At 43.0% G+C, this 69,998-nt stretch overlaps 5 protein-coding genes across 7 annotated transcripts; 3 read left to right on the plus strand and 2 right to left on the minus strand.

Annotated features, from left to right (window-relative positions):
* Positions 1-6,933: 6,933 nt before the first annotated feature.
* Positions 6,934-9,958, plus strand: LOC133896107 (uncharacterized). Its single transcript, XM_062336622.1, has 9 exons — positions 6,934-7,220; positions 7,691-7,894; positions 7,982-8,084; positions 8,175-8,254; positions 8,330-8,407; positions 8,775-8,866; positions 9,046-9,157; positions 9,298-9,423; positions 9,539-9,958. The coding sequence occupies exons 1-9, from the start codon at positions 7,023-7,025 to the stop codon at positions 9,638-9,640; spliced, it is 1,095 nt and encodes a 364-aa protein (XP_062192606.1). The 5' UTR covers positions 6,934-7,022; the 3' UTR covers positions 9,641-9,958.
* Positions 9,959-11,091: 1,133 nt separating this feature from the next.
* LOC133894881 (serrate RNA effector molecule-like) lies at positions 11,092-16,920 on the plus strand. Its single transcript, XM_062335065.1, has 12 exons — positions 11,092-11,444; positions 12,155-12,222; positions 12,619-12,673; positions 13,646-13,720; positions 13,900-13,974; positions 14,071-14,118; positions 14,250-14,318; positions 14,442-15,233; positions 15,319-15,367; positions 15,449-15,666; positions 15,734-15,931; positions 16,632-16,920. The coding sequence occupies exons 1-12, from the start codon at positions 11,221-11,223 to the stop codon at positions 16,690-16,692; spliced, it is 1,932 nt and encodes a 643-aa protein (XP_062191049.1). The 5' UTR covers positions 11,092-11,220; the 3' UTR covers positions 16,693-16,920.
* Positions 16,921-18,798: 1,878 nt separating this feature from the next.
* LOC133894880 (calcium-transporting ATPase 5, plasma membrane-type-like) lies at positions 18,799-32,371 on the plus strand. Of its 2 annotated transcripts, XM_062335063.1 has the most exons (35): positions 18,799-18,951; positions 19,046-19,266; positions 20,125-20,241; positions 20,325-20,367; positions 20,984-21,099; positions 21,192-21,323; positions 21,656-21,745; positions 21,834-21,903; positions 22,011-22,081; positions 22,190-22,273; positions 22,351-22,428; positions 22,507-22,578; positions 22,755-22,838; positions 22,921-23,003; positions 23,071-23,179; positions 23,268-23,323; positions 23,423-23,465; positions 23,543-23,626; positions 23,809-23,946; positions 25,846-25,911; positions 25,986-26,081; positions 26,693-26,803; positions 26,872-27,036; positions 27,400-27,459; positions 28,319-28,483; positions 28,773-28,889; positions 28,990-29,088; positions 29,402-29,539; positions 29,807-29,907; positions 30,022-30,067; positions 30,163-30,297; positions 31,033-31,140; positions 31,226-31,317; positions 31,604-31,701; positions 31,784-32,371. In XM_062335063.1, the coding sequence occupies exons 2-35, from the start codon at positions 19,111-19,113 to the stop codon at positions 31,804-31,806; spliced, it is 3,246 nt and encodes a 1,081-aa protein (XP_062191047.1). In that variant the 5' UTR covers positions 18,799-18,951; positions 19,046-19,110; the 3' UTR covers positions 31,807-32,371. The 2 variants fall into 2 exon arrangements, with proteins under 2 accessions (XP_062191047.1, XP_062191048.1); XM_062335064.1 differs by lacking the exon at positions 18,799-18,951 and having other exon boundaries at positions 19,124-19,266; positions 20,329-20,367; positions 21,024-21,099.
* Positions 32,372-40,820: 8,449 nt separating this feature from the next.
* LOC133894911 (LOB domain-containing protein 24-like) lies at positions 40,821-41,536 on the minus strand. The gene is made up of 2 exons (XM_062335108.1): positions 41,332-41,536; positions 40,821-41,201 (listed from the first exon to the last, which is right to left on the minus strand). Exons 1-2 carry the CDS (start codon positions 41,509-41,511, stop codon positions 40,845-40,847), a joined length of 537 nt encoding a protein of 178 aa, XP_062191092.1. The 5' UTR covers positions 41,512-41,536; the 3' UTR covers positions 40,821-40,844.
* A 6,989-nt stretch (positions 41,537-48,525) lies between these two features.
* On the minus strand, positions 48,526-50,121 carry LOC133896083 (protein OXIDATIVE STRESS 3 LIKE 4-like). 2 transcript variants are annotated; one of them, XM_062336596.1, is made up of 2 exons: positions 49,543-50,121; positions 48,526-49,075 (listed from the first exon to the last, which is right to left on the minus strand). In XM_062336596.1, the coding sequence occupies exons 1-2, from the start codon at positions 49,920-49,922 to the stop codon at positions 48,640-48,642; spliced, it is 816 nt and encodes a 271-aa protein (XP_062192580.1). In that variant the 5' UTR covers positions 49,923-50,121; the 3' UTR covers positions 48,526-48,639. The 2 variants fall into 2 exon arrangements, with proteins under 2 accessions (XP_062192580.1, XP_062192579.1); XM_062336595.1 differs by having other exon boundaries at positions 48,526-49,078; positions 49,543-50,119.
* Positions 50,122-69,998: the final 19,877 nt, after the last annotated feature.

The raw sequence follows: 69,998 nt of genomic DNA on the forward strand, positions 1-69,998 counted from the left end.
TGGAGCGCTCCCCGCCCGAGTTTGATCCCTGGGATCGGACTCGGGTGTCTCACCAGGATTTATCCTAAAAATAAATTTGCAGATATCCTTAGACGTCTATGGATCACAAGGGGAGGCGACGTGTTCGTCGCTAGCGGAGCTGGAATCTTCGTGAATCTCTGGTAGACGTGTGTTGGTATAGGTTCTAGTTCTAGTGTGCGCTCTAGGGGTGTGTTGGTGTGTGTAGTGTGCGTTGTGTTTGGACGTTCGTTCAGATACTACAACTTGTCCCTCAGATCTGAGGAATAAAAAAAAAGTTTAGGATCGTACCCGTTTAGCCTGTTTATTTTGAAAATATAGACGTTTTATTTTTTACCATTTGAGCTATAAAAAATAAAAAAAAAACATCAAACTTCGCCTATAAAATAGGTAAGAAGAAAATAGCGTGAGAAAAATATAGGGTGCAAGTGCAAGTGCAAGTGATTCTTCGTTAAGGAGTTCAGACTTTCTATCACGATCGTCTTCAACTTCGGGCATTGCAGCGCCAGGTGGGGAACTAGCATCCTTCTGTCAACAACGATATTGTCGGCTACAAAGAAGATGACTTCAACATATTGAGAAGGTGGCATGAGCACAAGTTAATATATCTGGTGCTTTCCCTGTTTGCATGAGATGCTAATGGTTCCCATACCGATAGTTTCTTCATAATCTACCTTCAGTCTCATTCAAATGATAACTGATGATAGAAGAACAAATCTGGCAAGTCAAATAGTGGAAATACTCACCATTGTCAAATGCTGAAACCAAGCTGAAGTGAGACTGCAACACGCTGTATAGAATAAAGAGCTTCGGGCATCATTCCAATTTTTTAATCTAGGTGTCGATAAAAATGTGTAATTTTTGAAGCTAGGCTATACTTTTTTTACTTTATAGGTTTTTTCCATATTGAGTTTTTACTTAGAGAGGTTTTTAATGAGGCTGCCAAAACACCAGTAAAGCTCAATATTTAATTTTAATTATGTGTCCATGATGTTATCTATTTTCCATGATTTTTTATTCTTAATTTTGAAGCTACGATGCAATTTTCTTATTTTTCTAATTTTTTTATCTAGAATACACGTAGAGAGATCTATAAATCCGCTTTAGTTCAACTTACATTATATATATATATATATATATATATAGACACACACACCCATCCCTATTTTCATCTTTTCATCGAACCAGCTATGTTTGACGAACCATTTTCGTGACCATTCAGGCGCACAGTAGGCCGACCACGCACGATATTAAGGCTGGTGGGCCGTGCCATGGACCACCACTTAGGCATGTGAGCTGACACGACACGACCCATCGATAAGATCATGTCGGTGGGCCATGTTTGATAGGCATGACTATTTTTGTACCCGTGCTGGCCACTATCACCAACCTTGAGAAAATGGAGATGTGAGAGTCCTTAGATCTTTATCTGTACTACTTAAAAAGAACATAGTGCCTTTTTCGTTTCACATTTCGCCTCTGTCAGTAATGCCTCTGCTCACCCCTCACCCTCGTGACTTAGAACACTGTCATCCCCCCCCCCTAAAAAAAAAACCAGACACCACCCCCTTCCCTTCGCCACCAGTCGGCCCTATTCCCCCCTCAATCGACACAACGACACCGCCTGTGCCCCCTGCCCCTCCCTCCACCGCTAGGCAGCTGCGCCCGCCCCCGCTCTCCAATGGAGTCCGCAAGCCCTGTCTCTATATCTTGTCATATCTAGCTCACCGGAAACCGCCACCGCCACCTGCGTCCTCAGCTCAGCCCCGTCCGCCCATGTACACCGAGCGCCACTGTTCGACTCGTGCCTTTCGCGCCATGGCGGTCACACTCTCCCACGCCATGGCTGCCACCATAGTCATGGCGGTGACTGGCCGTGCGCCTCTGTCCGACCCGCACCGCCATCGGACCTGTGGCGAGAAGCAGCAGACCTACGCAGGATGGCGATGATGCCACCGTCCGACCCTTGGAGTGGGACGTCAGGCTCTCCCCCGTTCTGCTCCTTCTCGGCGTCCCCGATGGGGAGTGACATGTTGACGAGCCCCCCGCCATCGGGGAGCCAGATGCAGTTGAAGTGTATGCTCTGTAGGTACTTCACCTCCCTCGTGAACTCGTGGAGTGGGCTTGACCTTCCCTCATGGCTGTTATGTTGCTCCTCCCATGCCATAGCCGCCGCCACAGCCATGGCGGGGGTGGGTCGTTGACGATAGTGGCTCACCTCGGCAAGCAAAGATGGTGACCTAGCAGCATGACTAGGGTGAGTGATGGCCAGACTTCGGTCAACAACTGTCGTGGAACGGCACACGTCCTGCTCCAACAACAACGGACACGTCCTGTGACAACTGCCGAACATGGATGACTTCGGCCTGGTACTCTCCAGTGTAGTACATAAAGGAAGAACCTCTTATTCCATTCTCTGCTACTGTCTTCTCTTACGCTTGATTCATTTGTGCTACTGACCGTAAGGGAGGTAGCCGAAGAGTAGGACAAGGAGGAAAGGTCGCCGAGGAGGAGAGAAGTGTCGCCAGTGAAGGAAGGTAACCCCATAACACTACAAAAAAGTATCGAAATTACATTCCATTCTCTGCTACCAACCTTCCTCTTGTGTCTGCTTCCATTCTCTGCTACTGACCGATGAAGGGAGGTTACCTAGGAGGAGGAGAGGGTTCATAGCTACTGACCGATGCGGTGGCTTTAGTGAAACCTGTGAATTCATACTGTTGTCGCCTTCTTGTTTTCTTGGTCTGCAACTTGTGATGCTATTCCTCGATGGTTCTGGTGAAATAATACAATTTCTGATGTTGTTTCTCACAAGATCGCAAAGGTTTCTTCGTAACTCGATTAGTCTCACTCAAGAGAACTCATCTACACACTAGAAATTTGACAATATGAAAGTTGACTGAAGATAGCTAATGTAAGTTTCATTGCTTGCATGCTGCAATCATGCAGGATTGCAGGAAGCATATTATGTACTTTTGTTTGTCTAGCCAATCCAAAATTTTCGAGGATTACTTTGCTAGGGTACGCAACTAGGCCGCATTTGTACTCTGCTACTATATAATGTATGAAAGTAACAGTATCTCATGGCTTACTAGATTTGCTCCTGTATCTTTTTTGAGAATGACTATACTACGACCTAAAGCATCTAAAACTGTATCTCCTCATATGAATATCTAATGTTTTGAAGCTCTGAGCTTTGCTAGCGTCAAATGTTGAGGCGTATAATGTTTTGTCTTGGTCTAATAGTATCCCTATAAGATCATCTTCAACAGTTATCTTAAATTTTCATCTTTAAAAATACTATTACAGTATCTCCTATCACTATTACAATATCCCTTATTTTTTTATCTCCAACAGTTACCCTATTTCTTACCTTTTATTACTCTTTTCCTCCTTCCGGACCCACTGTTAGCCTCTGTCTATAATATTGCTACAGTACCGCTACAATGCTTTCCTCCATTCGGAAACAGTACTACTTACATCACTGCTACAGTATTACGGATGCTACATTACCCCTTGACAAATTTACGACACCATACTCTCTCCGCAACACTGTAGCGCACTGTAGCACTGAATAGGGGATCTGTTGGAGATGAATTTTCAGTGCTACAGTAGACCGCAAAGTACTATAGCACTGGAATTTGCAGATTTGAAGATTCCGTTGAAGTTGGCCTAAGTGTAGATGTATAAGCTTTGCTAGTATCAATTGCATGTTGAGGTGTGGCTTATAATGTCTTGGCCTATGTTAGTGTATATAATAGGGGTCTTCTATTCTATGGGTTCATATTGGTCAATACCATCTGGTAGAAGATTATTTTTCGTTCCAGAGTCTCACTACACGATCAATCTGTATTTTTGTAACCAGGATCCTTACCACATAAAGGATTCCCGTGACTAGCCTTCGTTGGCCGCAGGACAGGTACACATCTAACTAGTCTATTCTCATTAAATATATTCCACTCAAGTATTTTTCTTCCCTAAGCACTCCTCTCCAGCGGGCAGGTCGTGGCTGACACAGTGGTGCCATGCCCTGTCCCGTAGCATTAAACGTTACGAGACGGGCTCGTAGATGTGTCAGACTGCTTTACAGGCACGCGTACAAGACCGGTGAATGTACGTGATGTCGACTAGAGGGGGGGGGGGGGTGAATATGCGTTTCCTGAAAATTAAAACTTCATAGTGGATTAACAGAATCTGGACACTCTAGTTGAATCTGGAGACTCCAGGGCCAGAGACTACGAGCTAACCCGGATAGTCTAGCCTGTACAGAAAATTAAAAATTGAGCAAACCTAAACAAGTCTAGTTGGATATAAATGTTACCGCATGTTCTAATTGATGTAAGAGCTTCTTTTAACCAACCACTTGAAATTACAAACTCACAAATAAGTAGATCGAGGGAAACACCCCCAAAAAACAACTAGAACAAGGAAAATATGCAAGAATGTAAAGGAGACAAGAATTTATTTCTCGAAGTTCGGATCAAATGACTCTACGTCTCCGTTAAGATGCTCACAAGGAGTCAGATCTCTTTCAACCCTTGCCCTCACCAAGCGATCACGAAGATCGAGCTTAGGCTTACTCAAGAGTTTCTCTTCCCTTACGGAGGCAAGAAGAACCTTCACAAATTTTTTGAGGCACTACACAAGCTTAGATGCTCTCTGGGCGATACCTAACCATCTAGGAGCTCCAAACTCCAAGAGAAAAGAACACGAATCAACAACTTGACGATGAACTCAAGTGTTCAATAAATGGATTTAAACTCACTAGCACTCAATCTTACTCTTCAAGCTCAACTCTCAAAATCTAGCAAGATTTAAAACACTAAAGGAGTTGGAGAGGCTATCGAATAACTATGAATGAGTTTGTCTCGAGTTAGTTCAGCAGCAAATGAAGGAAGGGGTGAGAGGGGTATTTAAACCTAGCACTCTAAACTAATCGTTACAGTACTTTTTGTATTGACCCAGAGTATCTGGGTTCACCTGGAGACTCCCAGTTGGGCAAAGCCTAAACCGAGAGGCTGGCTCAGAGTCTATCTCGGAGACTCCAGGCTACTATCCAGAATCCGAAGTATCCGGGCTATTGTCCAGAATCCGAAGTATCCAGGCTAACTCAGAGACTCCGGGTTTAGATAACTTTTGCAACTATCCCGGTACTCGTGGGTGACTGTGTCTCTTAACTTTTAGGTCTAAAAGGGTACTTCGAGCATTGAGACACCTTGAAGACTATCAACACATATCCCTCTTGATAGTACGTCATTCCTAAACTCAATTTAAAAAATAAAATAAATTTAAACCTATGAGTAAACTACATACCGCTTCTCTTTTCTTTTTGAGGGATGCTAATACCTTTTAACTTTATCGATGGGACTAAACCTTATTCATAACCTCAATAAACTCATTAGTCCTTTAATCATTTGTCATCAATTATTCAAAACTCACATAAAGGATCTAGATGCACTTTCAACCGGTGATGGGATGGGGTGCATCGGCCGACTAGGGTGACGTAGGCATGGAAGTGTCCAATAGATGGGATGAGCTCAGCTGCTTTATTAGAACAAAAAGGAGTACATGTGTTGTTCCTTCATTTTAAATAGCCTAGGGGTGAGAGATTTAGCTAAGATATAAGTCAGCAGAAAAGGGTCCACTTATAAGATCTCTTTCTCTCTTGTTTATAAAGAGAGGAGGACCCAATTTGTAAAAGGACAGAGAAGTAAGATCAAGAAAATTCATTTATAACCAGTTCACAAACACTGATAACAAAATACATAAAACGTAGGGTTGATATCCTTTAGAGAGACCCGAATCTAGATAATCTCTGTGTTCTTAAATTCATTACGAATATACACATCCATCGATCGGTACACCTCAGAATCATTATCGGGAATTAATCATCAACAACCTAATAGTACCCCTCTTGTAAGTGTAGATGTATGTGCAAATACATGTCGATAAGTAGTATGATCTTAACCTTGATATGAATTTTTAGTTCAATGCCTTCCCTTGGCTTGATAGAAATGTTCAGAGTTAAAATTAGTTGGTGCATAGTCTTGATATGAGTATTAAAAAAAGCTATCCTTTGTTAAGTCTGCAGATTGCTAAATAGCTTTGAGTCTTGTTCAGTTTTATACCTTCAGTTTGATCATATCCGTGAGTTGTGTGAAATGATCCTTTACATACCTTCAGTTCTTTTTTCGCTCATGCTTTTCTGCGCTGAAGCTATCTTGTAACAATTTCTTTTGCCATTTTAACTGTTTTTTGAGTTGGTGAAAACATTAGTGCCTGAGTGCTTATCCGTGGTCATTTATTTTATTTATTCTCCAATCTGAAGCACTAACTGAGTGCTTAGAAAGTTCAGGTAAGCTGTTCGGCTAAAACCCTCTTTCCGGTGAAATTATTAGCGCAATTATTTTTGTGGTGAAATCAGTGGTTAAATGTTTGTTAGATTGATTCTTAGCTTCTTCAGATTTTGCTCATTGATACCCAAAACATTATCGATTTACTTGCCAAATATTTTCGCATAATGTTTATGCATCATTGAATTCTCACTTTATATTGCACGCTGCACAAAAAGATGAAAAGAGGAAAGTTGAAAGGCAACTGGACTTTCTGCTCTTATTCCATTGTTCTATATTTTAATTTAATCACGATTCTGACCTTCTATTATGCATATTTACAGCAGAGTCTTAGTATTTTTTCTTTCTTTTGCTTTTAAGGAATAGTCACATTAAAGAAAATATCAATATTAGAATAGAATTAGACATGTAGCAACGTACTAGCACCGTACCAGTCAAAGTAGAAAGAAAGAAGGGTCCTCGTCCAATCCAACGTTTCCAGATTAGCCACGTCACCCTCTTCTCCTCCTCCACCTACCCTCCAAAAATCCCAAAGCCGAAAGAAGGGGGTTCCCTTTCTCCGTTCTTTAGCCGCCTCGCCCAACTCCCTCTCTCCTCCGTCCTTTGCGCTCTCTCTCTCTCTCTCTCTCTCTCCGACTCTCCCCCGTCCCAATGGAGGCTCTCGCGGGCACCGCCTCCTCCTCCCTCCTCCCAGCCCAACACCGGTCTTACCGCCTGGCCCCGAAGTCTCTCGCGCTCCGCCCCCGCCCCAGCCCCTGCGGGCCCATCCGCGCGGCCGCTGCCGGTGGTGGCGGCGGCAAGGACGACGCCCAGGCCGGCGCCACCTCCAATGGGTCTCCCATACTCAAGGTAACAGTTGCTGCGACGATATTCTCCCCTGGCACGAGGCTGTGGTTTTGTCGGGGTGTGATGGGTCGATGTGGGCCTGCGAGTAGATGGGGATGGCTGCCTGGGTGGGATGAATCTGGAAGGAATTGGCTTGTGTTAAGGGAGCTCTATTAGTTGCTGGATTGGATGCGTGGTATGGGGCATGTCTGGATAGCTTGGTGTGATTGGAACTGGCTCGGGGGGTTTATGAGATGCCCCAAAAGAAGTTTTCTTTTCTGTGCCGGGCATTTGAAGAGTACCCATACATGAGTTATCTGTTGTTGTAACATATTCAATTATAGATTAAGAGTCGTGTCTCTGGGTTTATGTTTACAAGAAATTACTTATCTTCCTGCTGCTAAAAGAACAGTATGTGCGACAGTTTATTTGCAGTTCGATTTTACCTTTTGGTCTTCCATGCATGGTTGATTATACTACATGCTACTGAACAGCTGAAGAGCGATTCAAATCAAAATGGAGTTCTGCCGATCGTGGCTGACAAGTCACAGAAGGCTTCATCAACAAATACTAGTACCGACTCAAGTGGATCCAGAGCTGGCCTATTTAGAACACCTATATCTGGTGGTGTGCAGAGTGCAACTTTTGCCCATGGTTTACCTCCGCCGGCTTTGGCTGTTCGCAATCTGATGGAGCAGGTAGATTCAGCTAGTTGACCTCTTGACCTTTCTGGTCTGCGGGACGAAGTCTCATATTTCTCTTATCTACTTGACTGTGTGTACCAGGCGCGGTTTGCTCACCTCTGCACTGTCATGTCTGGCATGCATCACCGGCGTACTGGATATCCATTTGGTTCACTTGTCGACTTTGCTAATGATTCAATGGGCCGTGAGTTAGCTACTTGGTTAACTTTTGGATAATAATGTACACTCTGTGAGATCCCCATAGCTAATTGCTTGGTGTTGATGTATTGTGCAGACCCAATATTCTCGTTGTCACCCTTAGCAATCCATACAAGGAACTTGCTCGCTGACCCAAGATGCACGCTTGTTGTCCAAGTATGAAGTTTCTCCGTGTGTTGTATTGGAGCATAAGCTTTGTTCGCTATAATACCTTCTGTGTCCTTTTCACAGGTACCTGGATGGAGTGGATTGTCGAATGCACGAGTCACAATATTTGGTGATGTCTACCCTTTGCCAACTGAACAACAGGTTTCTATTTAGCTGACTTTGTTGTTTGATATTGTAATCAGTTAGGTATTTACCTTTTCTGTTGATTGCTGGCATGCTAATCATTAGGTAGTAGGCTCTAAGTCCTATTGTGCAGCAACTGTTGTTTGGAAGTCTTTTCTGCATTGCGATATTTTTCAACATCAAATGCTCCAAATTGGTAACTCCTGTTGAGTTCTCATGGACGTAAATATAGTTGCTTTCTCATGGCTCTTACCGACATGATTTGAATTTGGAATGTATGATATATCTTCAAAACATTGAATGAGAAAATGTTGGGTCATAGTTTGTTCTTCTGCTTTTTGATTTTAGAACTTTCATAAACTAACTGATTACTCGCATTCGTCAGGAATGGGCCCATAAGCAATATGTAGCAAAACATCAGCAGTGGGCATCACAACAGTGGGGAAATTTTTACTATTACAGGATGCACAACATAAGGTCTGTGACTTAAAATCTGATGGGTTATTATCTTATATCATTTCGTGTTTGCTGATCCGTTTATCATTTAAATTCAGCACTGTAGTTTCTAAAGCACATATTTCATCAGAAAGCATTTTTTTGCTTATCGTGCCTTGTGTAAATTAAGAGTTGTGACAAACTATATTAACTAATTACAGTGACATATACTTTATCGGAGGCTTTGGAACTGTTGCATGGGTAGACGTGAAGGAGTATGAAACTATTCAACCTGACAAGATAGCAGTTGATGGTGGCGAACAAAGTTTAAAGGTAACCATATCTGATCACTGATACCTAGTTTATGGTATAACGACTGCAGCAGATTAGCTGGGTCATTTTGGTAGGTATGTGCCACTCATAGGTTAGTACAGTAAAATCTCAACTACTTCTGATGAATGCCCTTCATGTAGGAGTTGAATGCGATTTTCTCTAAACCACTTCGAGAGTTCTTGTCATCAGAAGGGGAGGTTGATGATGCTGCTCTTATATCAGTTGACAGCAAAGGGATAGATATACGGGTTCGCCAGGGTGCACAGGTTAAATATATGCATAATTTCTTATTAGCAGCTTCTTACTATTGACGGCGAGGCTATTTTTTCTCAAGGAAGATTTTTTTTCCACATTCTTCTATTTATATTTTCTTCTGTGCAGTTCAACATTCAGAGGCTAGCATTTGATGTCCCTCACAAGGTTGAGACCCTAGAGGAAGCCAAGAGAGCACTCCACAAGATAATCAAGACAAGCAGCAAATAGAGTGAAGGTTGCAGAAAGCTGGCTTTAGTCAGTTTTGCTAATGGTGCAAGGGTTTTATTGCAATCCCATATCGAGAACTGACGATCATGTAATGTAGCAAGTAGCATGCATAAGCACAAAATATGATGGCTATCTTTTCAATAATGAGAATCTATCCCCAATGTGGTGACGATTGTATATATGCTCTTGTTACTAGATCAATAATGATTCTTATGCTGAGGCTGCTTAAGGAAATCGGATATCTGGCATTGTTGAGGAAGTACCAGGCTATCAGCATGCAATTTTGAGCATGCGTTAATACAGCTAGAAGTTTGATTATATCATTTATGTGACAACAATAATGGTGTTTGATGAGGTTGGCGCTAATTTTCATTATCTAGCGTATTAAAAAATGTTGGTCAGTTTGCAATATTGCTGCATTTGCATTTGAAATGCACTGCAACTTTGAGCAGGAGCACCATGTGCATTATTGGTGCTGCTTTGTCGACCCCTTACATGTAAACTGTATGCAGCAAAATGGTTCCTCTGCGGTTGCGGTAAATTCTCCATGAGAATGTTGCTTGGTTGGGGTGTGTGTCCCACCTGCGATTGCGCATGAACCTGCTCCTGAAACTTGCCTTGTGCTACCAACCTGCCGTACTGCATGTGAAACATGTGCACTGCCTTTTGTTTTTCTTGAGATTGAATATGCTTGGCTGCTTGCTAATGCCACATGGCTCACGGGCTACACAACAGACTGCTAACGTTGTGTATTTTTAGAACATATGTACAACTCATAGATGTATATACACACACTCACTTATATAAAGTATACTAGAGATGCGTGTGTTTCTAAGATTCAAAGCCGTAGTTAAAAAATATGAAGTTGGAGGCAAGAAAGAAAGTTTTCTACGATTAATATGAAATTCAAGAAATTCAAATGTTCCAAATGGAGCTTCGCTAGAAATCGAACCACTTTTTTTGTTACAAATTTCTTTTTTTAGATAAATATATAAGTTTTGGATGAATATCTAACTTTTACTTTCCATCCCATGAAAGAATCATGCACTGCGACTCCTTACATGCTTCGTCTGAAAAGATATTACAACACTTCAAACCCATTTGATATAAAGAAATTAGATCTTCAAACTTTAAGCGAAAGATCTCCGTGCAGTCATGCTTCTTTCAACCAAAACCAAGCGGGGCCCAGCGCAGTACAGCGTGAGTAAACAGCATCCCTATGCCAGGCGGGCCCAAAGAAAGTGTCCCCACACACCAGCCTCCCTGGAGCGAGTCAACGCCGGCCCCGCATGGAAACGTCACAAAAATTTCGCTGCGCGTCCCCACAAGGCCACATCCCCGCTCAGTCCGCGAGGAGATCATCTGGCGTACGGACCGTGACATGTGGGCCAACTCTAAATGGGCCCCACGTGTCAGAGATGACGTCACGGGCCACTCACCCCTCGCTTCTCTCCTCGCACCCCTCTCGTCTCCTCGCTCTCCGATTGATTTCCTTCCCCATCCCGACCCGGCCAGAGAGATCCGCCAGATCGAGACAGGCGAGTCCGCGAGGGCGCCCTAGCTTGGATCTCGCGCCGTCCATGGCCGAGGTCGCCGACGCGTCCCCTCCCCCTCCCCCTCCCCCCACCGGCGGCGGCGACAGGAAGCGCGGCCGCTCCTCGCCCGTGCTCCCTTCGCCGCCCCCCGGGCCCCCGCCGCCGGGGCCGCACAGCAAGAGGTACCGGAGGGACGAGGGCAGCGGAGGGTTCGACCGGCGCCGGCTCGGGCCAGGTGGAGGCGGAGGGTACGAGCAGGACGACCGGAGGTGAGTAGGCGGGATGGGGAGTTCAGCTTGGTAGTTGAAACGAGCAGATCAGAGCTTGCTAGGTGCTTTGCTTGTTACTGTCAGTCGAGGCCGGTTGGTGCTAACTGGAAATCGCGGCCTTAGTTTGGCTTAGCTATGTCGATTAGAGGTTGCGGTTTGCAGCGTGCGTTACGAGGTGTCATTGCATGCCATTTGTGGTAGCTGTGGTTTTAGAATTGGAGCGAAGTGAGAGAGGAGGCTTGTTATTGTTTTATGATTTCTAGGCTACTTGGCTAAAAGAACATTGATTCATCACATTGTGCGAGTGTTCTGTGGTTCCTTTGCTGAATCCCAACAACAACATAAATGACCCAGCCTTCCTGCAATAACCGTGTTTTTGTTCATCTGAATGTGCTATTAATAGTTTGTATATTCGAAGGCTCATGATGTCCCTTTTTTCATGTGAAGCAAGCATATTTGTTGATCCTTTGAAACTGTTGTAGATGTTTGGTAGTTTTTCACAATTATGCCCGCATGGGTTTGTTGTTTTGATATGGGAACCCAGCACAGCGCTATAGCGTGTGCAGAAAGGAAAGAAACCATGTGATGGTTTTGGTGTCTGCTGGTTTCTTGATTGGTTTTGGTGTCTGCTGGTCTCTTGATTTTTTTCCCATTTACATTGCTTTGAGTGTTTGCTGCAGTTTTTGAAGCTGTTGATGTTTCTCTCCCAGGTATGGAAATGACCATGGTGGCACAGGAGGAAGAGGTGGTGATGGCCGATACATGAATCGTGCACCAGGTATGAATTAGTGGATGAGGGGTTGTCCATTGTCCACTAGTTGCCATTTTGGTACGGATACTAGTAGTTTTAAGTCCGAAGTCCCCACAGGAGATCTAGAAAGTAGTCTCAATCTAGTTCATTTGCCCTATAACTGGTCTGATATTATTGTCTTGATATTAGTTGAATCTCTCAAGCGTGTGAGTATGTGACACATAATATCCTCATTTAATTGTATCCTAAATCATATCAAATGTTTCTTTTTTAAGAAAAAAAAAATGTAATGTACTAGAAAAAAAGTTGCCATTGATTATAACGTGTGGGGTATGAAGTATTTGTTGCGGTTCAAGCTACCTGCGGATGGAATCTCTTGGTAATGATATCCCTTTAATTGTTACCTTTCCGTATGTTGCATAGATTGGCCAGATTCTGGACGCGGTGGATGGAATGAAGCCCCTGGTAACACTCGTAGGTACGTATACAAATCTGGATGGGTTTCATGTGCTTGTATGATTTCCTTTCTTATTTATTCGGTGAAAAAATATACTTTCTGAGGAGCAACTCTTGTCAGGCTTGTACATGGTTTGCATTTTGTTAATACAAATTTCACTATTTCAGAACTTATATGATTGGTCCATCACTGAAGTGATGAGTTGCTGAGCATGTAGTAGCTTTCAAGTGGCAATTTTGGCTATTAAGACATGTGCATGGAAGAATGCTGCTATGCATACGACGAAATCATCCGACTGTGCTACTACCACAGGCAGAGCAAGGCTCTGGTCCCACCAGTGCAGTGCACACGCACACTAGGGTTGTACAGGAGTCGGACAAATCAGTTGGATGTGAAGCATCACATGGAGTTGTCTTGTGCATTCAGTGTAATGTGAAAGAAAAACTATACCTAGGAGGAACTAGTTGATTTCATATTAAGAAGAAAAACCTAATTTGAGCTGAAGAGGACTTGAACTTGGGTGGTAGGGGTGTACACCCACACCTCACACTCGTCGTAATGTGAAAGACTAATGAACTCTACAGACTAAACTCTATGCGATCTGTACTAAATACTTGAAGAAAAAGATAACATTCTGTCCTCATTGCAATATACTGAGTAAATCAAAGATGCAATGATCATTGCAAAACATCTCATGGGAACACATAAAATCATTTTTTAACAACTATATGAATTAAACGATAAGAAAAGAGATGATCATCACAGCACCTTTTGAATGAACCATATAGAATTCACATATTATGCAGCGGGATCAGGTTCGAAAGCATACTACCAAATTGGATAATTTTAAAGTTGAGGGACCACATTAACCTATCGGTAAAACAGAGGGACCTAAATGACATTTTACCTAAGTTTTGTTAGCTATTACTTGTGTTTCCGTTTCCTTGCACAATGTGAAAAACAACCAGAGTGATCAACACTGCTGCTCTACAGGGAAGGCCTGATGTCGTACAAGCAGTTCATTCAGGAACTTGAAGATGATATTTCACCAGTTGAAGCTCAAAGCAGGTATGCTATGCTGGAGCTCGTTTTTATTGCTGTGTAAATTTCTGGCAGGCATATATTTCAACTATAGCTAGAGTCTCTCCCTTTTCATCAAAAGAATCATTTCTGCCGTGTGCAGTATGCTTTCTGTATGGTTGATTTGAAATCAATTTGGCATTTCCATTAATCTTGCTTATCTTTAGATATGAGGAGTACAAGTCAGAGTACGTTACAACTCAGAAGAAAGCATACTTTGACCTCCATAAGGATGAGGATTGGTAATACTTCTTTGGATCATGACTTTGTGATATATTATCTAACATCTTATTCTCTTCAATAACTTCTTAATTTTGCATCTCTTGCTTATTTTGTAGGTTGAGAAATAAGTACCATCCTACAAACCTTGAATCTGTCATAGAAAGGTTTGCTATTTTCTTAGTCTAATTTTGCCATCTTCTAGTCTCACTTGTGCTGATATTCTGGCATTTTTACAATATCCTTTTCTTTAACATTCCTGCCCATCTAAGTTGTAATTATCTTTGTTTTCATGTAGAAGGAATGAACTGTCAAGAGCTACTGCAAATGAATTTTTCCTAGATTTGCAGAGTGGAAGTCTGGACACGTGAGATGCTCTCTCTCTCTCTCTCTCTCTCTCTCTCTCTCTCTCTCTCTCTCTCTCTACACACACACACGTGCACACAGAGCAAGAGTATGGGTTTTACTTATTTTTGTTTGTACTGTGCAGTGGCCCAGGGTTAACGGGTTTGGCAACGAGCAAATCGGGAAATAATAGTGGTAAAAATGTAGAAGATGTGGACACAGATGGTAAAAAAGGCAAACTTGGAAAGGGCCCTGATGATTTATATTATGCTGCTCCCAAGGCTCACCCAGTTAGTTCCGAAGCTCGGCGGATTCAAATTGACATTGAGCAAGCTCAAGCTCTCATTTGTAAACTTGATTCTGAGAAGGGTATTGAGAACAATGTTCTCTCGGCTAGTGACCATGACAAGTCAGGCAGGGATAACTCACATGGTTCAATGGGGCCAATTGTTATAATACGGGGATCATCTACTGTGAAGGGTCTTGAGGGTGCTGAGTTGTTGGACACTCTTGTTACCTATTTATGGCGCATCCATGGTGTGGATTATTATGGTATGTCCGAGACAAATGAACCCAAAGGCCTAAGGCATGTGAAAGCTGATGCAAGGACATATAATGGGGCTAGCTCAAATGCAACTGAATGGGAGAATAAACTTGATTCATTCTGGCAAGACAGGATTCAAGGTCAGGATCCTTTAGAATTATTGAAAGCAAAGGAGAAGATTGATGCAGCCGCCACTGAAGTCTTGGATCCATATGTGAGGAAAATAAGGGATGAGAAGTATGGGTGGAAGTATGGTTGTGGAGCCAAGGGTTGCACTAAACTTTTCCATGCTCCTGAGTTTGTCCAGAAGCATATTAAACTCAAGCATGCAGATGTGGTGGTTGAGCTAACTTCAAAAGTGAGAGAAGATGTTTACTTTGAGAACTATATGAAGTATGTTTCTGCACTGTCATCTTTTTGAGCAAGCTAATTTATTTAAATTGCATGATGATTATTGGGCATTTTATCTTGAATGCAGTGATCCAAAGGCGCCTGGTGGAACACCTATCATGCAGCAACATGCTCCAGTAAGCCTCATCATTAACTTTATACTCACTTGTTTAATGGGTGACTTTCTTGTATAATTGTTTGTATTGATCACTGTTCAGAGGGGAAAAGGCAGACACCGGCCTCCAATAGAGAGTCGGCTGAGAGATGAACGTGGAAATCGTAGGTTTGACAGGAATGTTGATTCACCGCCACATGATGGGTCTAGTGAAAACCCTGATGATCTTGTTTATGATTCGTTTGGTGATCCAATTATGCATGGTGCCTTTCCTCCAGATATTCCTGCTCCTCCAGTGCTGATGCCTGTGCCTGGTGCTGGGTAAGTCTGCAACTTCTGCTTGCTTGTAGTGAACGATGTACTCATGACCGGTTCATCTCCATTGCAGTCCTCTAGGACCGTTTATTCCTGCACCACCGGAAGTTGCCATGCGGATGATGAGGGATCAGGGTGGGCCACCTCCTTTTGAGCCACCTGCGGGTCCACATCCTAGGAGAGCAGGGAGGGGTGGTGGTGCCCCAATGGGTGGTCCATCCCCAATCTTCAATGCTCCTCCTCTTCTGCATGATCCTCGTAGAATACGGAGGCTAGTACTTATGTCTCAATCTCTTTGCATTTTGCACATATGTTCCCAGAAAGTCCACACAATCAGTGTAAACAATTCGTTTTGAACATTCTGGGATGTGGTCGCCAGCAACAAAGATCCTGAAAATAGTAGAGAAAAGACATTGATTATCTGTCACCGACTAATCTTTGACATCATTTTTTTTTTCATTATCATGATTTGCACATTGGGGCATCTTTCTCCTCAAGCTCGGTAACAAATTTTAGACACTTCACTATAAAATTTAAGCTGATCAACAAATTGAAACTCCTTTTGTTACTATATGACTATTCGTAATTTGTGAACCGTGGAAAATATGTTCTAGCTCATGAATGGTTAGATTACATAACTGCATCTGCAGTCTGTGGAGCATGACTATTTTAGAGTGTATGCCTTTTTAAGATATTGTTCCTAGTACTTCCACGTCCAGATTATGATCATGTGGAGCATGACTATCTTAGAGTGTATGCTTGACCAGGATATGTTTGTTTTAAGATATTGTCGTTCTCTTCTGCATGCTAGGGATGCAAATTTTGTATTTATGAATAAGCAGTCTTATGTATGATTATTTGAATATTTGTTGATGTGAAGTATCGATAGATATTTCAGACATGTTTTTTCTATGCATTATCTATTTGTTCTTTTGGGTACACCTTTTCACCAGTTTTCACCTTCCTTGCAGCTATCAAGACCTTGATGCTCCTGAAGATGAAGTGACTGTTATGGACTACCGAAGCTTGTAGACGTGTGCTTCATGTGCCTCTGGATAACTGTAGGTAATACTACCCTGCAAAAATACCTTGCTCTCTCTAGAGTTACTATTGAGGAACCTGTATAATCCCATTTATCACAGAAACGAGGAGGGTTTCCTGTAATTTTGTACAACATGATTTTTTTTGCACTTCTGGTCTTATTTTCTTTTCCTTTGAACAATCTCTTAGGTTTGAGTATGTTCTACCTTACTTCCCTGACGTACCTAGTCCAGATATGATCCGTTCTCCACTGCGTATGAACTACTTAATACTGACTGCACATGCAAATGGCTATTGGCTTGGAATCTGATGTCATTGGCGTGTGCTTACAGTTTACTAGTGCTTGAATTTGGCCTGAGAATTCTTCTGTGATTAGTCGGAGCTGGGCAGCTGGCAAGCATGTGTTGGTCTAGCTAGCGGATGGAAACTGTTTGGAAAATCTGGTCCCTGGACCCCGATCCATTCCAGTCTGTCTGTACCTGCCTGATCTGGAAGCCATGTGCTACTGCGCTGCTGAGTGTGATTGCATGACCTGAGGATCGGTGGCGATCCCGCGGCATCTCAATTCCAGTGACCTACTGTGCTGCTGAGTGTGCTCGGGTGGACGAACGGCGAGACGCACGGGGTGAGCCACGCTTTCCTGCCCGCGGAACCTGCTCGGAGTGGACGAAGGCGGGCAGGAACCCGCACGGCCTCGCCGCCGGCGGTCGCTGTCGGCCACCTGCCACCGAGCCTGGTTTGTTAACTACACACTCTCGCGGTCTCTGCTTGACGTGCAAGCGAACGGTGAGGTCGACCAGTCCGAAAGGGAGGTGAGAGAGCACTAGAAGAGCGTGTGTGAGCCCGGGTTTGCGGCAAAGTGAGAAGCACGCAATGTGGACTTGGGGGTGAGACCGAACGCATCGAATCGGATCGGAATAATACGCCTTATGTGCGGGCCAATAATACTAACTTGTCAGCATTCCTTCTGTCGCCTGGCCAATCATAGATGTAGTTTTTTTCCGTTTGATGGTCGTAGTTGTTGCCGAAGGAAGCGTTTTCCAGCGCATGGTGATAGAGAATCCATTACTTTGTCTGAGTTTCGCAAAGAGATAACGAAATTTCATCATGTGGATTCACACTCTCACACGGGAGCTGTCTGGAACCGGAAGATTGGAGGAATCCAAATCCCGGCGATTTAGTTCAACGTAAAAGTTCCTAGAACAATCCCTCTCTTTCAAGCCGCCAAAGTAATAAACACCGGTGTTCAAGTAGCTTGTTAGATTCACATCGAGCTAATTGATCCCACCGGGGTGCATATTTGGTGCAAATGGCCAAATTATTGGAAACGGTGAAAATTCTTCAAAAAACTCCACGATCAGATTCAATCGCTTTTGTGAGATATAGAAAAGACAAATTTCAGATGTAACAGTGTAAACAGTGAATTTTCGTCCCTTTTGTACATTTGCACTCAAAATTTGTCTTTTTTGTTTCTCACAAACCGGAATGGATCCAATCATGAATTTTTGTGTGGACGCGGAACATAACTCACGTGCAGCTGAGTTTTTTTTAAACCTCCACATATGTTTTGTGAAAAATTTGCACCATATTCAACAATTTGGCCATTTGCACCAGACACGCACCTGTCATCATCGATCCGATAAGAAATAAATTATATACAACGGTGTTGTAGATGTATCCTCTTATAACACCGTTTGGATGACCACCACTTGTATTCAATGTGGATGTCAAAGCAGTGATGAGATTCACTCAATGATAATTATATATAAGTAATAAACCTGCAAGATAATTTTTTATTTACATGAAATCCACATTAAGAATAAATAGCAGCCATTCAAATGTTGGTGCGAGGAGGAGGCGCGTGTAGCACCGCCGAGCCTTTCCATTTCCATTTCAAACCTGCCAGCCAAAACCCGCCTTGCCCGATCGCTGCCTCCCGCCCAGTACGACCCAGTGACGGGTGGGCCCCCCGCACGTTCCCGTCCACCAATACGTGGACGCGATTCCCCACCCCCTCGCGAGCTGGCGGGTCCACCCGGCGCTGGCCCACGTGGCAGCGTGACGCGCCGCAAGAAGCTTCCACGAAGCTTCATGATCCTCCTCAAGCCCCCCCGTTCGCGACCGGAAAAGCGGGCCGAGGAAGAAGAGGACAAAGCGAAACGCGGAGCTTGGGAGAGAGGCGAGGCAGCTGCGCGAGGGGAGCCACGCGAGCCGGCCCGTCGAACCTTCTGGAAGCCTCGCGGCACCGAGGTGAGGCGATCGATCTCGACTGCCTTTCCACGGCGTTTGCGGGATGTTGGCGATGTCGTGATGTCATGGGTGCTCTCGTGTGTGTGCTGCGCAGGGGTGCGGGCGCTCGTCGGTGTCGTCTCTCCTGCGAAGGTGGCCGCTGCGGTGGTTTGATTGGGCATGGCGCTGGGGAGGTCGCCGCCGCCGGAGATCCGCTCGCCGGACGAGAGGGGCGGGGCGGAGGACGATGCCGAGGCCGAGGAGGAGGAGGTGTTCGACGACGCGTTCGACATACCCCATAAGAACGCGCCTCACGACCGGTTGCGGCGGTGGAGGGTACGTGATCCCCTCGACCTCGCCTCTCTCCTGTGATGATGTTCCGTTCGAATTTGAAGCGTCGGTTAGGTTGGGGATCCGACTTGTGTTGCCTAATGGCGCGTTGTTTGTGGGATTTGGGATTGGTCAGTGTATACCCGAACTCTGATGGTTTGCAAATGATCGTGACTGGAGCCTGGAGGCGTCATTTTGACATTTAGACTGTGGGCATTTGAGACGAATCTCTGTTCCGCATGGAGAAAAGGGGAATTGAGAATATGTAACGAACAAATTTTCCATTGGAGAATTGTGTCCTTCAAGCGTTTCATTGAGGAATTAAACTTCAGTGAAATGTTTCAATGCATTGCTGATTCTGACTGGGTTCGTTCAGCTGTCTCTTCTAATGGCCTGCATATTATATGTTTTCTTTCTACATTCCCAGTTTCCTACTAAGGCATTGTGGTCTGTTCAATGACAAACGCATTTACCTGATCCCCGCTATTGGTGTGCATATTCGTGCAGGCAGAAGTCCTCTTAAATCAGTGACCAAAAGTAGAACACTGAATTACTGATATTAGAGGCCTGCTATGCATCTATTCAAACATTGATGCAATTATAGAAACAACGGTAATTCTTGTAGTTTGACAGGTTCACCCTGTTCATACACTGGTGAAATTACGAAAAGAAGCAAACATCAATTTTACTACAGCAAGATGCCAGCTTTACTTAATAGTTGTAAGTTGGGTCTGGGAGAACTTGTCATGGTAAAGGTGAAGGGGCCTTTGGGATAGATGAAATTTTCGGTGGACATTGAATGAACACAAGCTCCTATTTTTTAGCATTGAATTCTGACAAATATGGTTATTCTCTTCGTTTCAGCAAGCTGCTCTTGTGCTCAATGCTTCACGTCGCTTTAGATATACTCTAGACCTTAAAAAGGAGGAAGAGAAAGAGATTATAAGAAGGAAGATCCGGTCCCATGCACAAGTTATACGGGTACTGTGTCATTTGCCTGCTAAGATATCCTATTTTCTCTTTTGGCTGTTCCATTGTTTTGATTCTAAATTTGTATTCTCCAGGCAGCATTTCTTTTCAAAGAAGCTGGGCAAAAGGACATCAGAGGTTTGGCTGCTTCATATTTTAACCTCTGTTTTAATGCTCATTTTTACCTAAACTAATGATTATGTGAGTCTATGCTCGAGTAGTTTTTCTTCTTCAATATGTTGGGCTTTGTCAGTGAAATTTGTGATGGATGTTTTGCATTAAATGTCATCAGTTATCATTTCATCCTTATGTATAAGGTAGTAAAATATGATGATGCAAGTACCATAGCAGTTATCAGAGGTTTGGAATGCTGGTGATAAAAAAGGGAGAGCAACTTAAGTTTTCGTAGTTCTTTCGCAATTACCATAGCTCTAATTTTACTTTTTTTTTATACCAATTTTCCATCTTCATATCATTTTATACTTCAACTTGTGCATTATTACAGTACAATTCATCTTATTTGTGCATAAAATTCAATCTCTCACTTTGATTGTATATCAGCTCATCTCTTTATCTCTCTATCTAGCTGTACAGTATTTTCTTCATGATATATCTGCTTGGACTATCTGAAGTTTATCACTGCTATGCCAGTTTATACTCGTGCTTAATAATTCAGATATGTTCCTTTATGCTTATTTTTCATACATTATGATTTATATTCTCGTTTTATTTTTAATGTCCTTGCTCTAAGCAGAAGCTTATACTGGTATAAATCTTGCAACGGCCTCTCGCAGTTTTCCAATTGAACTGGAAAAGCTTACAACATTAAATAGGGAACATGATGGTGTTCTTCTCCAAGAAGTTGGAGGAGTAAGTTAATACTGAGCTAGATTTACATTTTTTTTTGTTCACCTCTTGTCACGCTCAACTTCATTTGTCACTAATGATACGCTTCTGTTCAGGTTCGGGGACTGTCAGATTTATTGAAGAGTAATTTAGACAGGGGAATTAGTCCGAATGAGGATGAATTGTTACAAAGGAGGAATGCTTACGGAGCAAATACATATCCACGCAAGAAAAGGAAAAACATACTGGTATTTTTTAAATAAATCACACAAGATTCATGTATTATTTTCATGTATTGCCAATAATCACTTCTAGCTATAACTTTCTACTGTTTACACATGTGGTTGCAATTTCCTGCTGTTACACGTGTTGCTTTGTCCTTTCCTTTCCTTTTTTTTCTTTATTTTTTTGTCTGACTAAATTTGTTACAGTTTTGCGTCTCAAAATTTGATCTATTTTTAACATTTAAATCATAGTTACATTGATCCTATGAAAATTTGATTATTTTATAACTTCACATCAATCTTGTTGCTTCAATGATTTCAGTTCAAAATTTAACCCTACCATGTTTGATTCACAGCGTTTTTTATTTGAAGCATGCCAAGATTTAACTCTTGTCATTCTAATGGTGGCTGCTGCCATATCACTGACGTTGGGTATGACCACAGAGGTATTATGTTACATCGTCTAAAAAAACTGTTGTGCTTTATTATATACGTCACCATATTTTTGCTTTTCTTTAACATCCTTTTCTTTAGGGCGTTGATGAAGGATGGTATGATGGCGGAAGCATTTTCTTAGCAGTTCTCCTCGTAATACTTGTTACTGGTAATGGATTTGGATTTACAAGTTATCTGTCTTTTTAGCTCTTTTTTTTTTTCCGGTAGCAGTGTGTTATTTTCTACTAGTAATGTGTATTGTTGTGATCTCTCCAGCAATCAGTGATTATAGACAATCTCTCCAGTTTCGACATCTGAATGAAGAGAAACAGAACATACAAGTGGAGGTGAGTGTGGCCACGTCACGAATGACCATTTTCGTGTGTAGTTCTAGGCTTGAAGTATTAACTGGCATTCATTGGCTGTATTTCTGATTTGCTTTCCTTTTTGGTTAGGTTGTTAGAGGTGGTAAAAGATTTGGAGCTTCAATATTTGACCTTGTTGTTGGTGACGTAGTTCCTCTCAAAATTGGTGACCAAGTAAGATGGTATATCATTTTCGACTATTATATTTTTTTATGTAGAATAATCTGCTTATAATTTTTTTTCGCATCCAGGTTCCTGCTGATGGTATCCTGATATCTGGCCATTCTCTTGCTATAGATGAATCAAGTATGACTGGGGAATCAAAAATTGTGAGTCTATGGGAAAAGAGCCAGTTGCTTTTGTCAAAGCTGTCTTTATCAGATTTTCATGATGCGGTATTATTTTAGGTTCACAAGGATCAAAAGGCACCATTCTTGATGTCTGGTTGCAAGGTTGCAGATGGCTACGGTTCTATGTTGGTGAGTCCCATGATCTCAAGAATTTCGACAAATATCTGTTGTTGAGCACACCTGTTTTCTATGTTACTGCACTGAAATTTTTTCTTACTAGGCTTTGTTGTTGTTGTTTTCTTGTCTTTTTCATGGGCCGAACTGACTATAACTGATCTTATACATTTTGCCTTTCAAATAAAAAGGTAACAGGTGTGGGTACCAATACTGAATGGGGTCAGTTGATGGCTAACCTTTCAGAAGATAATGGTGAAGAAACACCGTTACAGGTTATTCTCTGTTCATGATAGTGCATATTCTTGAATGGACGAATATTAACGTCTTTCTTTGATTTTATGGCTTTGGTTTTAGGTTCGCTTGAATGGTGTTGCAACTTTTATTGGTTTGGTGGGTTTGTCGGTAGCTGGTGCAGTACTTGTTGTGCTTTGGATAAGGTATTTTACCCGATATTGCAACTATCTCAAATGTACTCTCTCTGACTGACTTTAAACTGAACTACAGATATTTTACTGGACATACTGAGAATCCTGATGGGACTACTCAATTTGTTGCCGGAAGTACCGGTGTGAAACAAGGATTTATGGGGGCAATTAGAATTTTGACGATTGCTGTATGTAATTTTAATCCAATTAGTGCAAAACTAATACCATGAACAGTTTATAAGTGTCCACTGATTTCTTTCTGTTGTTTATTCATAGGTGACCATCGTAGTCGTTGCTGTGCCCGAGGGACTCCCATTGGCAGTAACGCTGACGTCTGAATCTCCTTCTTACTATGCAAATTCCATCCATTTTCTTGGTTAAAAAATCCATTGATTTTCAGTGACTTGACTATCTGCTTCTTTTTTTCTCAGGCTTGCCTATTCAATGAAAAAGATGATGCGAGACAAAGCTCTGGTAAAAAAACTTCCTTATAAATATGTATAAAAACTTTGACAGGAGGAAGGGTATTATTTTATTTATTGTCTACATAGGTGAGGCGTCTTTCATCATGTGAAACAATGGGATCAGCAACTACAATATGCAGCGATAAGACAGGAACTCTTACCTTGAATAAGGTTTGTGAAGTCAATAACTGGTCCATTTGCCATTTAAAGTTCTGTCATGACATATTCCCATGATGCTGCACTGACATGATGCTAGTTCAGGACTTTCCATTGAAATCCTATATGTGCCGTGACATTTCATAATTGCTGGCATCATAATTTGTTTGGTAACTCTTATGAAATTGATCTTGTAGATGACAATTGTGGAAGCATATTTTGGTGGAACAAAATTGGATCCGTGTTGCAATATTAGCAAAATGTCAGACAATGCCACGTCACTTATTATTGAAGGAATTGCACAGAACACAACAGGAACTGTATTTTTGCCAGAGGTATACCCTCCTCCCCTCTTGTTAGGATAAACACCGCCGAGAGGATAGTTGGCGGTGTCGGTTGCTAGGGGAGATGAGAGAGATAGTTGGAGCAGGAGGAAGAGAGGAATAACATAGAGGAAGAGGGCTGCTGTGAGGGAGAGATAGAGAGGAAGGAGTAACTTGGTAATTCTCTGATTGATTGATCTGATTACATGACCTCTATAAATAGGACTCTCAATGAGGTCATGGAAAGTCCATGACCGAATCTAACTCTATCTCCTAGCTGATTCTATCTCTAAACCGAATTATCTCTTACCCAATTTATCTAAACTGAATTATTTCTTACCAAACTTATCTAAACTAAATTATTGCCTACCAAACTTATCTAAACTGAATCTAAATAGATCTCTCCAAACCGACCATAACCTCCCTCCCTCCCTCCCTTGGCAAATAGCTTGTTCTTGAGCTGTGGTGACGACCATGGTGGTAGCCGTTGGTAGCCTCATGTTGCTGCAACCTTTGCACTTGCCAGAACCGGGTGGGGTGCTACTGCAGCCACATTGGGCATCGCCATGGCACCCAACGTGTAGGCCTTAATGGATGTTACCACTCGGTGCGACACCACAGTCGTCACAAGTAGAGCGTACGCCAGCACGAACACTGTCTCCTGATGCGCCCACGAAGGTGACGACTGCTGTCCGAACACCACTTTCTGCTTCTGCGGCAGTGGCGGCGACTGCTGCGCGGGTGACATCTCTTTCTTCGCTTGCGGAACAGTGTTGAGAGCCTCGACAAACCCATGGTGCTTCTGCTTGGGCTCGAGAAAGCCACCAGGCGGCGGTGATTGGACGACCTTCTCCACCGTCGAGAGGCGAGGACCATCTGTTGCTGTTGGGTTGCCGGCTTGCCGCCGGTGAAGGGATTGTTGTGGAGGGCGCACCGCTTAGCAGCGTGGCCAACTAACTTGCAGTGTCTAGCGAACGCTTGTCAATGGTAGCAGCCTACTGGGCCAACTTGCCGAACTGTTACTTCATGTTCCTTTGCAGATCGGCCACCAGCTTGGCCAAGGCCTCCACGGCTTGGGAGCTAGCGCCCTCCCCCACTTCGGAACCTGGCATCTCTGATACCAGATGTTAAGATAAACATCGCCGAGAGGATAGCCAGACAGTGTCGGCTGCTAGATGAGGGATTGGAGTATTGGGAAGAAATAGATTAATTTTTCTTTTGCCTGATTACAATGATGTGTGGCTATCCCTTTATATAGACTAGGAAATTACAATCATAAATCAATTCCAACTCCTAACTTATCTTCTACCAAACTTATCTCTAAGCAATCCTAATTCAATCCGACTCCAAACTTATCTCTAAACAAATCAACTCGAATCCTAACATACCAAACTTATCTCCTAATTAAAAGGTATGATTTATCTCTTGCTGCTGTCGTGGTGATCCTTGGGCCCACATGAGAGGTCGGCTGGCCGCCATGACCCCCCCCCCCCCCCAACACAAAAAAAACAGAAAAAGAAAAAAAAAACCCCACTCTTTTCACTTACAGACCATTCACGGAGACTCACTGTTAAATTCTGTATCTCACCGACAATCAGCTGTTAAAAATTTGTCGATGAGACCAAACCCATGAAGGTCGTATGATTTTCAGACAAAGGTTTTTAACAATGTGAAACTGGGAGGCATCAAGCTCATCACCAGTTTTAATACCTTCTAAGTTTAAGATCTGAATAATCAGGTTACCCACTTTTACTGGTTCCTGCCCAAAACAAGCTAGAAACTGAACTAGGCTACCTCATGGTCGTGGAGGCAGTCTTGGGAGACTGTAAGAATCATCTGTAGCACTCACCTATATCAATTGTCAATTTGCAATGTTTGACACAGTTACATCCATGCATTTTCTTTGTACAGGATGGGGGAGCTGCAGAACTTACAGCTTCACCAACTGAAAAGGCCATTCTTTCTTGGGGCCTTCAGGTATTACTAATATTTGCTTCATTCTTCAGTATTTCTTGAAGATTATTTTTGACTTGAACTTCCACCTTGCACAGCTAGGGATGGATTTCCATGATGTGAGGTCAAAATCTTCTGTTCTTCATGTTTTTCCATTTAACTCGGAGAAGAAACGCGGCGCTGTTGCAGTACAGGTAATAAGCACAGCTATGTATGTGAAACCTTAATGTGATGAATGTATGTTCATGAATAGTTTTATTAAATTCTTTTGACTCCTTTTCTACACTAGTGCTTTATTTTAGTAACCCCTCGTAGTAGATTTAGTTAATGATTAATATCAGTGCTGTTGAGAGTTGATGTCATCAAGTTTTAACAGTTCTAGATAACATGCCACATCTGCCAGTGGGCTGATGTTATTTTCCATTTGGATAGCTGTGGAACTAGCAAAACGGTCAATTGATTACTACTTATCACCTGGTTACAAGTTGTAATCACCCTCTGGACGTTTAAATCGGTTTTAATTTGCTTTCTGATATACTTTTAATTTGCTTTCTGATATACTCATTATGGTGACTGCTTACCAGTCAATTGCCTCCAGGATTTTTAGCGTTCGATGTCATCGGCCATTTTTTCTCATCCTTTTATCTGGAGAGTTTTTCATTACTTTGTCTTTTGATGTGCAAAGATCTATAACAAGATTTCTTTATTGAGTTCCTTGTGTGGATGAAAACTTCTGTTCTGTATTGTTTCTTATCCTTGATTTGGTTTGTGTTATCTCGGGGCTGTCTGATTGCTGGAATTGCAGTCAGATGATGGTGTTCACATCCACTGGAAAGGTGCAGCTGAGATAGTGGTATCATCCTGCAAAAGCTGGCTTTCTGCCGATGGTTCAGTTCAGCCAATGAGTGCTGAGAAGGTAATACACCACACCTAACTTGTTTATCGGTTATTCTGAGACTCACTTAATTTTCTAAACATTTGCAGCATGATGAATACAAGAAATCAATTGAAGACATGGCAGCGAGTTCATTACGTTGTGTTGCTTTTGCATATTGTCCTTGTGAGATTGAAATGATCCCGATGGAAGACATTGCTAACTGGAAGTTGCCTGAGGATGACCTGACTCTTCTTGGTGTCGTAGGAATAAAGGTTGGTTATTGTTATTTGGCTGACTCATTTTAAGATCAACTGTTCCTGTGTGTTTGGCAGAAACAAGGGAATAAAATCTGTCTGTTCAAATACTTGACCTGAACCTTTGGTTTTCTACTTGTCATGAACGTGGTTTAGTCTTATTCTGATGAAAACAACATCAAGGCACAACTTGGCTTAGTCCCAAAACTTCCATCTGATACATACTACTATTCACCATTTCATTCTCCAAATGATTTATCTCCCATATATGAGCTGGCATAATAATAAATCTTGTTCAGTCACCCCATGCAACTGTTATAAGCATAATTGATGGTAGTGTTCAGCAATAACTTGTGCCATAAAGAGTTTCTTCTCCTGCAGGACCCTTGTCGCCCAGGAGTGAGGGATGCTGTACGACTATGCACCTCTGCTGGTGTTAAGGTTTGTCTTATGTTGTTTTCATTATTTCTTTCTACGTGGCAAATCTTTTTAATTTAAAAGATCATCAGTATTATGTCATTGGCGTAAATATTTTATGGTACTTCAGCTTCATTTTCTTAAGCACATGTCTAGTCTGTTAATTGTCTTATTATTGGGTCATCATGTCCATAGCTGGGCAAGGTTTCAAGCAACATGTGTTTTCATTTTTTTTAACCTTTTATACAATAATGTGATCCTAGTAGTTTTTGTGGCTCGGTGCTTTCTTTGCATGAGTGAGATGCTGGTATGTTCCTATTGATACTTATTGTGGAACATCTGGTTGCTTTCATTAGTTAGATTCATTAAGATTTTTCCCCATCTGCAAACCTAATAGATATAAATCACAAGCTGAACATAACTCTTCTGTTCATATCGAATCATGACCTTTTTTTAATAGGCCTAGCCATAGAATAGTGGCACTTTCTTATTCAGTGCTGTATCACCCGATCATTCTTTTTGTAAGGATCATCTAGGCTCTGTGTTTGATTTTTTTTAATATTCAGGGAACAAATAAAGTGGCAGATGGTAGAGACTTGAGGACTAATATTTGTGAGATCCAATTCTTTAAACTTCCAATGGATAATAGGTAAAAACAGCAAAAACAAAGGGCTTTTTCAAAGAGCCGTGCGGTTAAGGACCCCACAGCTTCCATCTAAAGCCACCACTCAACAAATATCCCTGCATCTGTACGCTAGGCACTGTTCATCTTCCATCCATCTTTTGCATTTTATTCTATTACTAGGTGGATATTCTTTTCATTTCTTCTTAAGAAATGATACTGTTCTTATGTTCTTCATAACTGCTGTGTTTGCAATTTTAGGTGCGCATGGTTACAGGAGATAATATTGAAACAGCTAAAGCCATAGCTTTGGAGTGTGGAATACTAGATGCAAATGGTGTTATTTCAGAGCCAGTTGTAATAGAGGGAAAAGTGTTCCGTGAGATGTCTGAAAGTGCAAGAGGAGAGAATGCCGATAAGATCATTGTAACTCTCTCTCTCTCTCTCTCTCTCTCTCTCTCTCTCTCTCTCTCTCATGTATGTATGCACGGTGCTGAGCAGTAGCAAAACTACTTATTAAATTTCTTGCAAGTTGTCTGGTCTTCTCCTTCACTTTGCAATTAATGTGATGTCTTGCAAGTTGTCTGGTCTTCTCTTTCACTTTGCCTATACCTTGTACATGCTGAGGATTGAGCCTAACCTTTGTCCTCAAGAGCATTTCTTTCTTGAAGTTCTTATATTTTTTAGGGTTCTAGAGCTAATGAACTTATTTCAGGTGATGGGAAGATCATCTCCAAATGACAAACTTTTGCTTGTCCAAGCTTTGAAAAGAAAGGGCCATGTTGTAGCTGTTACTGGTGATGGCACAAATGACGCCCCTGCATTGCACGAGGTGCCATGTTTAGCTCATGATATTGATGAGCCATTACATATTGTCATTCCTCTTGATATTGAGTAGCTTTTTGTTCCAAATTGTTTGATTTGTTGTCTAGGCCGATATAGGTCTTTCAATGGGCATTTCTGGGACAGAAGTTGCTAAAGAAAGCTCTGACATTATAATCTTGGATGATGACTTCACGTCAGTTGTAAAGGTTGGTTTAGTAGACATAATTTTAGAAGAGAACTTTCCAATGAAGGATAGCTGCACTCAACATGGATTTTCTTCTCTTGTAATAAATTATTCCACTTGCACTTGGCTTGCTGTCTTGATAAATGTACCTTGTGAGGCTATGATATTGTGCTTCTTACTAATTTATGGGAGTTGACACAATTAAGGCTTGAACATAACGCACATGCAAAAATCTTTGGTCAACTGTTTTTTAGGCAGAGTGGTCACAGAAGCCTTGTTTTTCTAAGTGAGATTTAGGGTATGGATCTGTGGATTAACCTCTTCTTCTCTTTCAGGTTGTTCGTTGGGGACGATCAGTGTATGCGAATATTCAGAAATTCATCCAGTTTCAGCTTACTGTTAATGTTGCTGCACTTGTGATTAATGTGGTTGCTGCTGTGTCCTCTGGTGACGTGCCCCTAAATGCTGTTGAGGTTGGGACAATTTTCCTTGTTTTGTGCAACTATTTGCTTGACTGCAACCATTGTCTCATTGAAACATTTAGTTGTCATGTTGCATGAAAGATGTGTTCAAAATCTTAATTTAAAGTCCGAATAGCTATAGAACTATGAAGTTTTCTGGTAAACAATTTGTATACAGCTCAAGCCATCTAGTTTGACAATAATGCAACATTTCCCCCCCCCAAGAATACTTGTATATCCAGGCTGCACTCATGTACGCTGTTCTTTTTCACTTTACAGCTTCTCTGGGTGAACCTTATCATGGACACACTGGGAGCTCTTGCATTAGCAACTGAACCACCAACAGACAACCTTATGAAGAGAAACCCTGTTGGTCGAAGGCATGTAAATTTTTCCTAATTAATTGTTGACAACATTGTATTTCATATGTTCTATGTGTGTGTCACCATGCTTTCTACAAACTGAAAATATTTGCTAATTTTTTTCAACTTCAGGGAACCTCTTGTTACAAATATTATGTGGAGAAACTTGTTTGTTCAGGTTATAATTTCCCTTACTTACCTGTATTCCATCATATACAGGTTGATTCGGTTTATTCTTCTTTCTTGTTCTTATATGTTTGGATTTCTGTGCAGGCCCTCTACCAAGTAGTAGTTCTTCTTATCTTTGATTTTGCTGGAATAAGGATTCTGCAGCTCCAGAATGAAAGTCGATACAACGCTGAGAAGATAAAGAACACATTTATCTTTAATACCTTTGTCTTTTGCCAGGTGGGCTAGGTCATTGTTCAAGAATCATAACAGAACATTACTGAATAATTTCGCTCTTTAGACAAATGAATACTAACACTGGCTTGTTTTCAAAAGAAAAACAATCGATGTTGAGTTGACTTAATTTATTGGTGGTAGTTTTCCACAAAAAAGAACCAGTGTATGTGCTAGCCTTGATATTTCCATGGATGATGTACTGGTTAGGGCTTGTTATGGGCTATTTATGCTGACCATAGTCAAGTTTCGTATTTTCTGGAAACTAGTTAGGAGGCATGGCATAAGGAAAATAAAGATTGCTTAGCTATGGATTTTGACATGATGCTAGGCAAAACTGGAACATTAGTTGGTCTAAGATAAAGGTTGGAATGTTTTTGATCAGTTCTCAACGAGTTGCTAGCTTTCTTTGCATCTCTGTGTTGTTCTAGCATTTTAATCTTTTTCAAAAGGATTATTTTAATCTTTTACTATAGTTAACCCAGAACCGTTTTCAACCACCTGGATTTTAGGTCCTTGACTGGCCATGTTTTTGCCTGTATAGTCTCACTTGTATGAAGTCAGACTGTCGTGAGTAAACTTACCACGGATATCTTTGCATTTTTTTGAGAATTTACTTACTATGTTCACTCTACGTGTCTATATCAACTTCCTTGGGACACAAAGGCTTTGCTGTTGTTGTTCACTCTATGTACATTTGAAGCAAAGGTTTTTGTTAACTTGGATATGCTTTGATGCCAGGTCTTCAATGAGTTCAATGCGCGCAAGCCCGAGGAGAGGAATGTCTTCAAAGGAGTTACAAAGAATCACTTATTCATGGGAATAATTGGTATAACTACAGTATTTCAGGTAACAGACAATATAGAGATTCTTTTTCATTTTCCTAACAAGCTTGTCCATGAGGTGCTTATAAAGTTGCTCTCCTCTTTGGCAGATACTGATAATTGAGTTCCTGGGGAAGTTCTTCAAAACTGTGAGACTTAATTGGAGATTATGGTTGGTTTCAGTTGCCATTGGCCTCATAAGGTCTGCACTTCAAAATTTATGCACCTCTTATGACTCTTTGCAACAAGTAATTTATTGATCCTTTAAATGTGTTATATGCTTAGTGCATTGCACAGTAGGTTGAACCTATGCTCCTGGTATGCATTTATAGACTGACAAGTATGATGTCATTCGCTTTGCCATATCACCTATTGCTTTGTTGTGAAATCAAATGTGAAGTCCTGTTTTAATGTTTTGTTGTATGCTAATGCTGCGATGAATTATTTACGTGTGAATTCTGACCTTTATCCTTACGTGATGTTTCCAGTTGGCCTCTGGCGTATCTTGGGAAATTCATTCCTGTTCCCGTAAGGCCTCTCCAGGACTATTTCAAGCCTTATTCTTGTTGGAAAACATCGTGCCGAGGTGAGTCTTCCATGATCCAGCTACGGATCTTTTCCTGTGTTTATTTTGATCAAACGAGCTTAGGAATCAATTGGTAATGCAGACGAGGAAGGTGGGCAGACCTAAGGTGCAACGAGTATGCACTGTAAATAGCCATGTGATAAGAAAAGAAGTCAAGTCGCCAATGGGGACCGAAGCTGCCAGCTAAGCCGGCCTCGTTTCTTCTATAGGAGATGCAGTGGAAAACTGTACAGAAGCCAACTCCTGTACTTGGTGCTATGCAGCAGCGAAAGGGCAAGTGCAAACCCATGCTACTGGTTATGTGCTTCACTTGATGGACGTCAGTATAATTTTATAGCTCTATCTTGCGATCTAACCTGGCAATCTGACTGTAAATCTGTAAACGGTTGTTAACAACAACCGTGTTCGCATTTTTTATTGCAAATATTTTTTATGCAATTAGGACTATGTTGTGGTCTTTTAGTCATCTATGCCTCGGGGTGTTCCTTCTTTATTTTTCTTTTTTGGATTAATAAACGGATCAAGCAACAATGATTCGAGGGTGCAGTTGAAACTTGTAGCAACAAACCTTTGTAGTTTCCTTGTAGCAGTGCTATGCAGAGTAGCACTAATTTCTTAGGTTTTTGTTAAGCAACACTTTTTGTTCGCAAGAAATTTTACACCTTATCAACCTATTATTCGTGCTTAAATCTGTACCCGGCAGGTCACCGAGTACATCAGTATCAAGGTATCTATGCATTGGTAACAATTAGATTTTGCTATGTGATTATCTAAATGGCTCCCGGGCGACTAATCTAATGCCATATCGGACCTCCAGCCCCACGCCGTCGTCTACCCTAGGCCCGGCGGCCACCCTCACGGCCGCGGCTCCTACTAGCCCGGTCTCACTCCCCTCCCTGGCGCCGGGAGTACCCCTCTCCCCACCTCCTCGCACCCCTTCTGTCCCTGCTACCGCGGGACGCTCCAAGGCCCAAAGATGGAGTGACGACTCTCCGTCCCCCAGCGTCTCCAGTGGCGGTGCATCTCTGTCGTTCAAGGACGCCCTCCTTGCAGGGACGACCTCGGCTGCAGCATCGCAGGCCTCTGGTGTAGCTGCACACCGGGTGGCCGCGGCTGTGGCCTCGCAGGTTGTTCCGCGGGAGGCTCCTCGTATCGTCCTACGTACCGAAGGGCGAGGGGCTCGGATGGTGGCGGTGCGCTGCCCTGACGCCGACGGCTGGGAGAAGGTGGATCTTCGCCGTGCTCGTAAGGAACGCCGACGTCAAGAGGCTCGTCCCCGCAGGCCGGTTCCGGCGGACCTCAGGGGTCGCTGTTTCAACTGTTTCTCTCCAAGTCACCGTGCGGCGCATTGCCGGTCCAGGCCGCGTTGCTTCCATTGTCAGGCCTCAGGACACCGCTCCTACGTTTGTCCTCGTCGGCGTCCTGCCTCATGTCCGGCTCCTAGGCAGCTGCTCGTCTGGCGCCCGAAGTCCTCGGCGATGGCTGCTACCTTGGCCCCCCAGGACAACACGACGGCTCATCCTGCAGCTACTGGCGATAACAGGCGGAAGAGGCGGCGCCGGGCACGCAGGCGGCAGGGAAGCGGTGCGGGCGCTAATCAGGCGCCGGCCCCCGGTCCCGGCGACAACTCCGGTGAGGGGTCGGATAATCCCTCTCCCTTGGCCTCGAGTGACGACGGCAACCCGGCCGACGTCGAAGATCGCCTGCGGAAGCCCCGGCGAATCCTGGATCGCTCGGCTACTATCTCTCTACGTGAGGACGATCTTGGTCGTGCCCTGGTCGTCTCCGTGCTCGACGGCTCGTCTGATTCCATCCTAACCACTGTCGCTCATCGGTTCGAGATCGAGGAATCCTCGCTGGTCCTACGTCGTTATGGACAGGCTAGTTTCCTCTTGACCTTGCCGAGCGTCGACTTGATGGAGCGGGTGTACAACGATGGCCGGCCGATCATCACGGCCTGTCTTCGGCTCCACGTTATGCGGTGGACACGCTTCCTCCACTCCAACGCGGCGTCACTACCTTTCGCCGTCGAGATCGAATTGAAGGGCATCCCAGCTCACGCTTGGGAACTGGCAACGGCGGAACTACTCCTCAGCGACTTCTGTTGGATCAGCGGCCTCCATCCGGACACTGCCGATCGGCGCGATGCCTTCCGGGTGGCGGCTTGGTGTTCCGATCCTGTTTAGATTCCACCAGTGATGGAGCTCGAGATCGTCGAGCCGGCGGTGGCAGGCGAGAGCTCTCACCCGGTGGTGCCTACGCTGACTTATCCCGTCACGATCTCTGTTGGGCCAATCAATCAGCTGGCGAGGCCTGATGATCCTCCCTCCCCGCCTCCGTCCGATGAGAATCAACGCCGCCGCAAGCGGCGGCGGCGGCGGCACAGCTCTCCGGCGCCTTCATCGGCGCAGGCGGGGCCAAGCGGTTCTACGTCGGCGACCCAGCCCCCTCGTGCTTCGGTGCATGCACGGTTAGGGCCACACTCTGCTGCGTCCAACCACGCGGCGCTTGGGGCGGAGGCCATCTCGCGCGACAATAATGGCCCGGCAGCTACTACGACTCCCGAAGAGACCTCTCCATCCGTTTCTCCGCGGGCGGCGCTGGTGCGTGGCACCGATATGGCGCCTAGGGCCAGCGTGCCCTCGGTCACCTCGCAGCGTGCGGGCGCGGTTAATGCGTGCTCGCAGGCCCAGGCGCCCAGCGCATGCGCGGTGGCTTTGGAAGCAGCGGTGGCAGCGGCAACTACTGGACCAACATCCCCGCTGCCCTCTTCAAACGACGACTCGGCCTCGGGCCCCACTGTAACGGGCGAGGCGCAATTTATTCCGGTGGACAGTGGCGGCTCTGCAAAGCATGAGGAAGTCACCATTGTTCAGCACAGGGAGGGGGAAGGTTCTAAGTCTGTTGGGCCAGCACCAGGGCCTCAACCTTCCGAGCCGGTTACACAAAACGGCCCTTTTTCCCAGCCCATGGTGACTAATATGGTAGAGGCCAGCACATGGTCTCCCATGCTTGAAGCGATGTGGTCATCTGAGGATAACTTGAAAACTCCATCAGGGTGTAGTATCAAGGAACGGCACCTGCCCATCGACGTCCAGCCTGGAGCACGGCAATGCTCTTCCCCAATAGAGCCAAGAACAGCCAACGACACACAACACTCTCTGAAGGTCTACTCGCGGCGGCAACAACGAGCTCAAGCTACTGATGCTGCTCCGGATGTAGGCAGCAACGCTGCTGCTACTTTAGTAACACTGTACAGCACCAACTCCCCTTCAAGACACACTTCCCCCTCCTCCAGGAAACGCTCAAGTTTCATGGCGAAACTATCGAAAAAGACGGCCAGAATACTTCCTACTCCAGGTGTTAAAAGGACAAGTACTCGGGTCCGCACTCCAGCAGCCCCTCCGCGTCGCAGTCGCCGTATTGCTGGAGTTGGGCCTGAGTCACCTAGTGGGATGGCATCAACAAGAACTAAGAAGAAGGTGATGAGGGCCTTGGATATCATTGGAGAAAATGAAGGCATTGACCAGCGCACCCTGGCAGAATACAGCAAGCTGTTCACACAACCGTCCTCACTGTCAGTTTCTCATATTCAGGCCCTAGCAGCACTCTTTGGATGGCCAACACCCGAAGAGGATGAAGTGGAGGAGTTGGTGAGAGCTTGATCTGCTTCATCACCCTCATGTTCCTTAGTCGTGGTTCCTTTTTCTTTTATCATGAATCCATCAAAAATTTTATGTTGGAATGTTCGTGGCCTCAATTCTAGGACGCGTCAAGATGCAGTTCATACTCTTGTTTGTTCTTCTCGGGTCGATGTGGTATGTATCCAAGAGACAAAAATGTCTGAAATCTCACGAAGAACTATCCTATCCACGCTCGGTTCTGATTTTGCACACTTTGTGGAGTTGCCATCGGCCGGAGCTAGTGGAGGTATTCTAGTAGCTTGGCGTTCAGGTCTCGGTGCTGCTGTTACTACCAGGGTGGACAATTACTGTCTCTCTGTGAAATTCTGCCCAGGCAATGGACAACCATGGTGGCTCACGTGTGTATATGGGCCTCAAGGGGATGACAATAAGGTTCTGTTCCTGCAGGAACTAAGGGATGTGAGAGCTGCTTGTCAAGGACCATGGATAGTGCTTGGAGACTACAATCTCATTTATAAGGATGAGGATAAAAACAATGGGAATTTGAACCGAGCACTGATGGGCCGATTCCGTCGATTCATCAACGACTTGGGGCTGAAGGAGTTACCTCTTCATGGTCGGAAATTTACTTGGTCGAATCAGCAAGACTCACCGACATTGGTCAGGTTGGATAGGGTCTTCTGCTCAGTGGATTGGGAGCATCTGTTCCCAAACAGCCTGCTGCAAAGCACTGCTACGGATGGATCTGATCACTGCCCACTTCTTCTTGGTTTACATGACAACAAACCTGGAAAAGCCAGATTCCATTTTGAATCTTTTTGGACTAAGCTGGAGGGGTTCCAGGAAGCAGTTGAGGATGCTTGGTCTTCTGTACCAGTATCTTCCTGCCCTTTTGACACCTTATCAAAGAAACTCAAAGCCACTGTTAAAGGACTTCAGAGCTGGAGCCACAAAAGAATTGGACACGTCAACTCTCAGTTGAGGCTTGCACGGGAAATTCTCCATCAATTGGAAATTGCTCAGGATGTTCGGCCTCTATCTTCCCAGGAATTTTGGCTGCGCAATCAACTCAAAAGGCACTCCTTGGCTTTGTCATCTCTGCAAAGAACAATAGCAAGAAGTCGTTCTCGAATTAATTGGCTTGGGGAAGGGGATGCCAACACAGCTCTATTCCATCTGCATGCAAGACATCGAAAGAGAAAGAATTTCATCAGTAAACTGGATGACGGGGATGGGCTGGTTCTCACAAATCATGAAGGTAAAGATCAGAATGTCTTCAATTTCTACAGCCATCTCCTTGGGGAGAGCACTGATAGAGATGTCACAGTTAATTTGGAGGAGCTGGATATCCCTCCCCATGATCTGGCTGAGTTGGAAGCTCCCTTCTCAGAAGAGGAGGTCTGGAAGACAATAAATCTGTTACCAGCCAACAAAGCTCCTGGACCCGATGGGTTCACCGGGAATTTCTATAAATCTTGTTGGCAAACTATTAAGGTGGAAGTGATGGCAGCAGTTTCAGCAATTTGGAGCAAAAAATTGGCAAATTTTGAGCAGCTTAACTCAGCATATATCACCCTTTTACCAAAAAAGGATGAGACCAGAAGCATCAAGGACTACCGACCAATAAGTTTAGTGCATTCCTTCGCTAAACTCATCACAAAGATTCTTGCTAATAGATTAGCAGGCCGGCTGGACCTTATGGTTTCTCCCAATCAAAATGCATTTATAAAAGGGCGTTTCATACAAGATAACTTTATGCTAGTACAGCAAACAGCACGGTTCCTTCACCAACAAAAGCAGGCACGAATCCTTTTGAAATTGGACATCACAAAAGCATTTGACTCGGTGTCTTGGCCATTTCTGCTGGAAGTCATGAAGCACTTAGGATTCGGTCCTATCTGGTGTGACATAATTAGTGGGCTGCTTGCTTCCTCCTCCACACAGGTCCTCCTGAATGGTATCCCAGGTGAAAAGATTTTGCATCGGCGTGGGCTTCGGCAAGGTGATCCTCTGTCCCCGATGCTCTTCATATTGGTTATGGATATTCTATGCTACATGATGAAAAAAGCATCTAACGAGGGTCTGCTGCAATCCCTCGCCAGTCGAGCTCTACAACATCGGATCTCCTTGTATGCCGATGATGTGGTTATTTTTCTATGCCCCTCAGCCAGCGACATTGGTGTTACACTGGACCTCCTTGATCTCTTTGGTGAGGCTTCTGGTCTGAAAACAAATATACAGAAGAGTAATGTTTTTCCTATTCAGTGTACAAAATCTGACTTTGAGGTAATACAAGAATGTCTTCCCTGTCAGTCCTTGGATTTCCCATGCAAATATCTTGGAGTTCCCCTTTCCTTGCGTAAGCTGACAAGAACTCAAATTCAACCGATTATTGATAGAATAGCGGATCGGCTCGCTGGATGGAAAGCTGATCTGTTAACAAAGGCTGGGCGAAGAATTCTTGTTCAGTTTGTGCTCACATCCATGCTAGTTTATTTGGCAATGGCCATAGACCTCCCACTTTGGGCTCTCAAAGCTATTGATAAAATTCGAAGGGGATTTCTTTGGAGAGGAAGAAAAGAAGCTAATGGTGGTCATTGTTTGGTAGCTTGGCCTAAAGTTACTCGGCCAACTGAACTTGGAGGGCTTGGTATCTCACATCTTCAGAATTTGGGATGGGCATTACGGATGCGTTGGCTCTGGCTACAAAAAACAGAACCAGATCGTCCATGGGCAGCCTTCCCCATCCAAGTACACCCTGCGGTCAAGGCTTTCTTCTCTATGGCCATCATCTCAGAAGTTGGGAATGGGAGGAACACGCTTTTCTGGACCGATAAATGGCTGCATGGTCAGAGTTTGGCTCTTCTTGTGCCACACCTATTCAGGGCAGTGTCCAACAGAGCAAAGAAAAGGACTGTGTTTGAAGCCCTTACTGAAATGAGATGGATCTCTGATATACAGGGAGCAGCACTTACAGTGGTTGTTTTGTCTGAATACCTAAGCCTATGGGACCTTCTTTCAAATTTTGTACTGCAGCCAGAGGTCGAGGACTCACATACTTGGCAACTATCATCTTCAGGAAAATACTCTGCAAAATCTGCATATGAGGGGCTGTTCATTGGTGCAATTCAGTTTAGGCCATGGGAAAGAATATGGAAGAATTGGGCACCTGGCAAGTGTAAATTCTTCATGTGGTTGGTTTCCCATAACAAATGTTGGACAGCTGATCGCCTTGCCAAGAGGGGGCTGCCTCACCCTGAATGCTGTCCACTCTGTGACCAAGTTGAGGAGACAATTGACCACTTGCTAGTCTCTTGTGTTTTCACTCGGGAAGTGTGGTTCATCATCCTACAGAGGTTTGGGCTGCAGCCCCTATCCCCTCAGCCTGACGACACCTTCTTTAATGACTGGTGGGAAAGTTCAGTTTCTAGAGTGGATGGTCGGTTTAAAAAAGGGCTCAATTCTATCATAATTTTGGTGGCTTGGTCAATCTGGAATCATCGCAATCGCTGCGTGTTTGATGGGTTTACCCCCAACCTGAATGGTGTTTTGTTGCTCATTAGAGAGGAGTTACTTCTATGGAGTCTGGCTGGGGCTAGAGGAATTTCTCATCTCCTCGCTCTAGTGCCAAGTGCAAACTAGGGCTCTCTTTCTCGGTCGAGGTCAAGTCTTTTTTGAGTGAGGTGCGGTGTGTGTGGTGTTGCTGTTTGGATTTTTGGGGTTTTATACCCCTTTTTCTTCTTCTTAATTTATAATGATACGCAGTTCTCCTGCGTGTTCGAGAAAAAGGTATCTATGCATTGGCAGTTTTCGTAGAAAAATATATATGAATAAAAAAATAGTTTTTTCCCTTCTCTAGCAAAACAAAAGATTTTGGGTGCTTAATTTGTGCAATGGCAGTGACTATGGGTCAGCTTTCGGTTGTTGTGTTAAAAATGATGTATTCCTGCCACCGGTGCCCACATTGCTCCATCCTGTAGCCAGCGGTGCCACCATAGCATAATTCTGAAGTCTATGGTCAATTAATCGGAACCCTAACGCCCTATTTGGAACGCAAGAATCCTGTAGGAATTTTACAGGAAACAATGTATCTTATAGGAATTAATGTGTTCCAAACGGAGACTAAACCCATTATAAGACAACTCAATGGCGAGAAATTCCATCACATAAAATTTTAGTTGAGTGTTTTATAGCAATTTCCAAATAAACTAATTCATCACAACACTACTATAAAATTCAATACAATGTTGCTGACCTACTTACCGCAATAACACCGATTGTCGTCGATGGTGTTTTCAAGGGTTTGTTTAGGTGTAAAGAAGTTTTGCTCCTAGCCCAGTTCATGTGTAAATAAGTTTTGTCCCTAGCCAAGGGTAGATTTTCGCAGACGTCTTTAACATTGTAATTTTTACAATATTTCTAACCATATTTTTTTTATTTTATTTCCTTTTTATTCCCTTCTTCGTTTTCATTTACTTTATTTCCACTCTATCTCTAACAGCTTCCCTTCGAAGGAATTCGTGAAAGTAAATGAGAGAGAATTCCAGTGTGAAGGGAATAGAGATAAGAATCCCTTCGTAATGTAAAACCGCGAAGGAAAATCGTTAGAGAGCTGAAGGAAACGAGAATCTATTTACGAAAGGAACAAAAACCGTGAAAGGATTCGATGATCCATCCATTATACTAAGAACTAAATGTGACACCTAATTTTGCGCGCACGCTCATAGCACAACACACAAACCACCCGACAGTCCCCCATCTTTCCATTTTCGGAACCTTTTTTCCTCCCCGTATTTTCTTTTTTCTTTTTGAAAAAGTTTACACGAGAAAAGTTTAGCTCGAAAAGTTTTGAGAAAAAAATTGCACAAGAAAAGTTTAGCTCGAAAAGTTTTGAGAAAAAGTTTACACGAGAAATTTTTTAAGAAAAAATCTAACATGAAAAGTTTTTTAAAAAAATTACATGAGCCACACGCTACAGTCGTTCACAACTTCAACTCCAGAGATCACGCGCGGGACATGATTACTGAACTAAACGCCTGCCACCTCAATAGGTCAAGTGGGACCACTACCACTTCTAATATATGTCAAGATGTTCCAATTCACATAGAAATAAGAAGACATATTTTGACACTAAAAAAGGAAGGAGAGGCATGCCATATCGCGATGCCAGAAGCCGCGCACCGCCAATCAGCGTACTACCACTATTTTTTACGTCTTACATGGAGGTCACCAACACAAGCTTAGACAGCTGCTGTTATTCTTTAGTCAAACACAAGAATTTCGTATATATTCTACTCACGCATGCATGAATACATAAAAAAACCACATGCCAAATAATGCAACTAAACAACAACGTCACGAGGTCGATACTATTATTATTATTCGTTCAAAAAATATTATATCGCTCGTCAGTTGTTCCAGTGGTAGAAGAAGCTCATGTAAACATGACCCAATGAAGCTAGAGCTAGCACTCGATCGGCTAGCACTCAGACGCGGCACTCAGAGCTGGCCATTGAGGTCGAGGAACTCGTCGGGGTCGAGGAACTCCCCTTCCTCGTGCACGGCGACGCGATGGTTGTTGTCGGTGTGCGCCGCAGCAGGAGGAGCAACAAGAGGCGGAGGAGGTGGAGGAGACGACGGCGACCGCTCTCCTTGCCGCGTCGCGTGTTGTGTCATGCCCTGCATCTGCATGGCGAGTCGCGCCCGGGTGCTGGCGAGCTCGAGCTGCACGGCGCGGATCTCCTCCTGCAGCCGGTCGATGATCCCCGCGCAGCCGTACACCGGGTCCTGCACCCGCCAGTGCGCCTCCGTCGCCATCGTGTCCGCCGCCCGGCCTCGCTCCTGCACCGGCAGGCTCTACGTACACAAAGAAATGGCGACGCATTTTAAATCCAGCTAGTACTTTGCTAATCTAGAGCTACTAATTCCCTATACTGTTAACTGATCAACCGTGACACGCTTGTAAATTAAAAAATATATTAATCACCTGGAGCACTCTCGTGACGTTGCTGGTGCCGAAGACCGCGTGCACGTCGGCGTATCTCTGAGGACGCGACGCGGGAAAGTATGGCGCGAGGACGCAATCGGGGGCGCATCTCCGCCGCAGGTACTTGCATGCCGCGCACCTTCTGGGATTTGCAGCACCGTGGTCCGGATCCACTTCCATGTTGGTGCTGCCGGCGCCCGTGGACATGAAAATCCAGCCAAGATCACGAGAGATATCTCCGTGAGGTGTTTGTGCTGATGTTTTCGTTGATCTTCGAAAGATTTGGAGGAGATACGAGTGATCTTGCGTTTATATATATGGCTGTGCATGCCGGAGGGGGGAGGAGGAGGGAAATGGGAAGCTAGCTCAACGGCTAGTACGTGCCAAATGAGGAAGGAAGGGAGGCAACGAGCAGGTAGCGTAAGCGGAAACATTAACGTTGCCCTTTTTTTAATTTGTGTCTGTTGAATTGGCCGTGCGTGCATGCGTGCCATTGAGAGAGGAACGTGCTAGCTTGCATGCATAGAGATCTAGACTCACCAAGTAGAGAGGTTTTCTCTCATGCATTTTTCACTTTTTTTCTCTTCTATGCTTAAAAATTGGGGAAGGAAACTTCTGAGAGCTCCCGGTGGTAGCAGGCTTGAGCCCCGTCCGCCCCTGTATGCACGTACGACGGAGGGGTATACTATTTTTTGATTTTTTTCAAGGGTATAAATATGGATGCACACATCCCTACGTACTATACCTACGCTTCACGCACGTACACAAGTGCGCATCATATATATACATACGTTAAAGACAGAATAGAGAGCTCTAGACACCGAGTGTGAGGAAGAGGTATACTAATATTGTATGCGTCAGAAGAACGGCATCTGCATGGATAAGCCCAGCCCAGCCCAGCCCACTTCGAGCTCGCTTGCCTAAGGAGCATAGAGAACCACTCGTTAGACCATCTCTAACTATATTTTTTTATTTCGTTCCCTTCTCGATTCCCTTTTTTATTCGCATTCTCTTTATTTTCTCTCATCTCTATCAACTTCACTTCGAGGGAAATTGCGAAGAGAAAGAAGAGAGAATCCCGTCCTGAAGGGAATGATCCTGAGAATCTCTTCGTGATGGAAATTATGAAGGGAAATCATTGAAACGCTAAAGAGAACAAAAATCCCTTCACGATAAGATTTTCGTCCACGACAAAAATCCCTTGAGCTTAGTTTTAGGCTCATTAAGCAACAAAGAATCTTAGCATCTTTCCGCCTTAGGCTCAACCACTCATCCTATTGGATCATTAAAGGGATGAACCTTTCAGTGGGGGCGGTGAAGACAACCCCACCCACCTAAATTTTAAGAGCATGTTTTGTATAAGTTTTAAGTTAGACATTATTAGCTCTAAAAATTCGGGTAGTTAGAATCATAGATACATTAAAAGTGTTTAAGTAAGTTATTTTGTTTCTATATTAATCTAAAAATAAAATTTAAATTATTTATCTTAATCTACAAATTTAAGATCAAATATAGAGTTGAAAGCTAAACTCTACCGATAGAACATAAATCGTGATATTTAGAATTTACACATATATAAATACGTTAAGGAGTTATCAGTAAAGTTGTGATAGGAACACACTACCGTGCATGTGCATGTGAGTGGTGTGAGTTGCCCTTTTGTAATCGAAGTCTACTTACGACTGAAAGTGGTACTTTTCGCAATGAATGAGCAGTGTGGGATGCAAGATTGACGCCCAACTAGAAAGAATAATGTCAGCCTCGTACGGAAGAATGCAGGAGCATCTCTAAAACACTCACTAAAACTCATTTTTTATATCTTTATACAGGAAGTCTTTTTAATAATATTTTTTTTTCTAAATCTCCTTCCTCTTCGATAGACTCCTAATACCATGTTATCTATATTTTCTCTTATGTATCACTGATAAATAGACTCTACCCATCATCTCTATCTTTTCTCTTTCTCTCCCCACTTTCCTCTTCACCAGCGAACAAAGCAACACTGTTGTGGCTAAGCTGATTGGTTGGTCCCTACTGTCTGCCGCCACGTCGCTAAGTCGTCTCAACATGAAGCCCCACGCCGACATGCTCGACCGGTGCTCCATTGATGACAGTACGTATCGCGGCGCGACACTGATTCTAGATACAGATCATCCTCCCTGTTGTGTTGCGTCATTGATTAACACGAACTCGACCTAGAACGTATTGAGCTGAAGCTGGTGAAGGAGAGGTTCTCAAAGCTCTTGCTCGATGAGGACATGTCCGGAGCCTCTATTGGCCATGGTGAGTCCAGGGAAACCACGCGGCGAAAGTTAGCCCCTATGGGCAGGGCTAATGGTGTGGCTTCTCCGAAGAGTTGCTCAACTAGTCGCGTTGTTCGATTTGGACATACAACTCTTGTTGATCGTTCGCGTGCTGACCCGGTTTCTCATGTCCTAAGTCTTCGATGTCACGTTTAGCGTCGGCGGGTGGGTCGGGCTACTTGGTGGGTGACGAGGTCTAGCACGTGGGTGCGGTAGAGCGGACAATTGATGTGGACTCGGAGCAGGGGACGATGCAGGGGACGTGGAACGCGTGGGCGCACTTTGGAAGCAGCCCGCCGTCTCGGAACTCGCTGAGGCAGACGGCGCGGTCGGAGGTGCCGAACACGCCGTCGGGGCGGACGAGGGGTGGGCTCAGGCAGTCAGGCGTTTTTGTGAGCCATAGTTGCTCCCTATAAATAGATAGCGAGATGGGTGATTTTAAGGTTTGATAAATATTAGGAGTGATATTAGAGAAGTGATAGCTGTTGGAGCTAGGTTTTAAGATAAAATTTTCTAAATTTAACTATAGAAAATGGGTTTGGGAGACTTTGAAGATGCTTTTACCAACCATCCACTCTAGTTCAATAAAAAATTCCATCATAACTAACTAAGAAAATAAGCTGGTAATTAGGTGGAATGACATTTTTAATAAGTGGAGTGATTTTTAGTAATCCATTTTGTCCGTTGGCTTCACTAGAGCCGTGTACGTACGCGACTCGGTTAGTCAAAGGAACATGTAACGCATGAAGCTCGACACATCGACTAACAAGCCTTCTTCTCAGGTACATTTCCTATACATATCGATATGGCTTGTGTCCATGTACAGTGTCTAAATGATTGCATCACAGTGTAACATCTACATCTTTAAGCCCATCCACGAAAATGTGAAACCATCCGGTAGACCGGTAACATCAAATGCCAACCTATGAAGTGTTAAGTAATCCCTAATTGAGAGATCTGTGGGCTCAATATCGAAACTGCCTTTGACGAGGGTTTTCACTGTATATGTACTACACCATTATATCCATCTAATGACTAATGAGAAAAAGACATCAAGCTCTACCAATATGTTGTGTCTATTTTATTCTTTCTCCTATGTTGTGCTCAAGTTCAATAAGGGAAAAGGGATCCATCTGCACCTCCTCACGCCTTATTCTTGTATCGGGAATTGGGAAAACAAAAGGTATATTTGGTGTTACTGGTTGTTCTATCCCTACAGTGATTTGAAGCGATGGTCATATGTGTCTCATACATGTGTACGAATATATATGGATAAATATATGTACACGTATATATACACACATATGTATAATACATGTATATATGTATATTCATATACATATAAATACATACACGTACATATACATATATATTTTTTGAAAATTCTAGAAAAATAGCGAAAGGAATAATAGTTATATTGATAAATTAGCTAAAATAATCTAAAATATACATTAAAATATCTAAAACTCAAAAAAATATGAAACAAATTTAGTTAGGTTCTTATTACTGTCGTCTACATGTTAAAATTATGTGCATGCATAAAAGTACCACAATTTTCTCTATAATTAAATGAATATATTAAATATTGATAAATTCATAAATAAATATAGAGACGCCTAAAATTGATGAACCCAAATTTTTAGTCTTCTTTTGTTATGCTCTACACAACAAAAATAGGGTGCGGTGTAGACGCGCCAATCCGCTTTCTAGATAGAGTAGATTGCACAAAACAACAAGTATCATATCATTTATTTTACAAAACTATAAGTATTATGACTAGTAACATAAAACTACAAGTATTGTACACTAATTTTATATAGTTACTGATTTTAATTAGATTCACCAAAAATAGTCTTATGTTTCTCCAAAAAACTAGTACTTTTTGTATGTGTTCTATAATCTATGTATAACCTATTTTAATTAGACTCACCTAAAAAAGTTTGTGTAGAACTTAAACTAAATTCTTCAAAAAGGCCAATTTTATACTACTAACAATTGTTAGGACCTCCAATTAAATTCAAAAAATATAAAAAATCACAAATATTCTTCTTATGTGATAGACTAATTCTTACAATTATTTCTAGCCATAGGTTATACGGTGAAAAAGTGAGTTTGAGTTCCTTTGTAACGAACTAACTCACTTTTTCACCATATAACCTAGGGCTAGAAATAATTTTAAAAATTAATTCATCATATAAGAAGAATATTAATAATTTTTTCATATTTTTGGGGTTTTATTTGAGACCCTAACAATTGTTAGGGGTTATAAATGTAGCTTTTTTGAAGAATTTTAGTTTAAATTCTACACAGGTTTTTTTGGTGAGTCCAATTAAAATGGATTAAATATAGATTATGGAACAAGTAAAAAAAGTTCTAGAATTTTTTAAGAAACATAAGACCATATTTTGGATGAATCTAATTAAAATCGATTTTTTAAAATTAGTGTATAATTCTTGTAGTTTTAGGTGACTATTCATAATACTTATAGTTTTGTGTAATTCACTCTTTAGATTAATTATGCTTACTTTGTGGCGGTGCAGCCAATTTTTAGAGAATGTTGAAGGATTCCAGGTCGATCCCTGAAGGACTCCCGGCTGTTGTAAACCGTTAGACAAAGTTGCAAAGATAGAAAGATGGGTGCTTGATGAATCACATCTAGAAGATGTGTGCCATTGCAACTGTATTACCCCCAAAGTCGTATGAAAGGACAAGTTACTTGCATTGCACAATAATATATATACACACACACTATTAAGTTTGGGAAGGGAAACGAGACCATCTACAGCTCCTCCAAGCCTTGTTCTGGGTCAGGAATTGGTAAAACGTATCCGGTGATCCGTGGCGACGCATCACTTAACATGAATAAGCATGGACCCAACCAACACATTGAGAAAAAACCAAAAGGAAAAAAGAAAGACGGAAAGAAAAGAACTTTTTACGACTAATTGATCCAGGCTTGAACCTTAGCCCAGCCCATCCCAGCCCAGGCAGCGAGCTTGCTTCGGCTGGAAAGACAGGCAGGTGGGCCCTCCGAGGCCAGAGCCGTACGACCGCAGAATATTTTAAACGAAACAGGAGCTTCTCAGCAGCTTCACAATGTTAGTTCATTTTTTAAACTAGACTACCGGCTTCTCTAGAAGACATTTGTTTAGAGCTCATTTATTTTGGTTTCAGGCAACAACATAATCAGAATCCAGGAATAAATAGGTATAAGAGTATATTGGTTTGAGCTTCTACTTTTAGATTTGTTTTGAAAAAAATATACTTTTGACTTGTTAAAAAACTATTTTTTTAAATATATTGTTGGCTTTTACAAAAATTTTAGCTTCTCAGAAAAGTATATCTCGACAAGCTTCCTAATAAACTTCTGATTTTTTTAAAAACTACTTCTCCAAAATACTATTTATTCAAGCTTTTAGTTTCTAATAACAACATAAACATAACGAAAAGTACAAAACAAACGAAACCTTAAGCCCATGTTTATTTTCTGCTTATAGTTCTATTTCTACTGTAGCTAGAACCAAAAGCCAAAAGTTAGAATAAACAGAGTTATGAAGAATTAGCTTTTAAGAAGACAGAAGCATACTTCTGAGAAAAATAAACTAAAACTAAAAAAAACTCGTTAAAAGATACTTTTCTAAAAACCTATGTACTAATAAGCTAATAATTTATTATAAAAATTAATAGACTATTTCTAAAAATAGTTTTTAAGAAGGAAAAAACAAAAAAATTTAAAAAACTCAAAACAAAAACTCAAACAAAAATACCTAAATCTCAGCAAAAACACTCACGCAAAGGGCCCATCCTCTCTCTACTGATCGCACCTTAGACTATATCCAACCATATTCTCTTCATTTCGTTTTCTTCCCTATTCCACTATATTCTCATTTCCTTTATTTTCTCTCATCTCCAACAGTTTCCCTTCGAAAGAATTTGTGAAAAGAAAGAAGAGAGAATCACATTATGAAGAAAATGACTTTAAAAATCCTTTCGTGACGGTTACCGTAAAAGAAGACCGTTAAAATAAAAAAAATTATTTTGTGAAGGAATTTTGATCATGACAAGCTTCTCTCGGAGATAGTCCTATCACCCCTTCCATCTCTATTTCTCTCTCCCCCACTTTCTCTCTCTTAATAAATGCACTGGGACGTACGTACACAAAGCCTTATCTAATCACACACTTGCCCCCTGATTAGCACACCATATTAGCAGCATTTGGCAGAGCAATTTGGCATAGGATTCTCCATCACCCACCCCAGACCAAAGCCTTACCGTCCCTCGTCGAAACAACGCAACCATTAGAACAAATAAAAATAAATATGCTTCGAGAACCGTTCAACGTTGTTGCTAGTTTGATTCCATTTTTTTTGTTACTTTTGTTTCTGTAAAATTGAAGCTACCTTGGCTACAAATCATGGACTGTGCTTGATCTACAAGAAGTTTGCTGTTTTCTCCGTATTTTACATTGGGCCTTCTTTTGGATAGATAGCTACCTTCTGGAAAGAATGCTTTCTTGTGCTGTATGCTTAAGATTTTTTGCTGGCTAGTCCATCCTGATTTCATAGTTTTCCTATTGTTTCGTGTGTTAAAAGAACCAAAAAGAAGTTTTTTTTTTCTCTCCAACAACTGGATGATACTAAGAGGGATGGGTGATCGGATCAGATTAGGCCTAGGACTCATCACCCACCATTTTGTCTGCTCCCTCAAGTCACACACCACCAACATCAGAATAGAGAGAGAGAGAAAGAGCAACAAACTAGTCACCCCCATCATGTCTTAAACATACCACAGCATGATTACTCACTCCTAATGGCAAGGTGAAGGAGTGCCATAGAAATGTTCATGCCAAGATTCAACAAGGACGAATGCATCCACAGGTAGGAAGACAAGGTGACAATCACAAGGAATGGATGTTTCATAAATATCTTGATTATGTAGTAGTGGTAGGAGTAGAAACATCTCTCACACCTAAAAAGATCGAGAGAGGAGAAGCAGCAGCAGCAGCCTAATTTTCAGCGAAGTTATAGTAGCTTGCGTTTTGGAGATCAGTCATGGAGAATGACCTTGGAGATCTAAATGAGTTTGCGTTCGGGTTCCTGAGCATCTGGGTGTGCACGCTGAGCCTAGGGGAAGGGAAGGTGGGCGGCCGCCTCCTGCTCGTGCCGGCGCCGCCATTGCCGTGATCCTCGTCCTCCGAGTGGTCCGCCCCCTCCTCGTCGTCCTCCTCCAGCACGGCGTGGTCGGGGGCGAGGAGCGGGGGCAGGTACGTGGTGGCCAGCGCGCTGCAGGAGGCCCGCCGCCGCGACCAGGCGGCCAGCACGCGGCGCCGCTTGTTGAAGGGGTTCTCCGGCTTGGCGATCTCCTTGGCGGCCGCCGTCGCCGCGGCCTCGGCAAGGCACGTGAAGGACTTGGATTTGCCGGCGTAGAAGTTGGACAGCCCCCTGCTGCGGTTCATCAGAGATTTTGGTCAGTTATTGGAGAGGATTTCTTTTTTTTTTTTTTTTTGTCAACACTAGTTCGTGAGCTCACGAGATGAAAGATTTGGGTCATGCGTTGCTAGCACATACTAATCGGATTTTCGTTTGCCTATCGCTTGCTTGGATTTAAAGCTGATTAATCACCAAATATCTCAACTTTATCTGCATGAGCAGCAACAAGATGCTAACTTTGGGACATAAAATTGGTACTACTAACTAGGCTGGGAAAAAACCACTATTTTTTCCAGCTCCTTTGCTACGATCTAAACCTTGAAGAACATTAGCCACTAAAAATCGTTTTTTTAATCCATAAAACGCATCTTTTTTAACAGCAACTTTGAAGCACCCATTTGCACTACCAAGATTAGAGAGAGAACAGAACAAAATCACACAAGAAATACTGGAAAGGGGAGATTAGCAGCTAAGCTTACTTGCTGGGCAGCGCATCCTCCAAAGATTCGAGCGTCCTCAATCCCATCATGCCCAGCCCCTCCACCTCCGCTGCCGCCTTCACCTTGCTCTCCACCTCATCCTCCCCGTCGTCCTCCTCCTCCTCCGGCGCCGAGTTCTCCCCGATCGACGAGCTGTCTGACGACGGCACCCCGATCGACGAGCCCTCCGATAACGCCCCCTCCTCCTCCTCCTCCTCCCTCACCGCCCCATCCCCCTCCTCCTCCTCCTCTGCAAAGAACCCGTCAGTATCTGTATCCCTCTTCCTCTCCTCCTCCGAATCCGCCTTCCCCTTACCCCTCCCCGACCCACGGAAACCGCCGTGCGCCGGCGGCATCCCCGCCGCCACAGCTGTAGACATGCGGGCAATCAATCAATCAATCAACCCGCCGGAAGGTTCCACCGAATCTTGGGCTCGGACGCCCGGATCGATCGGCGCGCCGAAGAACTAGAGCAACAGCGAAGCGAACAGGCTGGGTGCGGACAAGAAATCTTGGTGCGTGCGAGAGGAAGAGAGAGAAATGGGCGGAGAGAGAGAGAGAGAGGAGGTGGGATGGGGAAAGGAAAGGAAGGGGACAGGATAAGGAGCTGGACTAGGAGAGAGAGAGGGAGAGAGAGACGGGCGGCGTGCTGCGCTGGTGGGTCCGGTGCAGTGCGCCCGGTCCAGGCGGCCGCGCGCCTGACGCCGCCGTGTGCGGTGGATGAGGGTCGCTGGCGCGTGGGTCCCTGGTGCCGGCCAGGCGAGGCGAGGCGAGACGATCTGGACGGGTCGTGTGGTCGCGGCCCAGGGGAAGCCCAGGTCGATCTGTACGCTAGTCGTATATATACCGTATATCTACTTCTAGTACCTGCTCTGCTTGGTCCATTTGTGGGCATACGATACGGTGTACAGTACAGCTCGTGCCATATTTATACGCCGCGCGTGTGTGTACGCGCGTGACGTGGTTGGTTTCTTCGTTTGTGGTCTGCAGGAAACGTGGTCTTTTGATAGGTGGTTCTTGTTTTGTTTGCGTGGCTGCTGTTTAGTCCGGAACTCGAATTCATGGACTATTAGCGAAATTTTATAAATTTTAGAGAAAAATGGATATCTATTTTTTTTTAAAAAAAATACCGATACGTGAGATCTATAGAGCTGGGAAAAATAATAATTGAAATTTCAATAAAAATTTATAAATTTTGATCTTTTCATTAGTAAATGAAAAATGGTAAAACAACATTGAAATTCCTGCTTGAATTCATCTTCTCATGATCATCTTCTATTATTGTGCGCTACTATTAGTATTAATCGTCGGAAGAGCCTCGTGGTTACACTCACCAGGAATTTTTTTTTATTGAACCAAGAAAAATAATTTAGTGTTACGATAACCAGATCGACTGTAAAAAAATTTACTCGTATTGAAACTAGACTCGTATAGTGTTTTCATTTCTTTATGTACTATATGTTATAATTAATCACACTTTAGTGATTATTTTAATATCTAAAATAATTATCAAGAATATAATAGCAAGCATACTAGATCTAGATATTAGAACTAAGTACCAAGGTAAACAACCAATACATTAGATTAACAATGGATCTAAACAACAGATCTATCACATATGTAAACTATAGCATCGACATGTATACTCTAAATAGAACATCATATACGTAGCATATGTAATTAGAACAAAATTCATGCAAACTATAGACAAAGCTAATACGCATGTGATCATTCTATGGATTACAGGGAAGCCCTTTGACATTTAGTGTAGAGTTCGGGCCGTCGATAAAGATAAGAAAACGTAGACAAAGAAGGCAAGCTTGCGGATGACGGTTAGGAAGTGGGTAAATAACAAGCAGTCACATATGTTCAGTGGAAGGAGACGTCTCTCTTCCTTATAGACCTCGGGTCTCATTAAATAGAATTATTTTATGCTCAGATGAGCGAGAATGCACATATGTTCTTCTTTTATTTGCTTTAATTAGGCAAGTGAAAGTATCGAATGGTCTAAGAGCGGAAGGTGAATTGGGCAATTAAAAATTTTAATAAAAAAACTAGAATAAATAGTAACCTTAATCTAGATGAAAAGAAATATGACTACACAAACAAACTAAGAGAAGACAACTAAACAAACAAGAAAAAACATTAAGAAAATACGAAATTAAAAGCTTGCAAGAATATAAATAATCAAATTAAATTGTAGAATAGTAAAGAAATGGATAAGAGAATAGCAGATTTTTTTTTTAGATATCGAAGAGTTAGCACTCCCTAACCCTCGTTGAAGCATCCACTAAGAATATTGCTCCCTCTTGAGTCACCAAGACTTAAGTGCTCTCTCATAATTACCACTTCTCTATCTTCGGATTGAAAGGTATCAAATCAAGTACATAGTTTTTCTTATGGCTCTCATAAAAACTCCAAGAACTCACCGAGATACCACCAATTACCAAAGACTAGCTAGGTGTTGGCAACCACTAAGAGTAACAAGCCAATAATTTCACTTAACTAAGGTCAAGCCTAGGCTACAGCTAAATGCACACTTGCTACTCTTCAAGTAATAATGATATTCTTAATCTTTAATTAGGGACTTAGAAATCAGCTCAAATGTTCTCTCTTGCTTCTTGATGACACACACAATGTATAAACTCCTTTAGGACACGAGAGTGACAAATAAAATCAAGTGAATGGGTATTTATAGGCTAGAGATCAAAATTATAGCCGTTGCCTAACCATCACTTTTTTTTGTTAACACCGAAAGATTTGGTGAGTATCTCCTTACTCACACTGGACAATTCGATGAGTACAAACTTCCATTGCCACTGTACCAGCTGTCATTAACCGTTACTACTGAGAAATAGTCCAGTGATATCATCTGGTGAACACCGACCCAACACCGGACAAATCCTGTACGTGCAAACTAGCTAAATTTACCCGTTGCAACCCTCTCTAGAAAATATGCTCCGGTGAAGATTTCATTACCATCACTGGACTATCCGGTGTGTTAAACTTCTTTTGCCCTCAAAATCTTCTCTGGTAGAAAAGCTCTGGTATACACACTTGTCCATCACCGAACTATCCAATGAGTGGAACTCCTTCAAACCAACTGAAACAACCCTCTCTGGAAACATCCGGTGAGTGAAGTTTGTTCTGCCATAAGAAATTATTCTCCGCAAGAATTAGTCCGGTGTAAACACCACCTTCACCGGACCATCTGGTGAACTGAGCTTCAGAATTCTTGCATTGGAATCGTCTCTGGAATAAATAGTCTGGTGCTATCATCATTGCATCATCGAATAATCTGGTGAGTTGAACTTTAATTTTTCCTGGCAATCCCCCTTCTGTTGAAATTAGACTGGTGCTCTCACCGCACTATCACCGAATTATCTGGTGTAACACTTCTAACAATTTTTCCCACGTGTCACCCAGAAAATCATCCGATGATTACATCACTTTGTTCATCGGAGTATCCGATGCATATTGAGTGTTTTCTGTCTTGAGATAATCATATGCTTTGGTGAGATCGCTTCACATAGATCGGATCATCCAATAAAGTAAATTTTCTCTGAGCTCATCCAACTCAAACTTTCTTGAGCTCTAGCTTCTCGATATGTCAACTATGGGCTTCTATAAGCTACATAGTGCTGAAATTTCATAAGTGTATATCAAATTAAGTCTAGACTCACTGGATCAAACTACTACTCTTAGCTCATCTTTATAGTATGGTCAAAAGACTAAAGAAAAACAATATATACTACTCTAAGTGTCATTTATCTCCTTTTTGACACTTACAAATAGAAGATACTTAATCTTAATGCACAAGTCCTTTGATCATCCACATAATCGCCTTAGGGATCAAGAATATTCAATTATCATTGTGAACTGAATTTTTGATTCTCTTTAAAATAAATTGTTAATCATAATAATACGGTTATTATGAATCACCTAAACACTTACTACTTACCTAAAGGTCTAGATGCTACAGCAAGATCAACTCTAGTGTTTAAGTTTATCTTCCTCCACCTAGCTTAGCAATATAAGACTAAAATTTCCCCTATCATACTATGTATGAATGGATATTTGGGATTTATTGGAATTTTCTATTTGAGCCAAAGCCCAAACTAACACTATATGTATGACCAAAATAAAAAGGTTCGCACTTCGACCATTTAGGTGGTAGAATGTGAACATGGCACGTGATCTGTACGGATTTGTAGTTATTTGAGGACTGTAACTAATGTTTAAGAATCGATGTAGATCGATTCGAATATGCTAACCAAGGGGGAGAAGCACCAAAAGTACCGTTTGGCCTCTTTTCTTTTCCCTTTCCAACGGGGTACGTGAAGTTCAAAGTAAATTTTCCGTGAAGAAAAGTTCAAAGTAAACTTCGGCAGATGTAATTAAGCAATAGTTTAAGAAGCATCTGGCTATTTAACTGGCACGGTGCATGGTTCCAGATAACTGGATCTTATAATTTGACTAGACATGGATGAATAGAGATAATGACCAAGCGCTAATCCTCATAGATGCATGTGAGTACTATGTATGTTTGACCCCATGGAGCTGGCGTTACCATCATCTGTTGTTTAGGTCTTGGTGTGTGTGTTGCATTGGGGATTTCACAAAACAATATTATCATTCGGCCCTAATTGTCCTCTTCTGTTCTCCATGGTGGCGACTTGTTCATCGGCACAACAAAGTTGGGGTTTAGGGCTCTTTGGAACCAGGAATTAAAAATACAGGAATAGCAAATGAATTTATCTATAAAACAGAGGATTGAAAAGCAGAAATTTTTTGTATAGAGGTGACCCTTTGAATGAGTTGCAGGAATACCACAGGAAATTTCATATGAGTACTGCTTACATTACCTTAATTGGCATCGATAACTCTTTGATGATGGGGTAGCAGCAGCATATGTGTTGGTTCAAAAACGAAGACAAGATGCTTTACTTCGATCCTATGCGTCAGAGCAAGAAAAAAAAAGTCCGACTGGATGTTAAGTTTCCTGTATTTCTCCTCTAAAATGGTAGGCAAAAAAAAAACGCTATTCCTTTGTTCTATTCCTGTAAATCAGAGGTGTGAACAATAACAATTCCCATAGGATTCCCAATCCTATGATTTTCTTGTAAACCAAAGGAGGCCTTAGGTTCAGGCTATTGAGTGATGAAGGGAGACAAAACAGGCAATCATTTGTGGCGTCGCAATCTGTGGGATTGCAAAAGGGCCACAAAAGAGTGGCATGATGACAAACCGAGTGGAAGGAAGAAGGATGGTGAGGGTCGTTTATGATAGGAAAGAAGATAGGCTGACAATATTCAGATGGTGAAAAAAGTGCTGGAGTGGGGATGGATGAGGAGCAGGGATGGTAAGGGAAAAATGCTTCTTCGTCGGTATAATTGGATCATAGTTGATTATTTATATATATTAATAATATATTTATAATATATATATAAGTAATTTATTGATGCATACAATCATGCCGTGAAGATGTCGCAAGAACCTGAATTTGTTTTATTTTATATTTCTTTGTTCTTAAGGTTCTTTCTGTTTTTTCAGGAAGAGGGATGTATTTTGATCTAAATTAATATAATCTCTTTCCCCTTGCAAAAATATATATATTTGTGTATCTGGTAAATGTAGATCCAAACGGTGACGAAAAATCAAACAAAATTATGTCGTCGATTTTGTGGTTTTCCATTTCTAATCAGTATATACGTAGACACTACTACAGTCTGCAGATGCAGGTGTATTCTCGACTTGGACTGATCCAGATCTCGGTTGGATGGATGAGGTCGGTACGCAAAGTGCCGTGCATTATATAAATCTTTTTCCTGTATTGGTCGAGAGATATTCTAAGCATCTTTGTGTTTTATATTGTTGTGCCCCCGTGGAGATGTCGCTCGATAGAAATAAAAGGAAATCCTCTCGTGGGGCTAGATTTGTGTCAAGGATCATGATTAGTGAACAACCATAATTGACAAAGGGATAGTTTGTTGATGATGGTTAGCTTGGCTGTTAGAACTGAACGGCACACTATCGCAAACTTTCTAGCTCGTGTGTCCAATGGGTTTGTTTCGTGGGAAATACAACTCTGCAATACAGTGCACGCACATAATTTATTTTAGCTATTTATTTGTCCTACCTCATAATCACCTATCGGTTGATGATTTTACATATCTCATGATTTTTTTTATCTATCCCTTCAGTACGAATCTTAATATAATAAACGATTTTAATAGACTGTACATACGCACCACGTTACGAAATTTTCCTTTTGTTTGTTTTTGGTTGTTGTGTTGCATTGTGCTACCCTACAGAATCTACTTAGATAAAAGAATATCTCTCAATTTTTATGTGATTTTTATTGTTATAGGCCATAAAAAAGTACATCCAACTAACAAGTGCATCCAAAAACTACCAAACGAAACCTAAGATCTGTTGCTTTATTTGGGAGTGTTGCCAACCCTTGAAATTAAATCGGTAGGAGAGCTGCCTATTATATTAAAAAGAAAAAAGCCTGACAAGCTGAAGTGCTCGGTTAATTAAGGAAAAACCGAGTAAAAATCATACAACAAAGTAGGTTAAAAACATAGCTAAAAGAGCTAGGCCTAGAGTACCACAAGTACAAACACAACAAAACAATAGCCAAAAGACGACTACAAGAGTCAATAGAGAGGAGAACTGCAACAACACCGCTCTAGGGTGGCTCGCAAGATCCGACGACTCAAAGCGGCTACACGTAACCTTGAAGGCTGACAACCAAAATGATCCGAGAGAGTATAGCCAGTGTTGGAGGAGGTGAGCCATCGAAAGCGGCCAAGTACATCAAGGCAATACAAGCACTTCGACGGACCATCGACCTATCATAAGTCTTCCTCCTCTGTCTTACAGTATTGCCTTCGACGGTGAAGATTGCGGTGGAGAAGGGGGATCCTTGACCCCTACAAAAGGTGGACATTTAGGAACATCAGTGGATATTAGAATAGGCGCAACAGGAGAGTTCAAGATGTATTCCAATGTCTCTGGTTCAAACACGGTGGGAGCGGTTGCCCAAGAGAGGAGGCAAGCTTCAGCCGGTTGCTCATAAGTTGAGAACGTCGCCTCCAACTATTGAAAGTCAATCCTTGAGTAGTCACAGAAGTACTAAGTGCCTTTAGCTCAAGAGCAGGGAGGAACGGGGCCATAGTGAGTTGCTCGCAATCTGGAGGGGTCATGATCACAGGTGTTGTGGTGGACATGTCATCTGCTTGGTGGCATGAGCTTGGGGGCTAGGGATAGCAGCCGATTAGGCAACACCATCCGCTAATGGTGTCTAAAGGAACGGCATGGGTAATAATTTGGAGCAACAATCGCTCCGTGGGCGGATCCTGGTGCTTCTGTGACTGATTCATGAGCGACTCCTGGTGCTTCTATGCAGCGTAGGTGGTCCGCACCTTATCCACCTTATTGACGACGGGAGACTCTAGACCGTCCGGGTCCATAACGGCCCCAGGCAAGGAGTCTCTTGGAGGCGTGCAAATAGCCGCAAATGAAGAAAAGAATGATGGGGTCGGAGAGTATCAAACCAGAGAACAAAGACCAAAGAGGTCAACCATGTTAGTACCAGAGGGATCCTCATTAGGCGGTTCCGTGCATTCCAGATGATTGGCCACACGTGCCAGCCACAGCTTGATGGTAGAAACCTCATCCCTGAGAGGGCGCATCCTTTCCTCCAAACAGGAGGCAAACAACTATCGGAGCTTACAACGTAGCGACTACACTAAAGGCTTAAGCACGAACTAAAAGTTTGGTGCGATCGAACCCTGAGGGGTATGACAGCATCATTTGCACCTATCACCACCCCCCCTGTCGAGGAAGACAGGGTCGGCATCCTTGCCATGCCTAGCAAAGGGATAAGATGGAACCAGCGACGGAGCGCGACGTCCACGCTGTGGAGTCGCAGCCATGATCTATGCCCAGCTCTGAACTAGTTGCGATCGTTGATGTTGGGCAAATGGGGAGGGAGCGTGCGGGGCATGAGGAGAAATGGATCGAAAGCGGCATTGCCGCTCCCGATGCCCATGCACTGACATCAGATGCAACAGAAGATGTCCTGACAAGAATCGACTTGGTGGTCCCACGTAAGGCAGCGGTAATATCTGACACAAGCTCATCTTTTGAAAGCGAGGCTACGCTCCAATTGAACTATGAGCGATAGCAACGACGGCTGCTCGTTGAAGCACGGAGAAGGATCCTGTCTAGGGTGACCCTTTGAGCCCACCAACACCCATAGCACCTCGACAAAGTTGGTGAGTGGCGTCAGTGAAGGTGGAGGTGACGGCATTGGTGGCGATAGTGGGGAAGACGATGACTAAGATGGAGGTACCACCGACGACGGCGTCCTGCAAGAGTCAGGTAGCGATTGACAACTCAAGACGATATGGATCCAGGGTAGCGTCGGCTTGAGGCTGCGTCAGGGTGGACGATCCTGGCGACGGCGGCTTGGGGTGGCATCAGGCCGCACCGCACGGTGGCCATGCAGTCCAAGGTCTACCTCCTCTCTATGTGACGCTCAGCATCGGTGAGCCACAGTTCTTCCCACGGGGCAGGGCGGGCTGGGGTAGGGGCATATTCGGGGAGAGAGTGGCAGGCAACATTGGAGGTGACGGGTGGACGCATAGGTCAAGGTGACGATGGCACAAATTCAGGCGACGACAGCTTTCTTCGGGCGTCGGCGGCGCGAGAGGGAGGCAAAGCGACGACACTAGCTCCCCTGTATGTTGCGAAGGGCCAGAGAGCCAGCCGACGGCGGCAGCAGAGGAGGGGCCCTAGGATGCCCTGCACTCGCCAAAGCCCCCCTCATCTGCACCTCAAGCATAAACTCGTTGCCAACCCTTACTTCAACAGGAAAGCTGTTGAATTGTCAGCACTAATCATCACCTTGTTATCTCCTGTCGGCCTAAAATAAAATTTGTGCGTTATTCTAAAGTACTTTCTTACTAGCAAAGGTGATTACTTTTGGCTTCACAACTGAAAGGAGAAAATGACTTCTACTGACACGAGTAGAAGAACTTGTGGTGCGACTTTTATCCGCCAGCTCGCCAGTAATATTTTTTTTTTCCAGGTTAAGGTTTTGTCCAAGAAGTTTCACCGGTAAAATGGTCCATCGTTCCATGGTTTTGTCCCCCACTTATCTCCAATCTGCACCTCTGATTGCGCCGGATGCCATGTGAGATCTCCGTCTATCTTGTCTTGCAATTGGCCTGCAATCCAATGCATGCAACCAAGAAACACAGGCCTGCTCGTCTCTGTTCCAGTCACAGTTCATCCATTCCTAATCAGCTCTGGGATTGTTCTTGGATATTTCCCATCTTATCTGAAGATCCGGATATTCTGCAGGCACAATGTGACATTGCAACTATATCAAATATACTGGACAAAGTTTAGCAAGAAATATCCTGGTGAGATAGCATCTTTTAGTTAGATATTGCTTGGTAGGTCACTGTTCTCAAATATAAAATACACCGGAATTAAACGGTGTTACCTAACACCTATATTTAATTTATTTTTATTGAATCAGACATCCTGAATCAAAGTTAAATTCTGATACCTGTATCGCATTTTGAGTTGTATTTTATGTATCTAAATTTTATTCGCCGAATAACCCAAATTCGAGTCGAATTATTGTACATGCCTATCAGGTAACACTGGAATTAATAATCCCTTAAAATCCGAAAGAAACTTCTCATCAGAATGGGCGGTTATAATTGAATCACTTGTCAACCTTTATACTCCTGCTGGTCAAAGATGTCAGGCCAGAAAAGCGAAAATCTTTCCCACCAAAAAAACCCAAAACGAAACTGCAAATCTGTAAAGGAAAAAACAAGTGGAAATTGCCTCAATAATCGTCGCGAAAGGGGATGGGAACTGATGCGTTTTGGCTCTTGCCACTGCGGATTGCAAAAGGATAATGTTTTCGATACTGCCCTTGTCTCCTTGCTGTCACATGCTAATCACACTGCTACAGGTCCCCTTGGAGCCGATGGAGTCTCCTCAGCTTGTTGCTCCTGGAACGTTTGGATATTCTTGTGTAATCGCTCCCATCCATCCACTTCGTCATCACCAATTCGCCATTGACTCGCCACACACGAAAGCTTAGCTAGCCCGGAGCCTTTTCTGCAGCTGGTCTCGCGCTTGGTGGTCGGTTGGGATACTTGGCAGGATGCATGCATGGCCTCGAAGCTTTGTTTGGAAGAAGATGTAGCTAGAGGTTGATGGGAAGGGTGAGAGCCTCAGAGAGACCGAGCCAGTGAGTGAGGATCTCCGTCTCAGCTCAATTATTCAGCTGCCACCACCAGGGCAACAAGGAGGCCACTATGTCTGAAGATGCGGTGTGCGATTTGCCCTCCCTTTTGAGGTTTGACTTCGTTGGGTTAAAAGCATCTGGAGCACATTGAGAGGATGTCCATGGATCCCCGAGGGCTTAGTGATGAGCTTGTTGCTGATTTGCGCTGGGTGAATCCGTGGGTTCAGACGCAGGGATCCACAGCCAACAGTGGTCGGTTGCGACAGTGCTCTGACATTCTTTGGGCAGGTTATCTGTCACGGACTCGACGGCATGCTACACCACATGGGCTGAACTGGCTGTGAAGGAAACCAACTTAGCAACCAATATAGCGACACCCATCTCGGAACGGAGAGGGCATCGAAAAGAACCCCGGGCTTCGGCCGCCTTCTTCCTCCTCCTCCCGAACTCTAGCGCTTGGATCTTCCTCCATTTTCTTGTTGCCTACTGCTATCCTCCCCGAACTCCAGTTCTTCGATATTCCGCCAGTTTCTTGCTGCCTACCTCGGATTCCCTGCTTTCTTATGCTGAATTGGTTGTGATTGGTAACATTATCCAAATGGTTTCATTCGCTTTTGCCTTCCTACTAGACGGACGGAGCTGCCATCTATCAAGCTCGTTGGACCGACCATGAGCTTAACCGGGCCGGACGCCACCTCCCTCCCTGACGGCCTAACCAAGCAGCACACGCACGCGTAGCCAGTATATGACCAAGCGGCCCGCTCGGTGAGGATCTCTTCCGGTTTCCCCCGTTAAGGATTTCATGGGGTGGGGTCCCCGCGCCACGGGCCGCGTCCTTGCCGGTGGTGCCGCATCGGAGACATTTTTATTTTTCAAATAAAAATTGTAAATATATGGGACTGTTTTTAAAAATTGCAGATCTAAACTTTAGCCCTATTTTGATTATGGATTCTAGCCTTAAAAGTAAAAATAAATAATCATAATATAAAAGCTGATTATCACAATCCACAAACCAATTTATACTACAAAATCCTACAATTCACAATATAGTGGGAAAAAGTTTCCATAGATTCTACAGGCTAGACTGAATACAATCTAAAGCTAAAATAAACATGTCCTTCATCCTTCCAACTGGTGACATGTTTAAAAATAAATAAATAAATTATGTTCTAATGCTCTCAAAATTCAAATAATATCGAAATAATTATGAAAAAAATTGGCAAAAAAATTAGGTGATATTAAGAATGCTATCATCGAGCTCTCTAAATTTTTTCAATTCAAATAATTACATGTGAAGTGAGAAATAAAAAGACAAATTTTAGGCTCTTAAAATTTGTCTTTTTTTTGTTATTGTACAAGTTTTTTTTGTCTATAATTTTTTAGAAAGCTAGATAATATTATCCTTTACACCATAAAATTTTTCAAACAGACGATAGAAACCTAGATTTATATTTTTTTCAAAACAAACACATATATTTATATTCTTAATTTAAAAATAAAAGCACGGACAAACACCGTCTGCTCCACCCTTGAATCCATCGGTCGCGCACGCTCGCGATCACGGGGCACGCAGAAGACAGCGAGACAAGACAGCCGGCAAGAGCGCGTAGGCGGCCGGCTTACGGCAAGGAATCGAAGCGAATTAACCAGCGCGAGGCAAGTAGGAGTACTTAGGATCGATAGAGATGCATGGAGTATGCAGTCGGTGTTGTGAAATTCAGGAATTTTAATGTTTCTATGCTCAGCTCGTGCGGTGGAGATCATTTTGAGGCATCAGTTTGGCTAGGGCAGCAGAGCTGGGATAATGCGTGTGAAGGGCAGTGAGAGGGCTGGTCGCGACGACGCAACCGCTCTCCGATTCTCTCAAGGGTCGTGGGGTTAGAGGGCATCGTCGTCACAGCTATTTGAGAGCCAGCCCCTTCTCCTTGGGAAGGATAGAGGAAAACCTGATCCCTTGATTCCCCACTCATCTCTCTTGGCTTTCGTTTGTCATCTCTGAGCTGGAGATGAGGTTGCCTCTTATCTTGACTATTGGTGCTTTGGTGCTTGGAGTGTTTGAGTGGAGCAGCTATTTTGTTGGAGCTGTGAATGTCGAGGCTCGCCCGCACGTGCTGACGCGGTGCGGTGAGGTTCTATATCTCCGTCTTCATCATCAGCAGCAACAGCGGTGAATAGAATTTTTGATACAACGGTTTTCTTGTCATACCTAGCCTTAATTATTGACTCGTTTGAGTGCATAGCACTATGGCTATTTTGGTTTCACACATTTCTCCCTCTCTCTATTTATTTAGATGGTTTGGTTGAGTGTGAATTGGTATGTGAGGATTGAAATACCCTGAAATTGAGTTTGATATCTAACTACATCTGTCATTGTTCTGTGTTTAATCAATGAATGTGTTGAAGAGCTACTGCTCTGCTATTATTCTGGCCATAGCTATAATCTGAATATACCCACTGAATTCCTATAATCTGGAGTAGAACAGCAGCACTGTCCAACTAAATCTTTCTTCTAGAGTTTTTATACAGATTCTGAATCTCTTGAAGGCTTAGTTTCAACCTAATTTATGATATGTAGCTGGCAATATTTAGGGGTCATGACTTTATCTGTGCTAGAGCCAATTATTGTAAATAATCTGACAGCTCTTTCATCTAATTTATCTCGCTGCTATTCAGATTTGTTAGTACACATGGCTATTATTGTTTTCACTTGTGACTACTGTTAATCACTTGTGAAATCATGTGTAACGGAAATTTCGTGTTCAGCTCTTGTACTTTCGTTTTTGAAATATTGGTACTCATATTCTTATTATCGCATTTTATATAACAGTCGGCTGGTGAGGAGGCGTCAGCTACAGGACTGCTGCCTTCTGAAATCCACACACGGACGCTTCGTTCGTGCCGCCCAATCATGCATATTCAGATTATAATGCACGGATCATCGAGGTTGAGAAACTCCCAGATGCGAAGTTTCTTGATCCCCATAGCTGGGACCGCGACTCAAGAATTGCACGGGATTCCTACAGGAAATATGCCGCTTTTTTTGAAATCCGGAAAATGGTTCGACCATGGTTGTATCTGAGTTGTAATTCAATGGTTGTACGCCAAACATTTCCCACAAGTAAAATGAAAAGTCGAGAGCATTTTTCAGCATAATGCTTAGAAACTGAGACCAAACGCATCTACAAGCACCACCATCATGCACACATACACACCCTACGGCTTATGCCGGAAGGTGAGCTGGACTGCAATGAACTGGTATGGTCCACTCGGCTGGGAGCAACCGTATATGAAGCAAGCGCCCATGCAGGAGAGGCATCGAAGAATAAACATAGAACAGAACCTTCTTCTTCCTCCTCTCACTCTGATCCTCCTCGGTGCTTTCTCTCCATTCCCCGTCCCCTTTCTTCCACCCAGTCTAGATTGCTTCTCTCAGTCTGTGCTTCCACCTATCCCCAGTTTGTACCCAACTACTGTAATCTGATTTGGTTGGCAGTAAAACTGTCTGAACTTGCGGTGATCTGTTGTTCATGTGTTGATTTGGGTGTTTGATTATCAAGTGGGAGCGTGACAGGCTGTTCTTGGATCCCTGGCTGTAAGAATAAGAATGATCGGTCCTTGTTCTTTATTCAACGCATGCATGCGTCGCATTAAGAGGCTCAACATCTCATCGACTGGATACTACACACGGAAAGGAACGTACGGAGTCGACGAGAGAGAGAGAGAGAAAGAGAGAGGCGATGATCTGGACGACGAACAAAAGGCGCCTGCATGCTCTCGTGTCTCACGTTCTTGTCAGGGTTACACTGAATTGACTGATTGTGTGTGTGGCCACTGGCCAGCTTCCCAATCCCTGCCATTTTTGTGCACTGATTTTGATGTTCCAACCATGAGTTTCGCCATGCAGGTTCTGCAAGGTCTCGATCTGTTTTTTTTTTAATCGGAGAACAAGTTCTGTTTCTATTAAAAGCAAATAACATTTGTATAAAGATCATAAACTCAACACACCGCAAACAGCAAAAGAGAATCAACGACGCATACCGGCTAAGCTAGGCAGTCTACCAACACCTAAAGGCACCATGCCATAACAAAAACAAGTGTCCAGCTTGCTAACAGTAGCAACAGCTTGAAACTACTAGCACTGAGACAGGAGACAAATAAACATCAAAAGATCAGAACACCTGAGATTGACTCCGCTACAGCTCGACCATATCCGAAAGGATGGAAGCACTAGTCTGAAAGTCGATGCACCACTTCGTGAGATGATCAAGGGCTGGGTTAAGCATCTCCTTATCTCCCTCTTTGAACAATATTTTTCAGCTTTGCAAATAAAAAAGACCTTTGAGAAGGATATCAATCGGCTTAGGAGAAGGTCTATCTGTTCCCTGACCAAACTGTACCACCCACCAACTGGCCCACCGCTGCGCCATCGATCCATTCAAGCCACCGATCAGGTAACGCTCTAGTGCGATCGAGACAAGATAGAAGAATTAAGAAAGCGAGTGAGAGAGAGAGATAGAAGCAACCGAGAAGAAGATAGAGGCAACATACTCCATGGAAGAACACTAGAACAGTCGGTGTGGCCTTGGCACATTTTGTTGGAGGCAACGCGTAAATTCCCAGCACATGTAATTCATGTGCCGACGTGTGGCCGGTTTCTTCTCTCCTGTCGCTCGATCGTCAGCTCGATCGCGGTGGGGGCGTCCATGCATCAACGCCCGACAAATCTCTGCACGGTCTGCATGTATGCAGAGCCGAGCTGAGCCAGAGTGTGCAGTACTGCAGTGCAAGCAATGAAATTACGATGGCTGCGCATGCAATCTGAAGATGGGAGGCGCGATCGACAATCGTTCCGGTGCTCGATCTCTTCGACCAAATGATTGGTGCAGATTGGGTCAACGATGTCGTCTGGGGAGATCGATCGGCACGGCCGGCGCTGCAGCCCTGCCGGCCAGCCGGCCGGTGCAACACAACACAGCCAGCCCCACCGTGCTGTGATCCGCAGAGAAAGTCCTGTGTGACCATAACTTTTTCAGTGTTTTCCAAAAGGCAGCCATGCATAGATCTTGTCTACACGCTGGAAAGATGCATGAAATCAAAAGGTGAATGCATGGCTGTACAGTCCACGTGTCCCCCATGCACTGCTTGCAAACTTACAAAACTAAATGCGTGTACTGGCATAGTGGCATGGTACACAGCATTAGTTCAGTAGAAACAAGAAAGTAGCTAGTTTCGATCGCGTATAAATGATAGGAGCCAGCGCGTTCAGTGTATACCTTCAGTTCTTGTACGGAATATACTGTAGATGTATAAACTACATGTCATTTTTGCTGCTTCGTGCACAACACGACCCACACACCCAATGACGGATCTAAACCCAAAAAGTAGGTGTTATCCTTTTCCTCATATTTTTCTCTTCTTATTTCTTATTTACTTTTTCTCCTCTTCTTCTATGCTAAAAATTATAAAGGAGCTTAAGGGCCTTGGATCTACTCATGCACACACCAATGTTTTATACTCATAAAGCACTCCCTCTGGTCACGAGAGAAGTCGTTTCGGAAATTGATACAATCACCAACACACCACTTTTACCACTAATTACTAGTATTACATTTTGAACGCGTTGACTATACATGATCTAAACTAACAGTCTCGTGTGACCGGAGAGGATACATGATCAGAACAGGTCACGAGAGAAGTCTTGCCGATTGGCATTAACTAATCAAGCCATGTATGACCGAGTTATTTTGATAAGCTAGCTATGCGCGTCCAGTCCTAGATCGCGTGTGATTTAGCTTTTGGTCCACCTAATCCATTTCGTTTTTGTTAAAGTTTACGTGCCACGGACATTGGATCCTGCATCACCCATGATTAGGACGTATGCACATGGCCCACATGGTGTGTCCAATCCCATGAGAGTGTGACTGTGCCACCACCTTCCATTTCATCTAGATCAACTCATTAAACTATATGCTAAACTGGTCGGATCGATGCTGAATTATGCATGTTCCCAAAGTGGAGATCCATATTCATCCATCATGATTATTCGCGTTACATGCGATCTTTAGGGAAAACCATCATTGTACACAACATAGCATTTGCATCAATGGCGGACTCAGGATAGATATTCAGAGGGGAGGGGCTAACTGTTTCTTCTACCTCAAGAAAAAGTACTCTTCCCTCATCCATAGCCAAAAAAAATGAAAGGTGGGCTAAGGGAGGCTCCGAGGTGTGCTAGCCGGTAGGGGCTCATCTTTGAAAGTAAATTCTATGAGATCCTTCAACGAAAGATTCTTATAAGATCCTTCACCGAAAGATCATTATAAGATCCTGATCTATGCTGTTCTTTGATTTAATGGCTGATACGTATAATTGGGAGGAAGAGGTGGAACACGTGACATGTATAAGAGAGGATATTTTTGTGAGACCGAATCTTATAGAATTTCCTTCCCTCACCTCTAGTGTGCCAGCCCCCTGATGCCCCGTTGTATCCGTCTCTGGTTTGCATCAAACAGGAGAGCTCATGGATATGTAATTTTATCATACACATTATTATCGAAATTGCCGCAAATTAAGCAATTGTAAAGAAAGACAGCTAGTGAGTGCGAAATAAAAGCCTCTTCAATGTAATAGTATAGTATAGTATAAGTATGTGGAGCATGCACGAACGATGCAGACATATGTGGGCACCTGCTACCTATTTTTTTGCTGGCAGCCAATTCAATTCAGAGCATACCCGGAGGCAGGCCAGTGATGTGCTACGAGTTGTACGGGAAAATATGGCCCATATTTTTATTACCACGCATTATATAATTCATAAATCACAGTAAATGTGAATTAATGGAATAAGGGTGTCGTGTCCAAAGCAAAGGTGATTAAATAGGTAGGAAATTAGAAAGTCTTTTTTTTTAACAAGCCCGTTGGAAGCCAGCCAGCCAGCCAGCAGACCCCACGTGGCGCCATCAGCCTTTGCTGCGGTGGGCCGGCCCGGCTGGGTTGGGACTTGGGGATGGGGATCTGGCCCACCTCTCGTTCCCTTCTCATCCAAGCTAGTGGCATTCTTTGTAATTCCTTAAAATAAGGAGGGCAAGCCCGAACGGATCTATTGTCGTTTTCTTTATTGAGAAAAATGCATGTATCTATTACATTATTATTCAAGTGTTAAAAAGAGTTAACTATATTACTCTAGAGGCCACAAAATTACTGTGTTAATTAAAAAAATATATAGATTATTTATTCTTACGAACATATAACGATCTAGATTAAATCAAAGAGTTAATATTGAATATGATTAATAAATAGTTAAATTCAGAATTATAATTATAGGAAATTAGCAGTTCAATTTTCATATGGTTTGGGTAGTAAAATATATAAATAAAAAGTCCAAATAAAATAAAATAAATAATAATTGAAATTACGGTTAGAATAGAAAAAGAAGGATACAAATCAAATATTGTCTTAAAAAATGAAATACCTAATAAAGAGTCTATGTAACATACAATTAATCAATAATTATTGTGATAAAATATTATAACGAGCCTAGCCATATTATTAATGTTGATCCCCTTATAGTTTCAATGCAAGCAAAGTTGGCTACTGCCCCTGAAACTTGACTACCCCTATTATCCATATATAGAATGGTGATAAAAATAGCTGTGAGATTCCTTTCTAAATTGATTTTTTTTCTTTGAACGGAAGCCTTTCTGAATCGATTGCTAGCTTCGCGCGTTTGGACGAGCAAATAATGCACTGATGGAGTTCTTCAAACGCGATGGTTGAGTGGATTCGTTGGCGTCTTGCATCACCCGTGTGTCCTTATTCGAATGGAACGCTTTCTTCTACGCAAATCCTATCTACTCTCAATCAATCCATCTGCTATAGTATTTTCTTCGGTAGTTGAGGTACGTACACGTGTATATATATAACGAGTATCTATCTGTAACATATGTATTTTAAAACGTGCATACACATACGTATTAGACCATCTTCAACTATATTTCTTTTATTTTGTTTTCTTTCTAATTTTTTTTATTTTTTCTCATCTTCAACCGTTTCACTTTGAGAGCAATCGCGAAGTGAAAGAAGAGATAATCCCGTCCTGAAGGGAATAACTTTAAGAATCTCTTCGTGACGAAAACTGTGAAGGAAACGAAAATCTCTTTACGACAAAAATATGTGCTGTGAAGAGAATCTCTCGGCTTAGTCTTAGACGTGAATTTGGTGTAAATGAGTTAGGTAAGTCATGATATGTACCCTTAATAAAGACAAAAGCCGGACCATGCACGAGTGCAAATGTCACTTCATGCTCATATGTGCTAGCTCTTGCTTGCTTGCACTGCACTGCACTGGTATTTTTCTTTTTCATTTGAATAAAGCATTGGTGGCGCCTGCTGCAACCAAGTCCAACCGGCTGTCTGCGCGAATGGACGCGGCGGCGTCAGACCGACCATGCTGCTAGCTACTTCCGAGCGACTCTACTCTGCTCTACCACGCCGCGCTGCGCTTTCCAGTTTCCACTCCACCTCCGTCTCTTTTGTACCGGCGACACCTTGTGCATGACGCGCTTTTTTCTCTTCTCCTCCCTTTGTTATTCCTCACGCCATCATTGCCTAGCATGCTTTCTGTTTCTCTCACAGTCGCAGGAATTGAGGTCGTCTGGATCACCACAGCCACAGCCACCAACCAACACACGTACCGGCCAGTAGGCTCTGCGTGTGCATCAATCTGGCAATGTTCATGCGTGAGGTTTGACGATGCTCTTGCTTGCCTGCATGAGAAGAATGCAATATGTCCTATATCTAAGTGTTGACTTTCTGAATGTTTATGTATATGCTGACGATCTTAGAGGAAAAAAGTGCCTTCATCTATCTCTATTAATTCAGGTAGTGGTTTTTTATCGAACATTTTTGTAATCATCAACCATTCAATAAAAATGGGGTTGCGTGAAACCTTAGAAAACCGCTGGCACTTCAACTCTCTGGTGGATAACACGTGTTCATTCTAATTGGTACATATTATATTTTTTTAACAACCTAAATGTTAATCTCACTATAAGCACATTAGCTAGATTTGGTGTGAAATTTCTAGGATTTAATCCTTTGACTCTCAACTGCACAGATTTTAAGACGTCCATCATAACGGAATGCATTTCTTATAGCGAAAATAGTCCTATTAAATTATGATGTTAATTTTAGCGATTAATGATAATATAGTCATTAGGACTAACATGTTTATCAAGAAATATATGTTAGTAAATCTAATGGATACAATACGTGAAGTTATCGTAGTTGGAATAAAGTTTGGTTGAATTGGAGAAGTCCTAAAAGATTTATTCTCACCAGATGGTTCGGTGTATTGAAGGCAATACTCACCGGAGCATATTCAGCAAAGGAGAAAGACCTCACTGGATAGTCCGATGTTGAGGCTCGAGTACTCACCGGAGTGTTTCTGCTCAGAAGATAAAATAGAACAACCCACCGAATAAAATAGAACAACCCACCGGATGGTCTGGTGATCAGAGGGGGATACACACCAAAGCATTTCTACCAGAGAAGATTACAAACATTAAAGATTGAAGATCAACACAGCGGATAGTCCGGTGATCATAGGATAGTTACACCGGAATATTTCCAAGAAATAGAAGAAAAGCTTCAACTCACTGGATGATTCGGTGTGAATGAGATGCGCACCGGATGCTTACACTGGAGCATTTTACACAGAGAAGCTGCAAAGGCGCAAATTGACTCAAGATAACTCATCGGATAGTCCGGTGTTCACAGTGACTTTGAGTGGGAGTACAACGATAAGTTTCTATTGATGTATACGCTGGATAGTCTGGTGCTTGTACCACTATTATCAAAGGATCGTCAGGTGTTAACAGTAAAGTTGAACCATTGGGGCAACAACTAGTTGCAAATTTGAGGCTATAAATACCCCTCCACTTGGCCATTTGAAGCAGCTAGAGTACAGAGAAACACAGAGACACTTGAGAAGACATCTAAGCCATCAAAGTGCTTAAAGTGATCATCTAAGATAATTAAGTATAAGATTAGTGAGTGATTAGTGATTGTCGGTCTAGAAAGAGTGTAGGTGATTGCTGCCTAGAGAGTGGATCAAGGATTGATTCTAGCTTGTACCATATGGTACAACGGTGCCTTGGAGTCTTAATGACTTATCG

This window comes from Phragmites australis, chromosome 16 (assembly GCF_958298935.1).
Source record: "Phragmites australis chromosome 16, lpPhrAust1.1, whole genome shotgun sequence".
Taxonomy (NCBI): Eukaryota; Viridiplantae; Streptophyta; class Magnoliopsida; order Poales; family Poaceae; genus Phragmites; species Phragmites australis.

What these genes read in the sequence shown, in the direction of transcription:
- LOC133894881 (XM_062335065.1), top strand. Translation starts at nt 11,221, where the DNA reads ATGGCCGAGGTCGCCGACGCGTCCCCTCCCCCTCCCCCTCCCCCCACC. An exon ending in TACGAGCAGGACGACCGGAG is followed by an intron (nt 11,445 to 12,154) that starts GTGAGTAGGCGG and finishes TTTCTCTCCCAG; the next exon opens with GTATGGAAATGACCATGGTG. An exon ending in CTTGAATCTGTCATAGAAAG is followed by an intron (nt 14,119 to 14,249) that starts GTTTGCTATTTT and finishes GTTTTCATGTAG; the next exon opens with AAGGAATGAACTGTCAAGAG.
- LOC133896107 (XM_062336622.1), top strand. Translation starts at nt 7,023, where the DNA reads ATGGAGGCTCTCGCGGGCACCGCCTCCTCCTCCCTCCTCCCAGCCCAA. An exon ending in TACAGGATGCACAACATAAG is followed by an intron (nt 8,867 to 9,045) that starts GTCTGTGACTTA and finishes AACTAATTACAG; the next exon opens with TGACATATACTTTATCGGAG. An exon ending in GGGTTCGCCAGGGTGCACAG is followed by an intron (nt 9,424 to 9,538) that starts GTTAAATATATG and finishes TCTTCTGTGCAG; the next exon opens with TTCAACATTCAGAGGCTAGC.
- LOC133894911 (XM_062335108.1), bottom strand. Translation starts at nt 41,511, where the DNA reads ATGGAAGTGGATCCGGACCACGGTGCTGCAAATCCCAGAAGGTGCGCG. An exon ending in ACGTCACGAGAGTGCTCCAG is followed by an intron (nt 41,202 to 41,331) that starts GTGATTAATATA and finishes TTGTGTACGTAG; the next exon opens with AGCCTGCCGGTGCAGGAGCG.
- LOC133896083 (XM_062336595.1), bottom strand. Translation starts at nt 49,922, where the DNA reads ATGTCTACAGCTGTGGCGGCGGGGATGCCGCCGGCGCACGGCGGTTTC. An exon ending in GAGGATGCGCTGCCCAGCAA is followed by an intron (nt 49,079 to 49,542) that starts GTAAGCTTAGCT and finishes GATGAACCGCAG; the next exon opens with CAGGGGGCTGTCCAACTTCT.
- LOC133894880 (XM_062335063.1), top strand. Translation starts at nt 19,111, where the DNA reads ATGGCGCTGGGGAGGTCGCCGCCGCCGGAGATCCGCTCGCCGGACGAG. An exon ending in GAACTGTATTTTTGCCAGAG is followed by an intron (nt 23,947 to 25,845) that starts GTATACCCTCCT and finishes TTCTTTGTACAG; the next exon opens with GATGGGGGAGCTGCAGAACT. An exon ending in TGCCCCTAAATGCTGTTGAG is followed by an intron (nt 29,540 to 29,806) that starts GTTGGGACAATT and finishes TTCACTTTACAG; the next exon opens with CTTCTCTGGGTGAACCTTAT.